We start from the raw sequence: 60948 nt of genomic DNA, 5'->3' as shown, positions 1-60948 counted from the left end.
AACATTTAAATTCAAATCTGTTGATGTTTCAAGTGGTTAATTACTTACTAGCAAATTAATATCTTTACCTAAACCCCATCATATAATTAAGGCTGATTTGAGTATCTAATTAAATATTTAATTAATAATGTTTTTAAAATCTAAAAAAAATATTATTTTTTATCATTAAGAGTAGAGAGATTCAGATTCAGATTAAAATCATTACTTAAGTAAATCATAATTTTGTCATATAATTTTGGTATTGGATTGGAATAGATGCTTTTATTTTCAAAAATCAATTGGAGTTTCATCATTTAAGTTATTAGGTGAAGATGGTATATTGCTGATATTTCCTTCATTTCCATGAATACTATATATTGTACACTACCCTTATTACATATCATGATTAAAGTATATATGAATATATATTTTCTAATAACAGGGTATAGGAGGGCAAATTCAAAATCCTTATTATTCAAGAAATCAGTAACACTGTGTCAATCTGTCTTTACAAGAACACTAAAAGATGGAGCTTTATGAAGGGAAATTCTTCAAGGTTTTTAGTTTAAATGAAATATTAAACATAATCATTCAGCTTTAAGTACTTTAGAAAACACAAAAATATCAAAATTATGAGCTTTGAAAATAGTTCAGCTAGGTCACATGGACTTTCCCAATGGAAGCCATACCACATAACCAGTAGATTCTTTTTTGTGTGTTTTTTTTTCTCTCAATGAGACAAATCATAATCATAATACTCATATGATTTTAATTAATGATTATAATCCTCATCTTTTTGTTTATGAATGATTATAATCCTGCCTGAATCATAATAATACCAAAAAAAAAAAAAAAAAAAATTATAAACCATCCTCTCATTACACAAGACTTTCCCCTCATCCCCGCAACCTCCAAGTTCCACCTCTCACATCAAGCCACGAGTCATGATGACGTGTACAGCACTTTTCCACCGATCCTCGAAACACCGAAACCAGTATGTACCTAACCGTAGGGTAATTTTCTAATAGCATAAAATCCCCCAAACAGAAACTGCCACATGACAGGGAAAATGCGAAATCCCAAATATACCCCTTAATTCTCTTCAAAATTACACCTCCTCTGCCACTTTCCGTATACTATCCGTATCCATACGTTTCGGATACGCCAACCCACCCTTTTCCTTTTCCCCCTAGATTTATGCCTCAAGACCACCCCTGACAATTTTCATATCTATTCTCTCTCTCTCTCTCTCCCTCTCTGTATCTTTCTCTCTCTACCCCTTGTTTGTCGGTGTTCACAGATCTTGCAAGCTTTCCATACTCTGGAGCTCTTGCTCTTTTTCTTTTTCTTCTTCTTCTACAGGACTAACGTGAAAGGAGGAAAAGGGGCTGTTTATTTATTTCGAGAGGAAAGTTTTTTGGAAAATGCGAAAGCTTTTGATGCTGGGTTTGAATTCTTTTGCTTTATGGTAGTTGGTGGTGGTGATAATTGTCGTGTGACTGAGTTTCTGGGATTGGAATTGGAATTGGAATTGGAGAAGTGCATGAGGGATTTGATCTTGTGGGTTCTATGTTGGGTAAAGAATTTGGACAGGAGAATAGGGTGGGATTGTGGGTCTGTAATCCGGAGCAGGGGTAGGTGGGGCAAATGTGGCTGATTCCTTTTTGGGAATTGAGAACTGGGTGGTTTTGTGTTTATTTTCTTTAATTGTTGTTTTGTTTCTGTTTGTGGTTGATCTCAACTGGGTAAGAAAATTTTGGTAAAGTTTTGGAGATTTGCTGTTCTGGGTTTGAAGCAAATGCATCAAGATAACCGAAAGAAGGTGAATTTTGTTTTCTTGGTTTTTTATTTTCTTCCATGTTTATAATTTTCCCATTTCTTCAAGTATATGATTGTTTTTTTTTTTTTTTTGGTCTAAATTATGAAAATTTAGATAAAAAGTTAATCGGGGTTTTGTGCGAGAATAATGAAACATAATTGTGGGAAATGATTGTTCTGGTGTTTTTATATGTAAAATGTTTTCATCTTTGTGCAAATTGAGGTTTGGAATATACCTTATTCGGATTGAGTCGATTAATTGAGTCATGGTAGCTGAAAAATGGAACATGGGTTATATTTGTTTCTGTTTGATTATCTTTGTTGGAGATGCTCCTGATTTTTATGAAGTACTCAGTTTTTTTTTTTTTTTTTCCTTTAATCTTTGATTGGAATAACAGCCACAATGGATAACGGCATAATTTAATGCGAATTTTTCCTTTTGAAAGAAGTGGTTTTCGTTCTTATTCTGGAATGCTATCCCTTGAAATTAATGCGTATACTTCTCTTTGGAAGATGCCATTTTTGTTTATTCTGCTTTTTTTTTTCTTTTTTTTTTTATCTGTTTCTCTCTCATTGGTCGGATTCTTATTTTTTTATAGTGAATTCTCTTAAGAGGTTTTTAGTTGTTATTATTTTAAATATATATATATATATATATATATATATTTTTTTTTTCCTTGTGGATTGTCTATGCATTTTGGTTGTATCTGATTTTCCATATGAGCTGGAATAACGAAATCATCTATTTTTCGGAACCTGAATCCATCGTCTCTTTCTTTTTCAGTTTTGACTTCTGAAACATATCGTTTCGTTTTGTTAGAATTGAATTTGAGGTATTAGCTGGTTTTTGGTTTTCTTTTTATTTTTCTCTAACCGTTGAAATTTCTATGTCTTTTTCTTGACAACTCCGATTCATAAAATGCTTTTTAAATTAATATGAAAAGAAAAGGAAACAAAAGAAGAAGAAGTTGTATTCCCACGATCACTGCAAATTGGCATAGTATTTAGTTGAGAAGAATTCCATCTTCTTCCTTGGAAACGTCTCTCTGGTCTGGAGTGAATAATGTAAAATTTGTTGAGCTCATTATTTTTATATGTATGTATAATCATTCTTTTGTACATAACACTTTTTTTTTTTTTTTTGATGAATTGTTTTGTACATAACTTGTTTTGCAGTCATACCTTTCATTTTATTACAATTACGCTTCATCCTTTCGTTTCATGCTGGTGTCTTCTTGTTTTTATAAGCATTGATGTATTTGCTTTTTGCACTTTTGGGAGTGATTTGCAATAATGACAATAGGCACAAGTTGGCAGTTTTTAAAATGGTGAGGGATTTCATGAACTTTTAGAAAAAGGTTGCTGTAGTATTGTTACGTTTTGTATATTATGCTGTATTCTGCGTGTTCATAAAAGATTTTTCTCAAGTATTGGATTTCTAAAGTGGTGGTGCATTTTTTGTTTATGAAACTGGTGGATTTATGTGCTTGCATTATGTTAATTATGTCCATGAGTGTTGTGATTTTGATACGATGAACATCTTGTTACTGCAGAATTCATCAGAGATGGACTTCTTCTCAGAGTATGGTGATGCAAGTCGGTACAAAATTCAGGAAGTTATTGGGAAAGGAAGTTATGGTGTTGTTTGCTCTGCAATAGACACACATACCGGTGAAAAAGTGGCAATAAAGAAAATACATGATATTTTTGAACATATTTCTGATGCCGCTCGTATTCTACGTGAAATAAAACTTCTCAGACTTCTAAGACATCCAGACATTGTTGAAATTAAGCACATTATGATGCCACCTTCTAGAAGAGACTTTAAAGATATTTATGTTGTTTTTGAGCTCATGGAGTCAGATCTTCATCAAGTCATCAAAGCCAATGATGACCTGACCAAAGAGCATTATCAGTTTTTCCTTTACCAGCTACTTCGTGCATTGAAATATATACATACAGGTATCTGTCACTCTCCAAATGCTATATTACTTTTATATTTGTTGCTGTTCTCAATAGTGTGGGATTACAATCATTGTTCCTTTGACAGGGGAGTCACTGTATCATTTGTTTCGGGCCTTGGGCCAGATTTTTTCTTTTCTCCTTCTATATTGTTTTTTATATGGATTGTCTTAGTACCTGTTTGGCAGCCTTTTTTTTTTTTTTCGGATCAAAAGCTCTACTTGAAAGCCAAAAGCTCTTTTGTTAAAAAATAAAGGTGTTTGGCAAAGGTCAACAAGCATTTATTGATTAAAAAAAAAAAACAGTTTTTTTAAGCTATTTTAGAGAAGTTCAAATTTTATGTTTTTTTAGAAAAATTCTTTTTTTAGCTTATATAGAAACTTAATAAACATTTAACACAGATATTTTAGCTTATATGTAAACTCATATATGTAAACTCATTAAGCATTTAATACAGCTTTTTTATTTACAGCCAAACACTTATTAACTTTTTAATAATAGTTTTTTTTCAAAAAAATCTATTATACAAAACTCTACAGACTAAAGCTTTATTTTTATCAAAACCAAACGGACCTTTATTCCGACTTTATTTTGCATGTGGGTTGTTTTGGAAATATTGTCATGACATCAAGTGTTGAAAATGTTCTGATTTTTGGGCACATTTCACAGCAAATGTCTACCATCGAGACTTAAAGCCGAAGAATATTTTGGCAAATGCAAATTGTAAGCTCAAAATATGTGATTTTGGGTTAGCAAGAGTTGCATTCAGCGATACACCTACTACAATATTTTGGACGGTATGACTTAAACTTAGCTCTATTTATCTGCTTTATTTAACCTAGAACCACATTTACACAATACATTATTTCATTTCTCTAATCTTGTATGGTTGCTAATACTTCTTCTCATTTTATAACGCCTTTACAGGACTATGTTGCAACAAGATGGTATAGAGCTCCAGAGCTTTGTGGATCGTTTTTCTCTAAGGTATACCTTTGAGTAGATTGCCTTGGACAATTTAAAATTCAAATCAGTGGCCAGCATGAATTTGATTTTGGTCTCAACCAATCGGTTAATCTACAAATTTTAAATTTTCTCCATCTGCGATCTGGCTGGCCTTCCTTATTACATGACTTAATGTTGATTACTTTCAAATGCATCCATGGTTTGAATGTTAAGCCGTGGTACACTTTTTCTATGCTCTCTTTCATTATCCTATCTCATTCAGTTGGTGACTTGGCTGTTAAAATATACAGTAGTAATCCATAAACAGCGCACATTAAGCTAACTGCCAAGTGTGAGTCAAAAAAAAGATTGATCTAATTGTTAGAACATATCATTACCACTTGTGGTCTGGAAAATTATAACAAACTGCATGATTCTCCCTTGATGTTACGTTCTTGAAGACTTCATAATGTTTATAAAGTATTTGGTATTATGGTTGATGTATAATGCATAAAGGAATTGACAAGTGGGGCAGATGTATTGCTCATATGTTGTGAGCAAATTTTTTTTTAATTTTTTCTTTAAGAGGAAATATGTTTGAATGCTATGAAATAACTCCAAACGATTCTGGATAAGAGATAATCTTAAGAATCTTGAACAATGGGCATCGATTTTTCCATGCATAATCTCGGAGGGAGAATTTCATTTAACTCGCATGAGATTTGGCATAAATACATGAATTATGATTTGACATAGTCAATTGGTTGGCAATACATGTAGACTCATGTCTTATTCTTTTAGTTGGCTCGTAGAGTAATTCTTGTTCTCTGATAATTCGACTTGGGTTTCTTTGTTTTCTAATAAGTTAAAATATGTGGATGCAGTATACACCTGCAATAGATATATGGAGCATAGGCTGCATTTTTGCAGAAGTATTAACAGGGAAGCCACTTTTTCCTGGAAAAAATGTTGTTCACCAACTGGATTTAATGACAGATTTGCTTGGGACACCATCATTAGATACCATATCTCGGGTAAGAAAAAATCTTAATCTTTTATAAATCTAATTTTATCTCTAAATTTTGTATTTGTGCTTCAAGTTATGCTTGTGATCTTGACGTTGCATGTTGTGAGCAGGTTCGTAATGATAAAGCTAGGAGATACTTGACTAGTATGAGGAAAAAGCAGCCTGTGCCATTTTCACAAAAATTCCCAAATGCAGATCCTTTAGCACTACGTCTATTGGAAAAATTGCTTGCATTTGATCCAAAGGATCGACCGACTGCTGAAGAGGTTTGTCATAATTGTTAGACTATCCACTTTATTCCGAGATTTGTTTTATAATGGATGCTAATGCACGTCCTTGATGCTAGACTGGATTAAAGCATCATATTGAATTAAACTGGTCTGGTCTTCATTAATATCTTCTCGCTTCATAGTTGTTGAAGTGATGATTTGGTGTTTTGTCAGGCACTTGCTGATCCTTATTTCAAGGGACTGGCAAAAGTAGAGAGGGAACCATCCTGCCAGCCAATTACAAAGATGGAGTTTGAATTTGAGAGGCGAAGGGTAACAAAGGAGGACATACGGGAGCTAATTTTTAGGGAGATATTAGAGTACCATCCTCAGTTGTTGAAGGACTACATGAATGGAACTGACAGGACTAATTTTCTCTATCCAAGGTCATAATAGTCATTTGCTTTTATTATAAACTTGTTGCAAAGGAAAGTTACGTACCTTCATGTTTCTGCTTTCCCTGACTTTTGGTACAATTCATATGCAGTGCTGTTGATCAATTCAGAAAGCAGTTTGCACATCTTGAGGAAAATGGTGGTAAAAGTGGTCCAGTTATCCCGCTTGAAAGAAAACATGTATCTCTTCCCAGGTAAAAGCCATACAATAGGGTCCTTTATTGTGTTCCCTCAGGTTGTTGATTTTAGTGCTTGCAGTTTTATTGTAGTGTGTAGACGAGAACACGGATACATGTAGCACTTAGAAATTTACTAAGACTACAAAGTATATATTTTATTATTATAATTGTGCAAATGGTTCAATTAAACAAGTAGAATGTTCAGTTAATTTTTCACTTCAAGTACGGCAGGAGTCTGCTTAGCAAAAAAAATGTAATAAAGGACATCGTGATGACAACAAAGAAGGGCTATAAGTCTTTTTCTGTATTTGAGGTGCTAGCAAGATAGTCAATAACGCATATGTATCGTAGGTGGTTTGGTTTAGTAAAGTGTAATGTCAAAGGTGTGATAATTAGCAAATTGGCCTTGCTGGAATTCAACTTAACATTGTTGATTGTAAGGGCGTGTGATGTGATGGGTTTGTACATTTTGATGGGGTCATTGATGACAAGCAATGAATTAGTGAAAGGACATTGGGAGAAAATAGATTCTAATTAGGAGATAAGCCTTGTTGAAGTCATTAAGAAAGAAAGAAGTGCTGCTGAGTTGTCATCCTAACATGTGTGTGTGTGAGTGAGAGAGAGAGAGAGAGAGAGAACATCATACATAAATATATACAATATTTTTAACTGTTTTACTAATTTATTCTACCTTTAGATGACACTGTTTTAATTTATTGGTAGTTTCAATGTATTATTGGTTTGGACGACATGAGCTGGTGGGCTCTTGGATTTAACCAAATGTTGACGGTGCAGTAATCAGTGGGTTGGGGATCCTGTCTCTTTGTAGTTTATCATGGAGCACCATGTTTTTAACCCCACTTTATTTTTGTATTGAAATGTTTTTCCCTCATTTATTCGTCCTTTTCTTATCTTTTTGAAGAGTTGCCTCTCACTCTTCAGTGAGCCTACTTTTCGTTGGCAGATGTCTTTTGGCTTTTTAACTGAACCCTTTTTGGGATATTCTCGATTCGCTTATTCTTGCGGCTTTTACTGTATTGTCGATTTGAGTGTATTATATGGTAGAATTTCTGATCCGTTATATTTACAGGTCTACAATTGTACATTCAAATACCATCCCTCCCAAAGAACAACATAATTTTGTATCCTATAGAGATCGGCAAACTGCAGAGGAATCATACAAGAATTCAAGAGATACAGAAACAGTTCAAGTGAATTTATCGAGGACCATGCAGACACCTCAAAGAATTCCATTGGGTAATTCTCATTCTCATCACTTTCTGAAGTATCCTTGCAATCTTTTTTCTGTATTATGCAACTGAAGGTAAGTTGTGTGTTTCAGCCAAACCAGGGAGAGTTGTTGGACCTGTAGCGCCATACGAAAATGGAAACATCATAAAAGATTCCTATGATCCAAGGACACTAATTAGAACCTCTGTACTTCCCCCTCAAACCGGGGCTCCAGCTTATTGTTATCGTAAACCCGCCACTGCTGCCGGAAGCCAAGAAAGGACTGCAGCAGAAGCTGAGAGGGGCATGTCCTTGCAGCAGGCAAAACAAGCTTCTCAATGCGGTATGGCTGCCAAGTTAGCACCAGATGTTGCCATCAACATCGACACGAACCCCTTTTTTATGACTAGGGTCGGAATCAACAAAGTGGAACACGATGACCGGATTACTATAGACACGAACTTGTTGCAGGGCAAAGCTCCATATGGTGGGATTGGTGCCACTGCTACCCACCGGAAAGTTGGAACTGTTCAGTATGGTATGACAAGAATGTATTAAGAGAAGGCATTGAAATGACATGTTTGCTCACTGGAAATTTTGCCTGTTGGCAGGGCCGGCTTGAGGGCAAGGCCACGAAGGCGTTTGCAGAAGGCCCCACAAGTTAATTTCTGATTGAAAAACAATGAACCCTTTTTAAACAAAGTTCGTGTATCGTACGGAATCATATCATAAGATGCATACAAATTCTTTCTCTCTCTCTCTGTGTCTATATATATATATATATATATATATTAGTAAATGAAATTATATAAAACAAGAATAATAATTACTTATATAGTTTCTTTCAAAAAGTAATCTATAATGAAACAAGATTACTAAACAAGAGATTGTAATTTTGGAAAGAAAAAGAGAAATGGATTAATAACAATTTGCACCGGTTTGCTCCAGGAAAACCCAGCATCAAAAGTTTGATGATCCTCAAACCTGGACTAGTGCATTTAAGCAATTCTCTTAGTCACCATCTTCAATTCATCACAACATTAAAATCAACGGCTCAGACCGATTAATCCCTAATAAAACCACAATCCCATAAACTCTTGTCTTTCCAAATTCCCATTTTCCTTGGCAGTATTCAGTTCATTCTTTTTTCTTTTTTCTTTTTTCTTTTTTAAAAAAAGAAAAAAAAAATTTCTAGAAGCCTGAACCTCTTTTAGAAAATTGTCCAAAAGCCAAGAAACTATATCTTAGAGGTCATGCTAAACAGGCTTTAATATCCTTCGCAAGGATAAGCCAAAGCCATTTTGATTGAAAATATCTCAGGTGCATTGAACCTTACTAATTAATCATCTTGTACGTGTCCATAATTATGAAAACATTTTCCTGAATAACCAACAAACCTAAGGACTTTTAGAGGAATTCCTATTCAGACTTTTACTTTGAATTATATTCTACCTATTCCTAAACATCTTTATGGAAGCTTTGTTAGAGTAGACCTACTTACACCTATAGAAAGCAGTGTATACCTGCATACTTTTATTATTATTATTATTTTGCTGAATGCGTTATAACTACATCTTTTGGTAAAAGAATCAGTGGATTACATATGTGCAATTAAGAATTCAATATATAGTAATCAAGATATTCATATGGAAACAAATGTGTCTAATTTGATTTGTGAAGATGTATACAGTAACCTAGATTTTCAAACAGAAAAAGTATATGAATTCAAATTCAGAATCATTATATAACCGGAAAAAAAAAATTGTTCCCTAAGGACATTTTAGTTTGAGCTGAATTGAACATTTTTTTTTTTTTTATCAACAAAAATTTAAAAAAACAAAAAATAGAAAAGGAGTTGTTTAAAAAGAAGATAGGGTGAGGGGAGTGGAAAGGTGGGAGTAAATGAGTTGGCAGCCAAGAAAACAAATAGTGAGTCAGAAACACATGCACCAATTTTGCCTTTGTGATTTATAATTATGGGTGCACATAATTCCATGCCATGCATGTGTCCAACCTCTCCTTCCCCTTCCCATCATTATTCAATACATCTCCCTACTTTTCTGTCCATTTAATGGGTCCCTCCCTCTTTTCTTTTGTAATGCTCTGTCCCAATGAAATCCCTATCAAGTGGCCCTACTTGCTCTGCATTTTCATAGTGGATGATCATATACCCTCCAACATTTCTGATCACATATATATACACTGCTTTTAGAAGAGATATGTACCAAAGATCATGAATCTCCCTTTGTTCCAGACCATCATGATCAGATGATTTTCTAGTTTCTGTCTATACCTCAGCCACTACTACTTGTTTGGTTTTCAACCATTTTATTTATTGTTATTTTATTTTTTTTAAACAATAAAAAATTATAATGTATTTTATTTTTGCTTTAAATTATAATTTATTCAATGACATATACATCTTCTTTTGTATTATATGGAGAAAGCTTGGCACTTGTTATGACAATATATAAAAAAGTTTTTTTAATGTACATAGAAACCCATTATAGATTTTCAGATTTTTCTGTCCCCCAAATAAATTAAATCATGCCAAAAAAAACTCCCACCTACTTCAATGAAATATGTTAAAAAAGGGTAGGCTTATTTTCATTAAAAATGGGTTTTAATTTGGTGGTATCCTCTCATTTATTTCAAGTATTCCCGCACTTATATATTTTCAAGTCATAATCATAATCATAGAAAACTATTATAAATTCTTTTTACAAAATTTTAATTGCTTGAAAATTTAAAATTTAAAAATATATTAATAGCTTATTTAAGTTTATATAGAATTTATTTATCCTTTAAATTTAATATTTTAATGGATTTCTACTTCCTATTAATTAAATTTTAAAACAATTTAAAAACTAGTAAAGAAAGTTTGATGTTGCAATCACTACATCCTCATATAAGAATTATTGTAAATGTATGCAACAATCACCATTCAAAATCTTTGAAACTTTCAAAATTTGGAGAAATATCCTACTCAAAAGCAATTTTTCGTTTTAATCTTTCTTAATATGTGTAGGAATAGGGACTGGGGACAAAGAAGGCATCCTAGTTTGTTCTTATCCACATCATGGACCTAGAAAAGATAAAAATCTTCACATGAGAAATTTGATGATGAATAAAATATGCAAAAAATAAAATAAAATTGAGATTTTAATTCAAAGTAAAATAAAAGGTCAAATATAATCCAATCTAATTTGTACTTCAAATGGGTACGGCTAGAAAGATAAGATCAAAGGAAAATAAATAAATAAATTGAAAATGAAAATCTTGATCCAAGAAAAAAAAAACAAATGTAGGTGGGAATAAAAAATAATAATTAAAAAGGAGGAAGAGATAGTGTAGTGTGTGAAAGTGACAAGAAAGTAAGAAGATCGGGCGGCTCTGATGAAATGGAGCCCAATATGCCCAACAACACCGAATCTCTCACACAATCCCAATGACCCAATCACCATTTTGGTTTCCTTCTTGGAAACATCACCACTTCCTTCCCACTAATTCTTAATTATTATTATTAATTTTTTAAATTTAATTTGAAAATATTAATATTATTATTATTTTAAATACACCTCATTAAACTGTTAATTTTTTAAAAAATAACTTTTGTGGGGCTCAAGGTGGGGCCAAGGGAAAAGACACGTGGCGAGCATGCGAAGGGTAGTGATGTAGATCATAGGAAGGAGAGCAAAATAAGGGGGGGGTTGGGGGGGTTGAGGAGGCACATGGGGTGGTGTTAGGTTCAAGAAAATCATGTGATCACATGTGCCTTTTCTATGATTTTGTGGCTGTGGGGCCCTCCATTTTTTTTTTCAAAGGACCCATCCGCAGGTGATTCAATGTAATTTTCCTTTTCACTTCCACTTCCACTGCGCGTGGAACTTCTTCTTTTTAAAAAATAACTAAATTAATTTGGAATACAAATTTATATTTGCAAAACTTGAATAATTTTGAAATTCAATTATGTTATATAGTTTTTGCTTCAAAACATTTGTCACGTATTAATTCTGTAAGTTTTGTAATGATACTGTTTAATTTAATTCTTAAATTTCTATTTGGAATAATTAATTATCTTAGCTTTTTATACATTTATCTTAAGGATATACATATAATAGAATTTTTCTAAACAATATTGTATGGTTTAGGAAGTACACTTCCTTTTAAATAGTATCTTTTTGGGTGGGGGACTGTCTTTCAGAAGACATGACACTTTATATAATATCTTTTATCTTTTTGATTTTGGAATTTTCTCATTGAGTGATTATATAAATTCAAATCATAAATAAACTTATCTCTTACAAATTTGTATTCACAGTATTTAAAAAAGAAAATTATACACTGTTAGAAAGAATGAAAATATAATTATCTAACAATAATCTCACCTTGAAATAACTAAATATTACCACAGAAGTAATATCTAAAAAAAAAAAATTCATAAAATATTATATTAACTAGTCCAAATTGATCTTAGTTAGAAAGTTTCCAAAATGACCAAAAAAGACATCCTTCAATTATTTTTTTATTTTGAAAAAAAATTCAATATTAGCATTTGTGGCAAATAATAACCATTAATCATAAGATCAAACATTGATATGATGACTAAATATCTATTTATTTACTTCTAAAATCTATAAATTTATGTAATAAAAAATTAAAATAAATACATTTTCGTATCCTGTGTAATCATAAATATTTAAATTAGGATTTAAAATCAATTATAATATATGAATATTTTATATTTTCAAAATTATTTTAGATTGGTCCAATTAGGATTAATTTTAACAGATTTCATTAATTTGGGATCATGTGCGCCTCACATGACCTTTCAAAAATGATTTTTTATTTTTTTTTCAAAATTTCATTTGTTTATTTTGTAAGAGTAAAAGAAAATGCACTTTATGCCCTCTAAAAACACGAAATTTTGTTTTGGAATCTCTAAAATTAATTTTCTTACATTGATAAAAAAAATATTAAATATTTAACAAAATTTAAGGGCTCGAAAAAAAAAAAAGGATTCTACAAAAGTTTTGAGAGCACAATAGAAATACCATATAGTAAAAAAAAAATTTGAAAACCTTAATAAAATACCATATGTTCATAAAATCTAAGAGCTCAAAAAAATATAAGATAGTCACATTTTTTTTACCAAACATAATACTTATCTTTTTAAAAAATGACTTTAGATATTTAAAATTATTCGTAAATAAATAGTAACAGTCATTCGAATTAAGCAAATTACATATCACTAACAAAAATAAAAATAATGCATTATCAAATAGGCACTAGTCAAATGAAAAAAAAAAAAATCATGTTAGCTTTTAGTTATACTATCAAAAAGGTATTTTATATAACAAGTATACTATGTCATTTCATATCTCTTTCAATTTTTATATATGTAACATAAATTTAACAATCTATAATTACACGAAACATCAAACAATAATAAAATAAAACATACGGATTTTACACAAGTATTACATGAATAAGACTACTTACACTTTGCATCCCCAAATTATATATTGTTTTTCACTTTGCCTTCCTAATTTTAATAACTTTAAAATTGCATTCTGAATTATCAATTTACTTGGGTACAATTGGTAACCCCATTCAAATATATATGAAATATGCTCGATGTGCAAGTCACATACATTTCAATAAAAGGTGTTTTGGAAAAAAAAAATAATATATATATATAAATAAATAAAAATGAATAAAATTATTTACTAATTAAAACCCATAATAAATATCCATGGCTTTACTAAGGTCAAAACATATTGTATTAGTTGTTTATACATAAACTTTTTTTAAATGATTTAATTTGGCAAATTTTTAATACTTTTTGTATAAAAATATCTTTTATTCCAAAGCATGTAATTTGCATTAGAAAATGATAATTTAAAATGCAATATCATATAATTAAAAAGTGCAAAATGTAATTAACTCACATAAATATTGTAATATAAAGAAGCTGTTCCTTCCAAAAACATAGAAAATGAATCGCCATATTCATTTTTAAGAAAAATAAAATAACAATTACCAAAAAACAAAAAAATAAAAATAAAATTTATAATAATATAAATGAATCACCATTGGATACGATCCAATAAATTGTAATGCATGGCACATGTTGGAACAGCTGGGGGCAAAAGAAACCTACAGCGTAACAAATGGCGCGTGGAGTACACAGTCACTTTCCCCACTCCTCCAATCCAGAAACCCAGGTCCTGAGCTTTGCCAAAAATAAAAAATTAAAAAATTAAAAAAAAATAAAAACTAGAGTGGGTCCCACGGATTCGTTGGCATTGACATTTCTAGAGCTCTTTACAATAATTTAACTCCCATACCTCTCCTCTCATTCTTCTTCATTCTCAAACCCATCTCACTTTCTCTCTCTCTCTCTAAAAAAAAAAAAAAAAAAAAAAAAAACACCTTCTCATCTCACTTTCTCTCTCTACTGTATATCCATGGAGGATTCTCCATTAACCTCCCAAATAGTACCTCTGCCCACAGCCCCATCCAAACAGAGAAAAACCCACTCCAAAAACACCCTTCGGAGATCCGATTCGCATCGGAAAAGCAGAAGGAATAAGCAGAGGGAGGCAATGAAGGTGAAGAAGCATAATGGCAATGGTGATGATGAAAAAGAACAAGAAGAGGATGAGAAAGAAGAGGTGGAGAGGAAGATTGAGGCATTGCAGAGGATTGTTCCGGGAGGCGAATCGCTTGGTGTCGATAAGCTGTTTGAAGAAACTGCTGGGTATATAATCGCTTTGCAGTGCCAGTTGAAAGCCATGAGAGCTCTTACTTGTCTCTTTGAAGGTTTTGAGAAGGAGAAGAGGAAGTTCGGAGGTTGAATTTTCAAATTTTTTTTTCTTTTTTCAATCATTATTGTCTTTTATTTTTTTTTTTCTTTTCACTTTTGTTTGGGGAAGCAAGATTAATTTCAATTTCCCAATCTTTATTTTATTTTTTTGGGTTTTTTTTTCCTTGTTAATTTGTTATAATGTTTATTTTGATTAATCTTTAATGAATAGGGGGGGTTGGTTTAGTACTAATTTATTAATGTACTGTTGTAGGATTTTTTTATTTTTTTTTTAAAATTATAGAGAATGTTAATTATTAGCAAACCATCTTTGCATATATATATTTGAAAAAAAAAAAAAAACTTTGTGAATAATGACCTGCTGAAAAGATGAACATCTTCCATTTGCTGCATGTGCTTTTGTGGGTGTGTCCTCAAATTTACTGTCATCCTTTTTTTTTTTTTTTTTGGTTTTCTTAGAGAAAGGATTGAAATTTTTTCCTACCAAAAAACTGAAAAAGTAAATAACTTTATTCCAATAAGTTTTTAATTAGTTTTAATCATGTAAAATAGCTAAACACTTTGATTTTTATTATTTATTTTTGGTGAATATTGTTTATTTAATCTTTTTATTTGGTTATATTTGAAATCCCATTAACAACGGTGAAATTATATGCAATGGAGATTGGTATATTCTCCTAGATTCTTTCTTATCAGAATTTTAGTATTGAGGATGACATCATTAATATTTTTGTGTAATATTTTTATATATATTATACACGGACTATATATATATATATTTTTTTTAAATTAATCTTGTAATAAAATCAGAATAATAATTTTGAATTCAAATATTTTTATCCATGCTGAAAGTAAGGTAATAATTAGAATTGGAATCCTCTATTTTATTAAAAAAAAATAGAAAATAACTATTGGAATCCTTTGTTTATATTAAATGCAGAATTTATATAAGTATATACATATATTTATAAATTAAACCGATACAGTATGTGACATATTGACAAAAATAGAGATATTCGTGTGCATTAATCTGCTCAGTACACGCATCTTGTCCTTTTTTCACTTTCATTTCAACCTTATCCATTTCATGATTATTTTTTAGAGAAATCTAAATGCCTATTTTACATACATATATATATATGGGTTATAGTTAAGAGAACAAAACTTCAAATCCATACTAGGTTTTGTTTTGTTTTTGCATATCCAGAAAACACTATAAAAATGTCAAAAAATCATCCAATAAAATGTTATGTTTAATGATATTAAAATCGTGTATGAATGAAATTGTTTTAATACCTCTAGTCAAACCGTAGAAAATGCAAATGCGCTTCAATGAACAAAATATTTTTGAATTAATGTTTATTCATTTTTTGTTTATTTATTTATTTTTTATTAAAAATCTCTACCATCATAAAAGAGATGTTTTGATAAAGTTGTTTTCTTTTTCTTTTTCTTCTTTTTTTGGGGGTGAAAAGAAAGTCAGTGTGGGCCTAATTATTGCATAAAAATATCAACTCATTGCATGCCAATAATTATGAAACAATAAATTCTAAAGATAAAGCGGGACTTGGATATTGTCGGAAAAACAGTAAACCAAGGTTTGTAATTTAATATTTTTATTTTTCCAATTTAATTAGATTTAATTTTTAAACGTTCAAGAGTCAAAAGCCAAGTCTTGTCATGGTCGGACCAAAAGTCGTTTGTTTATTTTTTATCATTTAAAATAATTTTTTTAATCCAGATATTATGTATAAATTTTCAAATATCAATTAAATTAATTTTATTTAATATTAAAAATAATTTATTGGTTTGCTCTCATATCTGTTTTTATTTATTTATTTATTTTTTTCCATAGTTTAGTTTTGGATGTTAGATAGACTTAAAGCATCCAAATTTTTGAAGGCAAAAAAAGAAAAAAAGAAAAAAAAGAAAAAGAGTTAATAATCAGATCATTAATTGAACTAATCCAAAATATAAATCATTAGTGATGATATGATAATATTTTATAGGTTTTTATTAGAATTTGTTTTATTTATATTATAGTATTAGGTAAATAATTTGTCACATGTAACATTACTAAACAAATAAAATTAGTATTTGAGATAAATTTGGCATGATTAATAATTACATTCTTTTGAGTAAAAAAAATAAAAATAAAATTACATTCTTAATATTGCCCCGAATATCAGAGAAAAAAAAAAAAACTCAACTTTTTGGTCTTGGTTATGGTTTATGTAAAAGCACTCTATGCATCCAAAATGAATTAATGGTTTCCTTTTTTTTTTTTTTTTGGCAGCGTATTTGGCTGAAAAATGATTCATATATTTATAGATGATTTTGTTGGTAAACCTAACTTTGGACCTTGACAAGATTTTATATGTGTTTCACACACAAGAGGTTAGGACAAAAAAATTTCTCAGCTTTAGGGAACAGTTTTATGATACTTTTTTGGACCTAAAAAGGTCAACATATAAAAATTAGGCAAAATGGTTTTGGAATTAAGGATCGTAGGCCCTCTCTTTGGCTTAGATTGTCCTCCTAACTCATGAGGAATTCCCTTTTTTTTTGGTCACCTTCCTTTACTTTATATTGTGGGGCTCTGGATACAAACAAAAACATGCCCAGACAAAAAAAAAAAAAAAAAAAAAGAAGCATCTATATTTTATAAAAATTAGAATTCATAAATTATATTATTAGTTCTTCTAAATATTAAAAGTTAAAATCTCTAATATTTTTATCCATTTTTATATCGGTCCCGAAGCATAATTAGGTAAAAGAACTAATAAATCCAACAATTTTTATTGATAATTAAATAATTACTATTAGTCGTACTTACCTGTCATATATGATTAAATAATTACTAAATTTTTTTAAACATGCTTAAATAAAATAAATAACAAAATTATCCTTTAAAAGAAAACTAATTATGTTAATAAGCTTGTTTAAGGAATTTGGATTTCAATTGTACATTGTATATTAAAAATGACATGTTATATATGTTGAAAAAGCATGTTATTATGACATAGATTTGCGATTTACATGATATGTCCATCCCATACTAATATATGATGTCACATTATCGAAAGATATCAACAAAATAAACTAAATCAAACGGAAAAAGACTCTTTTTTTTTTAAAAAAAGATGAGACTCTTTTATAGTTAGATAGGAGCATAGATAAAAAAAAAATAAAAATAGCAACAGAAGATTCTTATTTTAACTCCCCGCTTGAGGGGGAAAAAAAATAATAAAATGGAAAAGAAATTGTTTTTAAAGATAAGATAAAATTCTTTTACTAATTGCATAGGAATGGAAATAGAAAAATGGAGACAAAATTATTATTTTAACTTAATGTTTGGAAAAATGGAGACAAAATTATATATATATATATATATAGATCTCCAAAAATATATATAGATAGAATACATAAACTATGTTTCATCATACCTAAATCTTTTCAATATATATATATATATATATCTAAATTATAAGTGTGTATCTCTTAATTAATGGCAAGGCAAAATAAAAAACCAATATCTCCTTAACATGATTCCAGTCTCTTGAAATTTCAGCTTACAATTCACTACTACTTAAGTAATAAATTAGTACACAACTATAATATTATATAAATTATTAATTAAATTGTCAAAATTTCACGTAAGCAGACATAAGCTAGAGACATGGTCCTTTAAATAAATATTTATGATTTATTGCTATTATAATTATTATATTATTTCATATCTAATTACATATAATTTATAAATGTCCAAATTACATGTATCAATTGTTTAGATATGCTAGACAGCATTGCCCACTACAGTAGAACTTTATATATATATATATATATAATAAATATACATACAGATATTAAATTATATTTAGGATCATGAATTGGTGGTGGCCACTGTCAGTTTATAAAGAAAATGGGTAAAAGAATATAGTATATATATATATATATATATATATATATATATATATACGTATAGCTGGGGAAAACAACCTGCATGCAGATGAATCAGCAGCTGGAAACTTTAAAAAACTCATTTTGGTACCACATGCATGTGTTTTGTGTAAGCCATGCTTTGAAGCAACAAATATTTCGTTCTTAACAGGTGGTCCAAATAGAATATTCATGGAATTGAGCCTAAATATCCTCCACCCAAGAATTCATATATCAAACCTGACAATAAAACATTGCACATTTTGCTTCATTCTATTCTTAATCTCTCTCCTCTCTCCTCTTGGAGTTCTTTTGTCCCCTTTTGAATTGAAAATTTCAACATAAAAAGTGTAATATTCATACTTATATTATTATTGTAGAAGCGGTTTAGTGAGAAAACAATTATTTATTCCCTACAAACGTTTATAATGCATATGGTGATGTGTGTTTCAAAATGCTCCATCGACTGAGGTTGGAGTCTTTGGACCTTGGTGACAAGAAATTAAGCCCATGTTAGATATTACAGGGCCCCTATCTTCATCCAATGGGTTATTTAGCTTTTGACCCAAGATGTTTGGCCTCACAATTTTTATTATTATATTATTTTTTATTTTATTTTTTGAGTATAGATTCCCCAAAAAATCAAAAGGATAAGAATGCTTGTTAAGGGCACTCGTGGATGAAAAGAAAGATTAGATTCCAGTTCCAACCACTTTTGCATTGTTCTTATGACCAGCTCTAAAGGGTTTTTTCTTTTACAAATAATGTCATGAATTCTACCATTCCTCATCTTTTTAGAAAATGCAATGAGATTGTTAACTCCCTTAACAAGTCTTAGCCATACGACTACTAGATATATCTCCTAAAAAGGAGTTTTTTTCTGAGATCTTCTCTGTTCCTGGCTTGAGGATGGTCCCCTTTGGCTTCAGGAGTTGTTACTTGGTTATATCTCTAATATTAATGGAAATTTTCCTTTTATTCAAAAAAAAAAAAGAGAGTTTGCAACGTTCTGTCGAATGATTAAACTGGTTTAGTTGACTCTCACGAGATTAATTGCTTATAGTATTCCTGAACTTTTAGTCCTATTTTAATAAAAATAAATAAAATTTTAGTAGAAAAGTAATAAAACTTAAAACTAGATATATAAAGTGTTGGTTAGGACTTAGGAATGGTTGGTTTGCTTTTTTGTTTTTGCTTTTTAATTTAATTGTATGCAATTTGCATATTTCAATAGTTTATCAGTGTTAATTAGAGTTTATTAGACATTTCAAATAAAAATAAATTTAATAAAAAAAAACCAAATGAAGAACTATTTAAAACTTTTTTTTTTGAATTGGTGTTTTTTTTTTCCTTTTAAATTTATAGTTAAATGAGATGTCTAAAAAATTTAGCAAATATAAACTAAAACTTAAAATAAACAACTACATAGTAGAAAAAACCAAGAATAAAAAAAAAAAAGAAAAAAAAAAAACTCAACGTGTTACCAAACCAAGAATAAAAAATAAAAAATAAAAAAGCTCCATTGATTTTTTTGGTTTTTTTTTCTACTAAATCATCTATAATTACTTCACGTGTTTATTAATGGTTTTTCAACATCTCAATTGATTATATATTTAAAAGAAAAAAAAATATATAAGCACCAAATCAAAAGCTATTTGAGATTGTGTTATTTTTTGGTTTTCATTATTATTATTAATTTTTTTTGTAGTCGTTTGATATATTTAATAAATGCTAACTACCCTTTATTAACATTTATGAAAAATTCACACAATTAAATATTAAAAAACCAAAAAAAAAAAAAAACCAATGTGTGATTAAAGTAGAAATGTTAAACGAGATGGGATGGGACCGGTTTTTGAAATTTTGTTTCTATTTCCGTAGAGAATTTTTTATTCCGTTCTCATGGTTTTTTCCATTTGTTTATTTATTTTTTATAAATTGATATAATTTTTTTATAAATAAAATAACTAAAATATAATAAAATATATTAAAATTTAAATTTATAATTATAATAAAATATATTTTTAAAAAATATAATAATTTAAATATATAAAATATAAAAAAAAATAAATATATACAGACGAATTCAGACCAGATTCTTTATTCTCCTGTCCCTGACTGATCTTGATTTGGACCTTAAAATTTTATCCCTAGTCTATTCTACAGTTTTGATTTTTTAGAAAAAACTGCCGCGTTGGAAATGATGTGCGGGACAAATTATCATTCCGATTAAAGCACACCATTATCAATTCCTATGGATCACTAATTGTTTTCTCAAACACCTAAAACCATGCTTAACATGGCTTAAGACTTATGGGAGTGAGTGGGCCAAAGTCGAACTACAACCACAACGAAAGGCCCAAATCCAACGGCCGACACAAAAGAATGTCCCCACAGCTTTAAGCACGTGCTACGCACTATCCCTTCAACCATTATCAACCGTCCGTTCCTCTCATCAGATTCGTTGATATTCTCCTATTCTCTCACTTTTTCTGACCCTTTTTATTTTCCGCCAAAAATATTAAAAAAAAAAATGGAAATATCTTCAAAGAAGGAAAGAAACCGCATTTTCTCAGTCCAAAGAAGCTGAGAGAGAGAGAGAGAGAGAGAGAGAGCGAGAAAGAGAAGAAAGAAGAAAAAGAAAAGGTGGAGCTTCTTTTGTATTTTTCTCCGTACAAAGTAGTCCCCAATCGCATTTTCCTCCAAAGGAAAAAAAAAGTTCTTCACCTCTTTTCCGGGAAAATTTTATTTTCTTATTTTCTTTTTCTTAGGGTTTTTCTCTCTTTCTTTTTTAAAATTCCTAATTCTCTTTTTCAATTCTTTTTCCAAGTGTAAGAAATTTACTCGGTTTATTACTTTTTTTCTTTTAATTTTCTCTGCGATTGCCACAGATATATATATATATATATATTTCATTTTTGCATTTCTGATTGATTTCTTTGTGTTTTTAAAGATAAGGATTGAGAAATGGCAGACGAGAACACGGTGAACGGCGTCGGCGATCAGACGACGGAGAATTTCTACGATGTTGATCAGACGGCGGAGCTGAGCAGGAAGATCGAGAAGCTAGAGCGAGAGAAGCAAGAACTGGTATCCGAGAACGAAGAAGACAAAGAGAGAATCAAGAAAATGACAGCGGAGATCCGGAAGCTGAAGAGCGACGAGGCAGAGTTGAAGGAGAAGCTGGTAGAGAAAGAGAGGGAGATCGAGCAGTCCGAAGACGGCAAGAACGTTCTGGAGTCGATCGCAAAGAGAGCAGTGGAGCTTGAGACCGAGGTCTCGAGGCTTCAACACGATCTGATCACGTCGATGAATGAGTCACAGGAAAAGACCGACGAGGTGGTGGAGCTGAAGAAGGTTTCAGCAGAGAAAGGAGCGAAGATCGATGCCCTAGAGAAAGAGGTCGAGAGGTTGAAGACGGCAAAAGCCGAGGCTGAGATGAGAGTCAGGGAATTAGAGAGGAAGGTTGGGATTTTGGAGGTGAAGGAAATCGAGGACAAGAGCAGGAAACTCAGAGTCGAAGAGGAGCTCAAAGAGCGAGTCGGAGAGAAAGAGAAAGAAATCATCGGTTTCAAGAAGACGATTGAGCAATTGGAATCTGAGATTGCCAAAAATGCCCAGGAATTGGCTAAATGGGCGAAGGATAAATTGGGTGTTGATGATGAACTGAGAGAGTCTCAGAATCGAGCTAAGGCTATGGAGTTGAAGATTGTTGAGCTGCAGGAGGAGATTGAGGAAGCAGCGAAGGCTATGAAAGACAAGACGGTGGAAGCCATTAATGGGACTGTGACTGAGGTGAAGGAGCTATTCAATGGCGGAGAGGAGGACACCACGGGATTGAACTTGCCTGTGGTGGTGGGCTCTACCGGAGCCATTGCTGTAGCTGCTGTGGCGCTTTATGTGTTGTACGGAAAGCGGCGGTGAATTGATAGAGATAATGCCTGCGGGAAGGATTAATGGCTAGAGAGGTTAGGATATGCTTTTTCTTGATCAAAGAAGATATATATATATATATATATATATATATTTTTTTTTCAATTTTGTTAGGATTTAATGGCTGCATTTTTATTTGGCTTTTGGGTTTTTTATTGAGCCTAAATGAAGATTTGATAGCCCTAATTTTGGAGTGTTTCTGGTGTTTATGAACTTTTGAAATTTTATCCACTTAGCTACATATGATTTTAATGGAATTACTATAGTTTAAGTTTTTTGTTACGGGTGTTGTATTGAATATCACTCATGGTAGTCACACTGACATATAAAAATTTTGCTTAGCATTTTGATACTGTTTGTCGATCTCTTTTACCTTTGAAGTAAATCTTCAAATGCCAAAATATGGTGCATAGTTGTAGCTATTCTTTAGACTGTACACGGATGCTTCAGTACAGTGTTAACCATTAATAAAATCAAATCAGTTTCTTTATGTGCCATTACTTTGGCATGGAGTGGGTGGTGGAGATTTCATACCTTTTAGGTTGTTTCTTTTGTCGCATCATTTGCTACCCAATTTTTAAATTCAAGGGAGTCAACTTCTTCAGAGTTCAATTGCCTTGCTATTGTGGAAACCGGACCTAGATGACCCCCGTACCATATCCGTGGTATACAATTCCTTAGATATTAGTTTGAAGTTAAATTTGTACGTTATTTTCATGTGTTTTGTATTGGTCATTTTCACCATTTAGCAAATTTTGAAGTGTTTTGGCAGAAAGCAAGGAACTAGTTTAGTAATTACGATCATTGAAAAGATTTACAGAAGTATATCCAGTCATGCTCTTCTATTTGCTTAGGCTTTGTGTATTAAGAACTAGTTAATAGGCTTGATAGTTACTCTTTGTATCTCCATTCGTGATTTCTGCTTCTAGTCTACTAGTGAAAGAGTCAAGACCTTTTTTCAATGCTTGAGCTTTTGGGTTTCCTCTATAGATAGGTGCTGAAAAAATAGGCTTGGTGGTTACTCTTTGTAGGCTTGGTAGTTGACTCTTTGTATCTCCATTCATGATTTCTGCTTCTAGTCTACTAGTGAAAGTGTCAGATTTTTTGTCAATGCTTGAGCTTTTGGGTGTCCTCTATAGATAAGTGCTAAAAAAAATCATCTTTTTTATTTGTGGAAGCAAAGATTGATCTTTTTTAGTAGTGGAAGCAAAAATGATGACGTATGGGGGGTAGCTCAGAAGAAGAATTATTCAGTACACTTTAGCTGTTAGCATCATTTTGATGGTTCCTTTTGGTTCTACCGGGGATTGAATTTGGTACATGTGAATACTCTCTATGGCTGCCTTTATATGGTTCTCTTTAGAGCATCTTCAATGCTATTTTCTACTTTAGAAAGCATCTGTTTTCAGAAAAGAGATTAGTATTTTTGTGGACGGCTTTATTTTGGACATTCTGCAGAACTAAACGAATGTGGTAATATTTCATTTATGTAGATTGATATTTGTTATTAAATAAAAGAGTTTATTGCAGTGTTTCATTGTAATTGCATTTTTTTTTTTTTTAAAGAAAAAAAAAATTAGAAGAGTTTATGAAGATGTTTTGAGTTGTATCAAAGTTGAGTTGGTGTTTACCGCAAAGCCTCCCAATATCTATGACGATCGAGTAATAAAGTTAATAATTTTTTCAAAAGGGAAGCGGGCGGAAAAATGCATACTCCTTGTGGAATTAGGAATAGTGACTTCCACCACCTTCTCGATCACCAGGAGTAAGAAATTAAAAAAATATGAGACTTAAGATTATTCCTCGAATATTTTCGAGACGTATTCGTTTAACAATTTTCTTAATAGTCAATCGAATATTTTAATTTAAAACCTACATTTAAAAATATATAAAACAAGTTTAAAATAAAAACCCAACGAAGGCAAGTGCGTAATATAAAACATCATTACAAAACAGCAACTAACTAATTGTTCTGTTTTTGACATTAACTAAAGTAATTACTAGAAAAAATTTTAACAACTCTCTGTTGGTAATTTAGAACAAGCTTATTGCCATGTAATGATGCATATAAGATCATGCTTCTTCCTCGTGATGTTATGATTATCAATGGACAACTACCAATCTCCGAGAACATGCAAAGATGCTCAAAGAACGTCGAGTGTCACATGGCAAGATAACAGAGTTGAAAAAATGGAAAAAAAATTTAGACCTTTTTAATTTAATTTACTTTTATTTAAATCTCATATTTTTTTAAAAATTATTATTTAAATTTCATTTATTAATTTTTATTATTTAATTTTAACTGTTAAAGATTAAAATTATATTTTTATAATCTTATTGAATTATAAAATATTAATTTTTAACTTTTATATAACTTTAAACTATAAAAATTAATTAAAAATACCAACAAATGAAATTATTTTAATATATATTAAAAATTAGAAAATGATTAATGTAATTTTTCAAAACTACAAGGTTTAAATATAATTATTTGAGTGAAATTTGCTATTACAAGATGCAAACAAATTTGCGAACAGAAACTTACACTTTTAAAGGTTATTTCGAAAAATAGCCACCCCGTAACATGATTGAAGAATAGCAAATTTTTTTTTTTTTTAAAAAAAAAATAGCTACCTTGGAACAAAAATACCCTTAATAAAATTGAAAATTACGCAAAAGGCTTTTTTTATTCTTTACTTCTTCCTCTACACAGCCGTTCATGTAAGGGTTTCTCTAACAGGCCACTCTTTGCATCTCATCTCCTCTCACTCTAATTTTTTTGTATTTTCTCATATCTGAAACTAAACTCAGGTAAAAATTTTATCTTTTTTTCTTATTAGATGAAAGTAAGGAAATATGTGTTTTTTTTTTTTTTTCCTTTTTTCTCTTTCTCTTTTTTCTTGTATTTTTTGTTAGTTTTGGAATTTTTAAGCTTTTTATTTAATATGGGTATGTAAGAAATTAATTTATGAGCTGTTATATGTGATTTTAAAGATATTTAGGTGGCATATGGTTTGAAAATGGGAAAAATTTTGTGCAAAATTGAAAAATTGTGAAAAACAGTAAAAACGGAGGAAATTTGGGGGAAAAGATGAACTTCCGCCATTTTTCTCCAGTTTGTCAGTTTTCGCAAGTTTTCCGCTAATTTTCGCAAATTTTCCGCTAGTAGGAAAAAACTATATTTGGCCAAAAAAAAAAAAAAAAACAGAATCAACTTTTTTAATATAGTTAATATGTTTGTTTAGTATTATTCAAAATTTTATATATTTATTGATTTAGTTTAACGTTATTAATTTTATTTTGTAGTAAAATGGAAGATGATGATATTGTAATTGCGGTTTTATACAATGGAACATTGGTACAAAATGATGATGGTAATTGGGAGTATCGAAATGGTAAAAATATAATGGTTTCCGTCGGCAAGAGATGCACAAAATCAGAGTTAAAGGATTAGATTTTCAATTCTATTGAGATAGATCGAAATGAATATTTGCTAAAACTAAAATGGATATATAGACGATATGCAGAAAAGTTGGATCCTACAGAAATACAATGTGATAGGGATGTGAAATACTTTCTTCAAGAAGTGAGGAATGGAGAGATGACAATGATGCGGCCTCCATTGTATGTTGAGGTGATTTCGAAAGTTGAACATGTATGCAAAAATATTCATCAAACAGCATTTGCTTCGGATAGTGGGAGTAATCTTCATTCTTTTTCTTGTCCTCCAATTGGTGTTCTTCTACGACAAGTTTCAGGTACTGAACCTATTCAGGCTACATCTCAGGAAATTATGGTTTAAGAAACTCAGTTTAGAGATCAAGTTGATGTTCGTGGGGCCTGAACATCATTTAACATCCACGAAGGAGTTGATGTTGGAGGTGACTATGCTGAACGGTTTCCTAACAATGAGGAGTATGAGCAGTTGCATAATATTGATCATGATGAGAATTACAATGCAGCAGGGGATGATGTTGATCATAATGATGTAGATTTTGATCATGAGTTGCCGGACAATAATAATGATATGCATCCTAAAATGAACAATGAAGGAGTTGATGATGTTAGGGTTCATCGTGCTACAAGTGACCACATATCATCGAGCAACAGAAGTGGTTCTATGGCCATATTTTCATCAAAGTTCATTGGTTGTGAGAGCATAGTAGTTGGACAATTATTTTGCAACAAACGTGACTTACAGAATAAACTGAGTATCTATTGCATGTGAGAAAATAAGGAGTTCAAGGTGACACGGTCAACTACACAACGGTATGAGGTTGTATGCTTGGAAAATATTTGTAAATGGGGACTACGTGCAACCACATTTAAAAATGGAGAAATATTTGTTGTGAGAATTTTTGATAATGTACACAGTTGCTCATTAGATATCGTGCATCGAGAACATAAGCAGGTCAGTAGTCGAGTTATCGGGCAATGTATCAAATCTAAATATGAAGGTATTGCACGTGTTTACAAACGCAAAGAAATTTAACATGATTTTTTGCAAAAATATGGGGTGAATATAAGTTACAACAAAGCATGGAGAGGTAAAGAGTATGCACTTAACAGTGTTAGGGTATCTTCAGAGGAGAATTTTGCTAAGTTACCTACCTACTGTATAAGTTAGTGTCGAAGAATCCTGAGACTGTTACACGTATCAAAACAGACGACAATAACAATTTTGTATATTTCTTTATGGCGATTGGAGCAAGCATTAGGGGATTTAAATCCCACATAAGACCCATGTTGGCTGTTGATGCAACTACATTGAAAGGGAAATACAAAAGGGTACATGTATATTGCATCGGGCATGGATGACAATAAGCAAATATATCCTTTGGCTTTCAGCATTGGAGATGGAGAGAACGAGCAAACATATACATGGTTTTTCCAAAACCTCAAGGATGCCATCAGAGATTTTCCGGATTTGGTATTTGTGAGTGATAGACACCCTGCTATTGAAACGGCATTCCGCAAAGTTTTTCCCAATGCATACCATGCGTTGTGCACGTACCATATAAGCAGAAATATTAAAGCAAATGGACATGCGAAAGATGAATCAATAATACAATGTTTCATGCTCACAGCTAGTGCATATTTAGTTGAAGATTTTGAGTTTTATATGGGGCAAATTGAGGCAAAAAACAGTAGGGCTGCCCAGTACATTTGATCATATGACCCTACAAGGTGGGCACGTTCTCTTTGTCCATGTAGAAGGTACACTATCATGACCACCAATATTGCAGAAAGCTTGAATGACATTTTGCTAGATACTAGAGAGATGCCAATAGTAGTATTAATAGAGCACATAAGGGATTTACTGCAAAGGTGGTTTTATGAGCGACGTACTGCAGGTGCAAAATTGACGAAGCCTATGACTGACCATATGGAAGAGCAACTCAAACTACGAAATTTGGAGTTCATCGGACTATGTGTGAAAGCCATTACTATGCATGAATTTCTTATGGAATGTGGGAGTTTGAGGGGTACAGTTAATCTCCAATAAAAAACATGCTCATATAAAGTCTTCGATCTTGATCAATATCCTTGTGATCATTGTATTGCCGTTTGCAGAGACCGCAAAATTGCTCCTTATGGCATGTGTTCTCATTACTACACCACGGATGCATATCATGCAGCTTATGCTGAGTCCATTTACCCTTTGTTAGATGAAAAACAGTGGCATGTCCTGGATGACGTGACAAGTCGTATTGTTCTTCCATCAAGATGGACATGTAGGCGAGCCGGTAGGCCGAGGATGCAACGCATACCATCCGAAGGTGAAGATGTTATTGGATGTAGATGTAGCCGATGCGGTGGTGTAAACATTATAGGCAGAGATGTACGAATCCATTGTCTTATGCTTCGAATTAGAAAGTTTTAATTTAATGTTATGGTTTAATATATTTTGATAATTATTTCATATATTAGATATAATATTTTCTACTCCACGGTGGAAGATTTATTAGCAATTTTTTTTTTGAATTTAATCCCAAATGAAAAGAGGCTTTCTGGAGTTGATTTTAAATCTTTAGTTTACATATCATTTTATGAAATGTCCAAATGATTTTGAAAAGAAAAACAAACATATATCATTTTTTCTTTTATTTAAAATGGTTATTGATTTCAAATGTCAATACATTTTTTGTTAATTCCATCTTCATCTTATATAATATTTGTCTCCACTCTCAATTTTTTTACCCCACTATTAACTTAAATAATCTATTAGAAATTGATTTTCCAAGTGGAGGAAATTAGTTTCTAATAGGAGAAAAAATTATTCAACAATTTCCGCTTGGAGGAAATTCTTTCCAACAGGAGGAAAACTATTTCCACTTGGAGCAAAAATTTTCCACCTGCGGAAATTTATCCAGAGGCTTCAATTGATCTCCATATGGGATTTCCAACTGGTGGAAAATTTTTCCTCCAGGAGGAAAAGTTTTCCATCTAGAGAAAATATTTTCTGACTAGCGGAAAAGTTTTTAGAATTTGCAGTTGAGCTCGTAAGACGTTTGTGCATAATGGAATTCTAATAAATAAACATGGCACATTTTTTATAAGATCAATTAATTATCCTTACATGAATAACATATCGTTATCTTTGTTAAATGAACATTATAAGTCACCATTATCTTTACAATTAAAAGTCTAATATAATAAAGAATATGCATCTATAAACATGACAAAAGGAAAGAAAAATGCATCACCACCCAGCTCATATGCTTAGTTCTTTGTTGTAAGCTTCATATGCATACTTTCTCCTAAAGAACTCTATGTCATCTTGTGTGAATGTCACTGATAATCTAGCATGTAAAAACATGCCACAATCATCACTACAAAAAAACAATTATTATAACATATATTAGTATTATCAGAACCATATTCAATAGTTAATATTTATTCAACAAACATGTACATATTAAGGGGCTTTACCCGTTACTTTGCTGAGGGAAATTTTGTGCCAATTCACATGTAAACTCATCAATGGAGTCTACAAGATCCGTCCGCTGCTCATAAAAGGATTTCAGTTATTTAGTTGCACTTATTTAGTGGAATCAACAACTGTCAATATATTACAGGATTTCAGTTAGCACAACAAATAAAGGAAGGCACATGAATAAATTTATAGTTAACATTACACAATTTGGACATGTATATTGTACATGATTTACGCATTTCATCGCTTCGACTCCTTCATTCAAATCCCTAATACATATTCTTGCATTGTATATGAGAATTGGAACTTAGATGGATTGACGAGGAACTTTCCATAACACTGCTCAATGTATACCTAGAACAAAATAAATTATTAGTTACCCAAAATCACAATAGCCACATATAGGACACCTGGCCTTTAAAACTTCTTTATTTGGAGAAAAATATTTTCTGACAGGAGAAAAATGCTTTCCACTTGGAGAAAATTTTTTTCGACAAGCGGAAAATTATCCAGAAGCTTGAATTGAGCTACATATAAGGGGTTTGTGAAAAATGGAATTATAATAAATAAGCCACATTATGTAGACTGTTAATTAGATATCTTTACACCAAAACCCATCATTATCTTTGATAAATGAATATCAAAATAATCCAGCATTATCTTTACATTTAAAATGTTAATATAAGAAAAACAATGCATCTATAAACATAATGAAAGTAACAACAACAAAGAAGTAAAAATGATATTATGCTGTTCATGAATCATCAACCTAAACTCATATGCTTAGTTCTTTGTTGTAAGCCTCATAAACATACTTCCTCCTAAAGAACAATATATTATCTTGTGTGAAACTCAATGGTAATTTAGCATATAAAAACTCCATGGACTTGAGCAAAAAAATGAACAATAATATAATTACAACCATATTCAATAGTTAAAATTTATGCAATAAACATGTAAGTGTTAAGGGGCTTTACCCATTGGTTTGCTGAGGGCAACTTTTGCCAATGCACAGATAAACTCATCAATGGACTTTACAAAATCTGTCTGCTCTTTGTAGAAGTATGCAACCCGCAATAAATAAGGCAACATAACATAGGCATGTGGCATTGCTTCCTAAGGATAATCTATGGTTGTAACACATATTAAACATTATGGTTTCACATTCAAACCTCCCATTAAAATTCAACAAAAATGCAGCTTTTTATTACAGATAATTTCACATTCTAACCATGCAAGATAAACATTGTCGTCACACCGACAAATGTTCTAACAAAAAGTTTTACAATGTTAACAACCTAGAATAGTATAAACTACATATTCACCTTCAGTATCAACTTTTAAGATAGTAGCACGATATTTCTTTTTATATCTATATGTTTAGCAAAATTTTCAGAATGCTTTCAACAAAATTTGAGAAAAGAAAAATGTTGATGGTAAAATAATATAGTTATTGCAGTACAAAGTCGTACTTAACTCTCTCATGAAACATTGATGAAAAAAAAAAAACATAAAATATGACCCAAAAAAAAAAAAAAAACTAAATATAGGCTTTGCAGCATATTGTTTGAATTTATTTAGCATAATAAATAAGGCATTAATTATAATTAACAATGACTTCTTCCTCTTACTTGACCAATCTATCAGTTTGAATGTTGATCATTTTCCATTTTAATCAGCAGATATATACCACCTCTAGTATCATCTGGGATTCCTTTTGGGCTCATAGTTACAGTCACCAAATTAAATAAGAAAATAGAAATTATATCTTATCAGTGCAAAGTGAGGCCAAACAATAAATCTTTTTTTTTTTTTTTTTTTTAATGCATCTCATGTAAACTAAATCCAACAGAAATGCAATTTTTGGATATACTAAAAGCAGAAGGCTTGTCATCAAGTGAATTATGATATAAAATACTCATTGAATTTTTGCAATTATATTTTTTTTAAAAAAATTAGAGGTTCTATGTAACACCCCGTCCCGAAGTACACCGAAAATTTTCCAACTTTGACGGAGGTTGACCCGTGACCGTTAACCGAAGGGGTCAAAAGTTGACTCTTTGTTCCGGTTGGAATTCTAGGTTGACTGAGGTACCATTACGAAGTACACGTTGGCACAAGTTCGTAGACTAGTAGCACGTTGAAAACGGAGCTACGATTTGAAAGTTATGAGCAAAACAAGTTGAGGTCCAAACTGTCCAAGGGGTGCCGGAGTTGACTTTTTATTCATGCAAAGTTGAGCTTTGACTCATGCATGGTTGTGAAGTGCTCGTCAATATGAGTCCGTAGACTAGCGGCACGTCCGATTTGGACATGTGGTTTGAAAGTTATGGACCTGTAGAGTTTTTCAAATACTGTATTATTTTAATATTATTTTTAAACGTGTAACGATGTGCCACGTGTGACTTAATAAATGTGACCATGTGTCACCATGTTGAGATGCCACATGTCAACCATGTTTAATATCATATTATTTTATTATTGTTGTTTTATATAATAATATTATTTTTTAATATTATTTAATTATTTAATTTAATTTAATTTTCCTTTTTCTTTTTCTTTTTCTTTTTCTATTCTTCTCCCCACGTGGGGAAAAAAAGGGGGGGACACGGGGGGAATTTCGTCCTTCTTCTTCTTTCTTCTTCCTTTCCTTTCCTTTCTCCCTCTCGGCCTCACCGTTTTTGTTCTCACCGGCCACCGGGAGGATCCACGCGCCGGCCACCGTCCAAGACCACATGCCAGTTAGCTCACCAGCCAAATTTGGAGGCCGGCCGGCCGGCGACGCGCCCAAATCGGGCCGGTGAAGTCGGCGGAGGCGGTTTGAATTTTTCCGGCGATTCTCGCCGTTTCCGGCCAGTCCAGTCCAAATTGCCACCCCTCTCCTCCTATTTTGGGTCTTCTGATCCCAAATATGGCCTCCAATTTCCAAAATTCGAAGCGGTTTCCGAGATACGAGGAATTGAATCTCGGTCGAATCTTTCCGGCCAAATTTCGGCCACTGCCGGTCGAATTGAGCTCAGTGGAGGTCGGTAATGTGATCCTCATATCACAAGCTTTCCATAGACATATAATTTGTCAATTTTGGATAACGTTTGTGTTTAACCCCCCGGGTATCGAGTATTATTTACCCAAATAAAATACTAATTTATTTGACTGTGTGTGAATTGTGTTTTAGGAGCATGTGTGAATTGTGGAATCGATCCTATGGTGGATCGTGGTATAATTGCGTGTTCGAGGTGAGTGACCCACCTTTAAAATTATTTGGGGTGATTAATTATATTTATTTGGTGTTAATTTGATATCTGGAATTTTTGCTCATGTGGTGGAATTTAAAAATAATTGTGAGAAAAATATTATTTTATATGTATACACATGTTTATCGCTGCTAAACGAAAATGTGGATTATTAATGAATTTTTGAATAGTTGTTGTGATTTAATTGTATTTACCACGCATGAGCAATGTGTTTTCCTTAATTAGTGGTATTTGGATTTTAGTATTATTTTTGGGCATAATTTGATTTTTAAATATTTCAAAGAAAATATTTATTTAAGTTGGTGGTTTCAATTTTTATAATTATGCCCATGGAATATCATGTGATTTAATTTATTATATTTCAGAAATATTTATGCCATTGGAAAAAATTGAATATTTAAATTGGTGGATTTGAGAGCTGGTGGATTTGAAAATTATGGAATTTATGCGATGAATTTATGACGATGATTATAAAGGAATTTTGGAAAAATTACGAGTTTAATTGGATGGGATAAACCCAGTATATTTATGGAAAATTTGAAATTTTGATATGTATTGATTTATGATTTTTAGATGCACCATACATGTACTGGTGTTCTGTTTATATGTGATATGGTTAGTGTGTACACGGATGTGATTAGCGCGCGGGTGGGTGTGAGTAGCGCGCAGGTGATTTTATGGGGTTGTCCTGTGTTTGCCATCGGGTGAGGGTAGGCCGCCCCTCCATGGCCGGGACGCCTGTTTGCAGCGGCGCGGTGGGACGCCACGCGACCGTATGCCGGTTTCTTTCTATAACATCTTGTCTGGCGGTACCTTGGGACGCTGGGTACTGTTGGCGCCACTGGTATATAGTGGGCGTATCAAGTGATTTTTAGAACTGAGATTTTAAAATAAATATTTTGAAATTGCATTGGAATTAAGAATATGATTAATGCTGTTTTTATTATTTAATTGAATGGGGATTTTAAATTGATTTAATTTTCCCTTTACTTAATTATTCAATAAATTAATTTCTTTTTAATTATAAATTTGGAATGCTTGATTTATTATATTTTATTTGATATTTAGTTGAATAAATTGATTCCTTGGTTTTCGGGGATTATGAATAAAGGGTTTTGTGAAAATATTTTAAAAGGGAAACTTTTCCAACCGAGAGAATCGTAAGGGTTTTGAGAGAAAATATTACTTCCAATTAATTATTATTTATCTACTTAATTATCGTGGTATTATAATTGTATAGTAGATAGAGTCACTCACTGAGATGATTAACATCTCACATTTTTAAATTCCGTTCCCATAGGTACCAGGTTTGGGAGACGTTGATCGTCCGGGGCGAGCCCGACGTCTCAGTTCTTTGCCGAAAGTCCAAGGAGCATCTCCTTTCCTTTTTCCTCTCCATCCTGTATTACTTCTTTGTCGGTCATTGTATTAATTTCATATTTATTTGTATAATGCTCTGTATACTGTACTGGACATTTATGTATTGATTATGCTCTGGATTACTGTTATTAATTTGGAGTGTTGCAAATTTGTGGAATTACATTGTAGTAACATAGGAGGAATAAGGGGATGAATATAGAAGTGTGTTTTCTGTGCAGGAAATATGTGGTAAGTCCATCCCTTAGGGGAGGTTCTGCCGGATTTTCCATTGGAGGGTCCGGTTGGGTTTCCCTGGGATCAGGGCTTGTCTAGGGTTCCGGGGAGGAATTTTGGACGGGTCCTGACAGTTGATAACCTGCTGCAGGAAGAGTGCACAATACAGACAAATCGGCCCCAATTAGCCCTTTTCAATACACATACTCAGTCGAAAGAAAATAAAATAAAATCTTTTAGCACTTAGACAATATTATTCTCAAAATCAAATAAACTATCAAAAAAGCAAAATAATGAATTTACAATAAAAAAAATTTAAAATCTATTAAAAAAACGAAATGAAAGAGTTAGAAATTACTAATTCAATAGGCAAAAAAGAAAGACAAGTAAATCATAATTTACCATTTCAATCTCCATTTTTTTTTCTTGAGGCTCTGTCTCTCCCTCTATCAGTAATATTTTCTGCATCTGATTAGGGCCCAGCAGATCAGCAACTATGGTGAAAGAAAATGAAAGAAAGAAACATGGTAAATGGCGACCGACCACCTTTTAATTGCTATCCTGTGTTTACTTCTTGGTAGCTTTCTATGGTTTTTGATTTTTTGAAGCCGTTTTTCCTTTTCCTCCATTGTCTTTATGGTTTTTTAGGGATGAAAGGGACTGGTGGCTAAAGAAGAACGGCGAGGTTTCAGAAAAACCTTTTTGCAAATGTAAAAAGAATAAACAAAAAGCCTTTTAATTTTATTGTTTATCAATTTGGTCAATAAAGGCATTTTGGTACGAAAATGTAAAATGATGGCTATTATTCAATAAAATTAAAGTTTTTGTTATTTATCAATTTTAGACTTCTATGGTGGTTATTTTTCAAAAAAAACCCAATGGTAAAAGGCCTCGATTTGGTTAGGTCTCCTAATATTTTAATTTTTTAATTTTATTAAAAAATTGAAAATAGTTTAAAAAATTGAAATATTAAATTATCTAGTAAAAATAATAACAAGATGGACCCCTTTTTATTATTTTAAGTTTTTCCTATTAACTAATAATCAATATGTTTAAAATGGTATTGTAATTTTTCAAACCATAATTATCTTTTTCTTTTTTTTTTTCTTCTTTTTTTGCCTTCAACAAAGCTACAATATTTGGTCACAAAGAAACTCTCACTCTTCTAATTTCTTATTATTCAAATGGATTACAACAATTCGATTGAGTACTTTAATTACTAATTTTGCATTTAAAAATGGTAAATGAATAAATTTTAATCGAGCTTTTAGTAAGTAGTAAAAGTATTTTAGCATGTAATTTTAAATCCTTTTTCTTTAATAAAAATGTTTGTTTTTGATCTTTATATTTACTATTTATTTAAAATATTAATAGAAAAAACTAAACCTATAAAATAGGCTTAAGGTACGTGCCCAAAATCCCAGGACGGACCTTGTTTAGAATAAATACCTGCAAACTATATCACTACAAAATTTTTAAGTTTATATGTTTTAACTTCCAAAACAGCAAATATCATTCATTAAAAATAAAACTCAATCAATAACCCCATATAAATCCTTACTTAAATCATAAATTAATCCACGATTTTACTTGCTTTGATTTTCTTTCAGAGTCTCAAAATGTTGTCTCTGCCAAAAGACATGAATTGAGGCATTACCGGAAAACGACCACGACGTATCCAAGATGGCAATGTCTTAAGTCGAACTTTATAAGCTTTACCACAATGTGTAGCATCAAGAGCAGCTCTAAAACAAGAGTGGATGAAATAAACCGTAGCTGCCACATCAATAGGATTGCTAGTCACGAATGCAAATGTGAAAAAGATGATAGCAAAAAACGCACCAAAGTAAGATGCTATCTGCCCATTCCTGCCAAGGTTAAAAATTCCTTGTCTCGAAGGCAACCCTGTTTTGCAATATATTGCAAAGTCCTCACAGTTGCGGTTTAAAAGGTTGTAGGCACCAGCTCCAGAAACATTGTTCAGCTCCCGGCGGATACGGTACACGACAGTTTCAGGCGGATCAGTAGAGCCAAGGATACAAGTACCACCTCGAGGTTTGCCGGTAAAGAAAGCAAGACTAACACCATATTTGTAGAGATAGAGTTCACCACCATCAAGAAAACTATCTAGGCTGCAACATTCCACACGAGTTTTCTTTTCTTGATTACTGGCGGTGGAGGAGCTAGTCTTTGTGCAAATGTCTGATGAAGCTGAGCTCGGTAAAATATAGTCTCCTCCACGAATGAGGTGGATCACTTTCCCGTAACCGACATATATGCCTGGCCAAGTCACATGAATGGCAAGACAGAATAAGCTAACCCCATGGTGGCCAATTCATCAAGACATATATAATTTTATAAAGTTAGTATATGTGGATGTGGTCATGATTGTATAATTTTTATACTATAAGAGAACGAATCAGGATTCCTATCCTATCACTATCATAAACATGGTTTGTCACAAAGTGAAAGAGATTAAACTAATGTATAAGTTAAAATCTTCTTAAAATAGTGTTAATTAAATTTATTATCACTCTTCCAAAAGCTTAAGTTGTTTGGATATATATATCTGTACACATATGTCGATCATTGTATTTATATTGCTGAATTACAAATAGAGATATTGAAAAGATATATATGACCATAAACTTTGCTTATTTAGCCTAGATGTACAATAAACATTTTTTTCCCAGACTTGGTTAAGCAGTCTGGTTTCTAATTAAAGAACTTGTCAAATATTCCATCAGATTCTGTTCAAGCACTTCCTACAATTGAGGGGAAGGAAATAGCTGCTTCAGGGAAAAGACAGCATATATGCAAGTAAAAATACACACACATATATATATATATATATATATATATATATTTAAATTAATTACCTAATCCTAATTAACTATCTAAAAGCAATTCTATGCTTCAAACAATAGGCAGATTTCTCATTCAATAAAGTTCAAAACTACATAATATTCCTCCACTAACTTAGAGGTTTCTCATGCAATCATGGACACAAGTGAAACAGAGACAGTCAATTACTCAAATTATATGTACAGACAAAAACAGTTTTTTTTTTTTTTCTTTTTCTTGACCCTCTTCTTTTCAATAATGGAAAGAGAAATAAAAGGAAGATGTTAGAACCGAGATTGTCAAAAAAAGCCATTCAGAGGGCGTAGTATTCAACCGAGCTATATACATTATACATGACACAACAAACATAGAAAATATCAGCAAAGCAAATGACCGCTAGTGACATTTTTTTTAAAATTGTTATATAAATCACAATAAGCAACCTTGCATAAATATGAAAAATAAGCACTAGTTAAAGAAATAAAAAGAAAAAGAACAAACAAAGTAACAAAGAATGTAGTTCTCTGCCAAATTATGATGTAATGCTTAGTTGTCCCCTGAATTTAATAAGACTTATAATTTAAGATTGTCAACTTACTAAGCAACAACTTTAAAAACTAAAGCGGATTCTTAAGGCCCTGTTTGGTTTGTGATAAATTAATTTGAAAAAATTGAGATGAAAGTGGTTTCATCAAAATATATATATGTTTTTTCACATTTTATTGGGAATTAGTTTGACATATTTGTTTAAATGGCAGGGTTACCCTCCTTTTCAATATTTCCAACTACTAATAAAGACTATAAAGAAATAATAATTCCGTGAAACTCATTTAGTAAATGCATTTCTTGAAACTTTATCACAAGCCAAACATGGTTCAAGTACTTGAGTTAGATAAAAGATAATGATATATAGTTAAAAGAATTGGGTGCTGGGTGTCAAAATAAAAATCACAACAGTAAAGAAACAATACATAAGTTAGAATCCATGTTAAATACCATAATTTTAACATAAGAAGAAAAAATTATGGAGATAAAGAAGATTATCACCATGATGGGCATAGATACTCCAGGATTCGCGCCTCCATGTGTAGATATGATCTCCACGCTTCAGCTGCTTTTTATGGATCTTGTTCGAAAACAATCTCTGGATATTGAACTTCTAATTTCTTAGTAAATAATTTTATTTCATAAATAAAAAAGCGTGTAAATTTCATCATATATATAGTTCATCTATTTTGTTTCATTTTGAAGAAATGTATATTTGTTCCCTTTTGTTAGTAGTCCACTTACATATTTTAACATAAACAATACTTACATGATTAAAAAAACAAAAAAACACCTTTATGGTAAAGCCTCATTTGGCATAGTTTTTGCTTTTTCCAAAAGTGCTTGCTAAAAATCTATTTTCTATTGGCTTTTATTAAAAGTTCTTGGAAGCCTTGAGGTCTGAAATATTTTCAAAAAATTGTCCAAACATTTTTAGAAGTAATTTTTGAGCTTTAAAAGCCAAAAATAGCTTCTCAAAAGTTATAACAAACAAGATTTAAGTATCACTAAATTTATTTACCAAATATTTATTTTATTTTTACATAATAATAATGATGATGATGATGAAGAAGAAGAAGATAATACTCTTTGTAATATTGCTGAGTAGTAATATATGATCCATGCTAGAATCCAGACGCCTCGAGGAGTCTCAGACCGCAGTTGAAGAGTCTCAGACCGCATTACTACTCTTAATAGCCACTGAATATTGAAATGAGTCATCAGCAATACTATGAACAGGTCAATTAAGGATTGAATAGGTCGGAAGCCCGAAGCAGCAGAAGACAACTTCTCATCAACATCAGGCAATGTCTCTACTCGATCCACTTTAATGACATTAGGACGGGCTCCAATATCAGAACCAAATATATAAGTACAGCATGAGCCAACACATGTAGCTGCCACAGTAGCAGCTGTGAGTGGCTAACAAGAAAGAAAGCCAGTGACAATAATAGGCACGAAAAATCCTGCAGTTTGCCAACTTCTGCTGAAATTTATGTTATCTATCACTATCTATCAAGCCTGTTTTGCAATACATTGCAAAGTGTTTACCATTTTTTATGAAACGGTAGTAGCTAGAGGAGTCATTGCTATTAATCAGTAGGAAGCTAGATGCACGGTTCTGCACAACTTTAGCTGGATCAGCAGGTGCAATAGTTTTACCTACTCCGAGTCTGGCGAGGACGAGAGCTGGATTAACACCATATTCAAAGAGATAGAGATCTCCACCAGAAAGGAAACAATCTATGTAGGAAGAGACCACACCATGAAAACTTGGTTGATCATGGTCACTGCATTTTGGACATCTACTATGATGATCATCTAACCCTGATCCTCGTCGACCTTGAGCGAAGTGGATCACGTGTTCATCATCCAAATATATTCCTGAAGTCATATATATCAGGAAAATTATTAAGTAAAGGGAAATTCTACTTGCAATGCAAAACAAACCCTTACTAATTTTTCTCTTATATATATATATATATATATATAAAATGAAATTTAAAGTTTTAAATTTTTTCTTAAAATGAACTCTGGCCGGCAATGGCTGTGCCTACTGGTGTGAAGGTCACCAATGAAAGCCGATTGCTTTCGATTGATTGAAGTGTTGCTCTAATTCACATTTTCACATTCACCACCACCCACGTCTCTCTCTCTCTCTCTGAAAATGAGAATCAAACACTCATTATATATCTCTATAAAAGCTCAAAAACCCATCTTACAGAATCATCAAAAAATTATTTCGACACAACAAACATAGAAAATATCAGCAAAGCAAATGACCGCTATTGACCTTTTTTTTTTTTTTTTAAATTGTTACATAAATCACAAGAAGCAACCTTGCATAAACATGAAAAATAAGTACTAGTTAAAGAAATAAAAAGAAAAAGAACAAACAAAGTAACAAAGAATGTTGCTCTTTGCGAAATTATGATGTAATGCTGATCTCAATTGTCCCCTCAATTTAATAAGACTAATAATTTAGGATTATCGACTTACTAAGCCACAACTTTAAGAACTAAAGTGGATTCTTAAAGCCCTGTTTGATTTGTGACAAATTAATTTGAAAAAATTGAGATGAAAGTGGTTTCATCAAAATATATAGATGTTTTTTCACATTTTATCGGGAATTAGTTTGACATTATTGTTTAAATGGCCATCCTTTTCAATATTTCCAACTACTAATAAAGACTAGAAAGAAATAATAATTCTGTGGAAACTCGTTTAGTAAATGGATTTCTTGAAACTCTATCACAAGCCAAACATGGTTCAAGTACTTGAGTTAGATAAAAGATAATGATATGTAGTTAAAAGAATTGGGTGCTGGGTGTCATAATAAAAATCACAATGGTAAAGAAACAATGCATATAAAGAATCCATGTTAAATACCATAATTTTAACATAAGAAGAAAGAAATATGGAGATAAAGAAGATTATCACCATGATGGGCATAGATACTCCAGGATTCGTGCCTCCATGTGTAGATATGATCTCCACGCTTCAGCTGCCTTTTATGGATCTTGTTTGAAAACAATCTCTGGATATTGAACTTCTAATTTCTTAGTAAATAATTTTATTTCATAAATAAAAAAGAAAGTAAATTTCATCATATATAGTTCATCTATTTTGTGTTTCATTTTGAAGAAATGTATATTTGTTCCCTTTTGTTAGTAGTCCACTTACATATTTTAACATAGACAGTACTTACATGATTAAAAAAACAAAAAAACACTTTATAGTAAAGCCTCATTTGGCATAGTTTTTGCTTTTTTCAAAAGTACTTGCTAAAAATCTATTTTCTATTGGCTTTTATTAAAAGCTCTTGGAAGCCTTGAGGTCTGAAATATTTTCAAAAAATTGTCCAAACATTTTTAGAAGTAATTTTTGAGCTTTAAAAGTCAAAAATAGCTTCTCAAAAGTTATAACAAACAAGACTTAAGTATCACTAAATTAATTTACCAAATATTTATTTTATTTTTACATAATAATAATAATAATAATGATGATGATGATGAAGAAGAAGAAGAAGATAATACTCTTTGTAATATTGCTGAGTAGTAATATATGATCCATGCTAGAATCCAGACGCCTCGAGGAGTCTCAGACCGCAGTTGAAGAGTCTCAGACCGCATTACTACTCTTAATAGCCACTGAATATTGAAATGAGTCATCAGCAATACTATGAACAGGTCAATTAAGGATTGAATAGGTCGGAAGCCCAAAGCAGCAGAAGACAACTTCTCATCAACATCAGGCAATGTCTCTACTCGATCCACTTTAATAACATTAGGACGGGCTCCGATATCAGAACCAAATATATAAATGCAGTATAAGACAAAACATGTAGCTGCCACAGTAGCAGCTGTGAGTTGCTGAAGAGAAAGAAAGCCAGTGACAATACTAGCCCAGAAAACTCCTGCAGTTGGGCAACTTCTGCTGAAAATTATGTTGTCTATCACTACCAAGCCTGTTTTGCAATACATTGCAAAGTCTTTACCATTTTTTATGAAACGGTAGTGGCTACAGGAGTCATTGCTATTAATCTTTCGGAAACTAGATGCACGGTCCTGCACAACTTCAGCTGGATCATCAGGTGCAATAGTTGTACCTCCTCCGAATTTGGCGAGGACAAGAGCTGGATTAACACCATATTCAAAGAGATAGAGATTATCTCCACCAGAAAGGAAACAATCTACGCAGGAGGAGACCACACCATGAAAACTTGATCGATCATGGTCACTGCATTTTGTACATGTCCTATGATGATCGTCAGACCTTGCTCCTCGTCGACCTTGAATGAAGTGGATCACGCGTTCATCATACAAATATATTCCTGAAGTCATATATATCAGGAAAATTATTAAGTAGATTTCATATTGGTGAAGAACTCAGATTCTCATTCATAAGTGTGAGAATTTAATCCTCAAAAACTTCTGTAAAAGTGTGTTTGCTCGTTTGAAATTGTGCAGAACAAAGAAGAGTAGGAGCTGAGTAGAAGCTGCAGTTTGATGGTTGCTGGTTTTTTTGGTAGAACGACATCGTTTATGAATTTCTGTTAGATCGCCACATCAGCAGAATGACTAAGCTCATTTAAGTAATGCTATGCCGTTTTTGCATCTTTAATGAACATGGTTGAGGTTGTGTCGTTTAGCAAAGATGGAATATCAAAAAAAGCTTTGTTTCATTTAAAGAAAACGGTGCGTTTTAAAGGAAAAGAAGTAGGGATGGGCATGTATTGGGTTGGTTTGATTTTAGACCGAAATACAACCCGATTCATACATATCAGTTTTTCTAATTTACAATTCAAACCAAATCATTAAAATATTTAATCCAAACCAAATCAAACCATTTATGATCGGTTTAGTTTGAATTGGTTAATCGGTTTGAAATTTACTAATTTATAAATATATAATACAAATAAAAAATTTTCCAAATATAAAATATAAATAATAAATTATAATTATCTAAACATAAAATACAATTAGAATAATACAACATAGTGTACAATGAAAAATAAAAAAGAAAATATAGCAAATAACACACATCATGCGCTTATTAAATAGCAAACATTAATGTCATCATCTCACTTCTATAAAATCAAATTAAAATTGTTAAAACAAATAATGTAAAATAATATATTCGTCAAAATTCATTCACTCAAGAATCAATGCATAATTCTTTTTTTTTTTAATCTTAAAACTTTGTTAAATCATAAGTCAATCAACGTTGACAGGTTCACTAATTTTAGTTGATTCTGTAAGCTCTACAAAAATCAAAACAATAAAATTAGCAATAAATTATATTTAAACATTTATATATATATATATATATATATAAGTAACAATTGGATACAATATATGTAGATATGTATATATATATATATATATATATATATGATGGGATGTAAAAAATATATATATATTATGGTGATGGTGATGGATTGGTGGTGGGTGGCAACAAATGTAAATGTTTAGTTTAGGGTTACAACTTACAATTTGATTTGAAATTTGAGATTTGGGAATGTAAAAGAAAAAAAAAATATATATATATATATATATATATATATATATATTAAAAATCAATATATAAAAATGGAAAAAAAATTTAAAAATTAATATATAAAGATGAAAAAAATATACTAAAATTAATATATAAAAATAAAAAAAATAAAAAAAAAATATATAATTTTTTAGTTATATAATATATTATTTGAATTGAATTAAATTGGATTGGATTTATATTTTCAATCCATAACTAATCCAATCCATGCAATTTATAATATTTTGAACCCAATCCAATTCAATTGATATAAAAATCTAATCCAAACCGTTAAAAATGGATTGGATTAGATTTTGTCCATCCCTAAAAAGAAAAGTACACCAGATTGAATAGGAATGGCCTTCTTCAGGTATAAAAAAGAACAGAGAGCAGCTGGTTATAGTGCAGAAACTTCACACCGGAGCAGACGAGGACGTAGGTTAATTTCGATCGAACCTCGATAAATTTTCTGTGTTGTTTTTAATTTTAGATTTTTGGATTTTGTTCTTAGAATTCATAACAATAAGAAAGAAAAAAAGAAAAAAAGAAAAAAGGGTCTGTGAAGAACAAAGTACTGTGAGGCATGAATTCAAAAGAGGAGAAGAGGAAGGTTACCGTGGTCTTCGGTATTGGCTCGTGTCCTCGTATAGATGTGGTCTCCATGCTGCAGGTTTTCCTTTTGGGTTTCGTTGAGAAACCCCTTCCAGATCTTTTTCTGCAGTTCACTCATCTTGGAACTTGGATTTGTCTCTCTCTGCCTTCATATTTGGGTGTGAGATGCTCTAATACCAAATGCAGAAAGGATTGGATTGGTTGATAGAAAGGAAATGTGGAGGAATTGAATTGGCCAACTAAATGGTTAAGTCCCTGTTTCTACTGTTTTCCCAAACAATTATGATCTCTGTATTTTTCAACAAAACAAATCATTACGGCAACATTTTGCAGCTGGCTGCACTACTTGTTAGATATATATAAATATTAAGATTTGACATAATCATTAACTCATTTATAATTTTTTTAATTTTTATTAAATGATATTTTTGTATGGAATGGAACAATTTTAAACCCTTAATTTTTGGTCTATAACAAAGAAAAACTGTGTAATCCATTAAAAACCAGTGGTATACAAATTGATTATTCATTGGTTTTGGGCTGAAATTGATCAAAATTGGATATGGATTCCATTTGCCTGTTACCGAACCAGCGGACCACCGCTGGAATGGCCGAAAATAGTGATCAGAAAAGGATTTTCCAGTCGGATCTAAACTGGGTTGCGGGACATGTTTCACAGCAAATGGGCCTACCCGCAAAACCGGCTGCATCTAGAAAAAGAACAAAACGACACGAGGTTTTTGGCTCGTTGATGTTATCATGATGACATCAGACCAGCGGCATCTAGAAGAAAAAGAAAACGACATGTGGTTTTTGGCTTGTTGATGTTATCATGATGACATCAACATAACATCAGATAATACAGTGGTGTTGATAACATGCTAATATCAAATTTACCGGCACACATTGAAAACTGTAATGCACCACCTCTAACAGGATAATTTTTTTTCCAAAAACATCAGGATTGCAGGATAGATTCGAAATAAATTATTAAGGTCCAAATTGGGAACAGATCGGAGCTTGAGAATAAAAAATCAAATCAAAACCTAATCCACCTGTATTTGTCTATTTTTTTTTTATATTTTATATATTTGAACAATTGTATTTTTTAAAAATATATTTTATTATAATTATAAATTTAAATTTTGATATATTTTATTATATTTTTATTACATTTTATTCATACAAAAATTTTTTTTTTATATAAATTTCTCACAAATAGTTATATAAATTATAATAAATAAATAAATAAATAAACAGAGAAAACCAGCCTGTCCCGTTCTTGATTGGAAAATTTCCGTTCCCACTCTGCCTCTTAAAAAAAAAAAAAAAAAACTACGAAAACAAGATAAAAATTCCCCACAAGAACGGAAATGAAATTTTAAAAATTGATCCCGTTCCATCTTGTTGACATTACTAAAAACAAAGATAAAATAGAATCCCAACATATCATCAACATGGAATTTTACTAGAAGCACCTATTAAATAGTGGCTCCATGTTAAGAAATTCAATACAAGCACAAACTAACGTTCCCTCCTCACATCTAGATTCACAATAATAGTACGTAAAGCAGGTATTATATGTGCAGAACAATAAATTACCATAAATGGGAGTAAAATTTTTGAATACAATACAGATAGACAAGCAGATCAAATACATGGTAATTTATAAATCTATCCTAAAAGATTAAGATGATAGGAATCGAGGCTAATTGTAAATATTAAGTTAACATGGACATATATACACATATAATACTAAAATTAAAAGTGGACCAACCGTGTAAATCCAATCAACAAAACATATCTAACACTCCCCTCACATATAGGCGTGCTCAATAACCAGAAATAAAGTGGACCTGACATGTGCTGACAATAAATTAAGATTTGAACAGAAGACCAAGTAGATAACTTTGAATTCTAATACGACATTAAGTTGTCACCAGTGTCCTAAAGTTAAAATTTTAAGAAAAATGACCCAGCCATATAAACTAAAGCCAACATAAACACACAAATAGAACAACAGTAAACTAAAATCCAAATCAGGAGAGCATTTGCAACAATAAAAACAGTTGAGCAGCTACGCATGGGAACCGTCATTCACAAAATGTCCTCCTTACTGACCAATTGATGAAATTTTGTCTTGAAGGGGATGATTCACTTGGAAGGTCTTCAAGCAGCAGTCCCAGAAAGTTAGTGGAACAAAATAAAACCTACATGATATCCATCACAAGGAATAAACATGAATAGTAGAAGAATTTGCAGCGCATGTCTAGTATAATCATGTGATTTTTATTTTTTACTTTTGATAGAAGCATGAAATCCTGTGATATAAGCTTCCATGGATTTCCGAGCATTACTCTAGTGATCATAACTGAGTTCCAATCGTTAGATTAGAGACCATCCTTGCTTTTTTCAATAACTTGAACCACAAGGATCCATGCTCTGGTGGGGGGGCCTCCAGAGATATTTGAGTTAAGGCACTCCTAAACCCTCTTTGGAATATTTTTACATACTGCTTCCCAGGAAACCAAATGCCCTTTAAAACCCTCCCCAATACCATCCCACAAAAACTCTCATCAATCTTTTAAGTTCCATCAAGCCACTGCCAGAACTCTAAAAGGAGATTAGAAATAAATAAAAAGAAGGAAAAAAATGCCAGAGATCACGTCACTTTCAACAGAAGTTACTACATTTGGAATCTTCCAGCATCAATTAGGTTTGATCGTATTATAAAATTTTCATGATGATGTGCATTCTCAAATATGTGAATACCCTGAACCAAAAAAAGTTGCATCACCTGATGCTCCAGGCAATTCATATACTTCTAGATAACAAAGACAAATAATATTACGTTATAATATTAACGTACTTGTAGGTTGCATTATCAGTTCCAGGTCTCCATCTCTTAAAGTGGTTTCTTTATTTGGGAACTGATGAACTTTCTCCATTGAGCCAAGGTTTTTGTTAATAAAGGTACCATACTTTGAGCAATCCCGAACTAGAACTTCGCTCGAAGATATTTCTGCATGGACCAGAGATACTCCTTTGTCTTATGTAATAATTATGTCACAACCTACAAGGAAGGTCATATAAGTACATTAAGTCAACTGCCACCCTATAAATTTTATGCAACTTTAAGCACACTATAAATTTTATGCAACTTTAAGCACAGAATAAGAAATAACCATTGAGAAACAAAAGTTAAGTTACCATCAATCTGAAAAACTTAAGCTAAAAGAAAATTTAATATGAAAGACTTGAGCTAAAAGGAAAATGATTAAACTATGTATATTAAGGAAACGCAATACACACTTAACACTTTCTTTCATGGATAGGTCCATCAATAGAAAGACAAAAAGTGAGATCTTATCCATGAAGAACAATAAATTATCAAGTGTAGGTGTTACCAGGAACTGACGCAAGATTAGATGGGCAACTAGAGCTCTCATACCATCTTAAGCTATTATCAACTCTAAAAGCTTTAACCAATAACAAGCATACCAAACTTGTATAGCAAGTCAACACAACAGACAACAGATTTTCCAAATGGGTTCTAGAGCATATACTCGGATCCATCCTCTGCAATTTGTAATTCTAAATGATTTAAGTCTCTATTAGCTTTACGTAGATAGGTCCTATATTCAGTTTCCTGCTAAGTTTTTAATAGTATAACTTGCTGCTTTGCATGCAACATGTAGTCACTTGAATCAGCAGACCTTAAAATAATGATGAAATTGACCATTATATGAACAACGAGTCAATGACAATAACAACCTTAGGAATTCTATGATTTAATTTAAGTCATGCTCATTCCATAAACATATTCAAGAAATTCATTTACTCAGAAGAATAAACTTCGTGAAAAAGTATGTTAAAAAAAGAAAAAAGAAAAAAAGAAAAAAAAAGCATTGCTAGTTCCTGCCTTTCCTTCATATAATAAACAATTACGTAAAGAATTGAATATATATATATATATATATGTATGTATGTATAAAACGTGAATCAATTACAATCAATATCAATCTGTTTTGAACCAAGTAGTGAGCACCAAGCACATATGTACTCATAAATAAGTAACTACAACTATAAAATGGAAGGCATTTTACAAGAAATGCATAACGTGAGTACCTTTTCGACCCACTTTGTACAACCCCCTTTGCAACTATATACTATTCATATTCACCTGTCATATGATGCACACCTTGTTAAACAGCAGTAAATGATATCTAACAAACCAAAAAAATAAAATAGAACAATTCATTTCAAATATATGAATCCAAAAGATAAAAACGAGTACACGTAGAAACCAACTATACACAATGGAAGAATTATGCATGTTTATAGATGCATCAAGTTCCAAAATTGAAGTAAGTAGAAGGAATGTTAGAGTTAACTAACATTTTATCAACGCATTCCCATAGATAAAAAATGTGAGTAACATATTTTACCAGCATTCAATAAATAACTACAAGGTTTACAAGAATTAGTATGCTAAAAAAGTATAGTAGAAAAAAAAAATAAAGAAGAAGAAGAAGAAGATCAATAAATAACTAAAAGGTTTACAAGAATTAGTATGCTAAAAAAGTAAAGAAGAAGAAGAAGAAGAAGCTAAATATAGGTGAGCTTGCTTAAACTCTTCCTTCAACTAAAAGGAAAAATATGTTGCTGAGGTTCATGAATTAGAAAATGATGAGCACCATAAGGAACTTGATGTAGGATAGATAGGGAAAGAAAGAGAATAGGAAAGAAATAGATAGGAAAGAAAATAGGAAAGAAATAGATAGGATTCTAGTATCACACTAGATTGATTTTAGGAATCACTCCCAAAACCCTAGGCATCACACCTAAGTTTGTTTTGCATCACACAAAACCAGAGAAAATAATCTCATAAAATTCTTGTAATATTGATTAACTCCTCCAAGAATTACAAAGAACCCTATTTATATTAAAATCATCTAATAACATTAGGAAACTAAAATAATAGGAAACGTAGTTAAATAATAAAATACTCTAATTAAAAATAGAAAACTAAATTAATCTACTAAAATCCTTGAAGATCCCAAATAAGCCCATCTTGTCCTATATCATGCCAAATTAATGTTTGGGCCTTAGAATCTGTTTTTCCTCTTCTCTGATAGGTTTTTAGAGGTTGTTTCCATCTTGCATCACAACTACATACAAAACTTGTAAAGGGCGACATAAGAGAAAGAGAGAAAAATCGAGCAATCTGCAAGAAGAGCTGAGATAGAAAGGTACTCAGAAAGTCACTTTGGCCATATATTACAGTCACAGATCAATAAAATAAAGTTCACGTTCTCTAGTCGGTCTCCAAGGTCCATCGAGCAAATACAAGGAGTCTTTAAAGAAATAAGCTTTGGAGATATTTACAGTTCTAAGAGGATATCATCAGAGTTCATGATAGGCTGCTATGTAATCACCCACTTATAACAATTTCCAACAGAATCATTCATTCTTATGGCTCTAAGAATGAAACTATCCTTAAGGACCTATAAAATATAACTCCTCTGGCAGTACTAGCATATGTAAAGGCCAACCGCCTATGGTGATGATATTTGTTAGGGAGTTCTTTTATGCATGCTTTCCCCTAAGAAAAGCTTCTGAGCATGACATGCCCTCCTAGGGTGGGTGTCAACCACATACCTAGTCTTTGATTTACACGCAGCCTTTGCAAGTCCATAAAACTTGCACAGAATAATAACGACTACTCAATCTAATAGCATGGTAAAGAGTATGATCAAGACTTTCAAACAGGCAATGGCCAACGGTGAACCCATATTGTTTCCTACATAGGGGAAATGCTGTAGTTGCAATCAGGGAAGTAAAAATCGGCGAGACAGTGGAAATGTCGACGATAATTTCCGTTGTTGACGCTGTTCGACACCGACAGGGGGGGGGGGGGGAAACGTTTCTTGCACGCGTGTCGTCGATCTGTCGCCGGAATCGATGGAAGTCGACGGAATCGGCCATTGTCGGTGAAGATGTCGGATTTTGGGTGGATAAGGTGGAAAGATCGGGTGGGTTGTCGATGGTAAAATGTGGAAATTTCTGGATATATCGGTTCGGGGGGGGGGAATAAATGGAAATTGATGCAGCAAACAAAGAATTAATCCAATTAACCAAACAGCAGAAGAAAAATACAGAAAAAATAAAGAAAATAATGATTGGGAATGAGGGGATCATTCGGTTGGGGGGGAATGAGGGGAAATTGATGCAGCAAACAGAAATAAAAAATCAATCCAGTTTCCCAGCAGCAGAAAAATACAGAAAAAAATAAAGAAAACTATGATTGGGAATGAGGGGATCATTCGGTTGGGGGGGGGGGAATGAGGGGAAATTGATGCAGCATCCCAGCAGCAGAAAAATACAGAAAAAAATAAATAAAAAAATCAATTCAATTTCCCAGCAGCAGAAAAATACAGAAAAAAATAAAAAAAACTATGATTGGGAATGAGGGGATCATTCGGTTGGGGGGGGGGGAATGAGGGGAAATTGATGCAGCATCCCAGCAGCAGAAAAATACAGAAAAAAATGAAAAATCAATCCAATTTCCCAGCATCCCAGCAGCAGAAAAATACAGAAAAAAATAAAAAAAACTATGATTGGGAATGAGGGGATCATTCGGTTGGGGGGGGGGGGGGGGGGGATGAGGGGAAATTGATGCAGCATCCCAGCAGCAGAAAAATACAGAAAAAAATGAAAAATCAATCCAATTTCCCAGCATCCCAGCAGCAGAAAAATACAGAAAAAAATAAAAAAAAATCAATTCAATTTCCCAGCAGCAGAAAAATACAGAAAAAAATAAAAAAAAACTATGATTGGGAATGAGGGGATCATTCGGTTGGGGGGGGAATGAGGGGAAATTGATGCAGCATCCCAGCAGCAGAAAAATACAGAAAAAAATGAAAAATCAATCCAATTTCCCAGCATCCCAGCAGCAGAAAAATACAGAAAAAAATATAAAAAAAATCAATTCAATTTCCCAGCAGCAGAAAAATACAGAAAAAAATAAAAAAAAACTATGATTGGGAATGAGGGGATCATTCGGTTGGGGGGGGGGGGAATGAGGGGAAATTGATGCAGCATCCCAGCAGCAGAAAAATACAGAAAAAAATGAAAAATCAATCCAATTTCCCAGCATCCCAGCAGCAGAGCAGTGACCCAGTCACCCAGCGAGGCAGTCGGTTTCTCCATCGAGGCAGTCGGTTTATCCAGCGAGGCAGCTAATTTTTTCCCCTTCACGCTAGCCAATTCCCCTTCACGCGAGCCATTAACGATCTGTCAAAGTGTCAATTTGCTAGCAAGGCAAAGAAATTTGTTTTTTTTTTTTAATTCCTGGTTATGAGTCTCGGCCCTCTCGAGTGTGTGTGTTTGTGTGTGTGTTTGCTGTGTGTTTGGTCGGCCGGGAGAAGAAGCTTGAAGAGATGGCCGGCCGGAGGGGGGGAAGAGATGGGGTTTTCAGTTTTCACAGAGAGAAGAGACGAGAAGACAAGAGAAGGGAAGAGAAGAGAGAGGCCGAAATTGGGAAATTGGGTGTTTTTTTTTTTTTTTTTTTTTTTTTTTTTTTTTTTTTGCTTTTTCGGTTGTTATTGGCTTAAAAAAAAAAATTTGATTGAGAGGGTGAGAGCCGAAATTGAAGAAAGCCGAAATGATTGATTGTTTGATTTTTTTTTTTTCAAAATATTAATCAAGTATGATGCTGAAAGTATTGAAAAAAAATTTGAAATGAAAAAAAAAATAAATTTACTGTGAGTTCACATGCTTTGAGCTTTTGAGCCTCTGACTGAAAAAGTAAAAGTGACGAAAAAAAACCATCTAACAATTCCAGAAACAAATAATACAACGAAAGAATTGCGGAAAGAAATAATAAAATAAAGTTATTATAGCCTCGAAATAATAAAGTTACTATTAAATTTGTGCTGTCATTTTTGTTTTTTTTTTTAAAGTACATTCACGAGACAATTATAAACTTGAAGAGGTAAGTACTATAAATATTGGTGTATTTATGTTTTGATGTTTTGAATCCGTCTGTTTCACTTTCAGCATAAATCATAGAGAGAGTAAACATAAAGCTTCAGAAAAATGAAATTGAGTGCACGCGAAGTTTAGTTTTTAATCTTCTTTTCTTTCTTTATTCAACATTTATATTCATAAAAGGAAGAATTTTTGGAAGATCCACGTTAGAAAAAAATTATCAATTCACAATTTCTAAATCCTCAAAAGTAAGCATTTCAATAATAAATATTATTAAAATTGTGTTTATTATTTAACAATTTCTAATTATTATTGTTATTATTGTTATTAATATTCTTATTATTTATATTATTATTAATATTGTTATTATTATTATAATTAATATTATTATTATTGTTATTTTTTTCTAATTTATTATTGTTATTATATTTATTATCGTTATTAGTATTAATTTTGTTGTTATTATTATTAATATTATTATTATGGTTATTATTTTTCTTCTTATTATTGTTATTATTATTATTATCATGTTGTCATTATTTATATTATTATTAATATTGTTATTATTTATATTATTTTTAATATTGTTATTATTGTTATTATTATCATGATTGTTATGAATATTGTTATTATCGTTGATGTTATTATTTTTATTAATGTAGTCATTATTATTTCTATTATTAATATTATTATTAATCTTGTTATGATTGTTGTTTATTATTATTAATATTATTATTATTGTTATTTTTCTTCTAATTATTATTCTTATTATATTTATTATCGTTATTAGTATTAATGTTGTTATTATTGTTATTAATATTTGTTATTATGGTTATTATTATTCTTCTTACTATTGTTATTATTATTATTATCATGTTGTTATTATTTATATTATTATTAATATTGTTATTATTATCATGATTATTATTAATATTGTTATTATTGTTATTAATATTTGTTATTATGGTTATTATTATTCTTCTTACTATTGTTATTATTATTATTATCATGTTGTCATTATTTATATTATTATTAATATTGTTATTATTATCATGATTATTATTAATGTTGTTATTATTGTTATTAATGTTGTTATTATTGTTATTAATATTTGTTATTATGGTTATTATTATTCTTCTTACTATTGTTATTATTATTATTATCATGTTGTTATTATTTATATTATTATTAATATTGTTATTATTATCATGATTATTATTAATGTTGTTATTATTGTTATTAATGTTGTTATTATTGTCATTAATATTTGTTATTATGGTTATTATTATTCTTCTTACTATTGTTATTATTATTATTATCATGTTGTTATTATTTATATTATTATTAATATTGTTATTATTATCATGATTATTATTAATGTTGTTATTATTGTTATTAATGTTGTTATTATTGTCATTAATATTTGTTATTATGGTTATTATTATTCTTCTTACTATTGTTATTATTATTATTATCATGTTGTCATTATTTATATTATTATTAATATTGTTATTATTATCATGATTATTATTAATATTGTTATTATGGTTATTATTATTCTTCTTACTATTGTTATTATTATTATTATCATGTTGTTATTATTTATATTATTATTAATATTGTTATTATTATCATGATTATTATTAATGTTGTTATTATTGTTATTAATATTGTTATTATTGTTATTCTTATTATTATTGAAATTATTATTACTTTTATTATTTTTTACTTCTTATTATTATTATTATTTTTCTTATTCCTATTGTTGTTTTTAATATTATTATTAACTTAATAATTATGTATGATTATTAACAGGAAAAATGGAAAGTAGTAGCGGAAAAGCAGATCCAGCTTGGTCACATTGTATTCCAATTGAAGGTAACAAGTATGGTACAATTTGCAAATATTGTAACCATAAAATGCAAAGTGGTGGAATAACAAGATTAAAGTATCATTTAGCACATTCCGATCCAAAAAGTAATGTCAAGAAGTGCCCCAATGTACCTCCAGAAGTGAAGAAAGAGATTTACCATTATTTGAGGAAGAAAGAACATGCAAAATTGAAAAAAAAGACAATGGAGGAAGACATTCGTAATGAATTACGGGGTAACTTAGCTCCATCTCGGAGTAATTATGATGATGGTGACGATGATGATGATGATAATGATGATATATGTATATATCCAGCAGATATGCATCCTGATGAAAGAGACTCATATAAAGCTGCAGTCCGTGCATCTAAACAAGATAGATGGGAAGAAGAACAACGAAGGAACTTTGTTAACCCTAGAGGTCAAGGATCAGGATCTTCTCGAGAGGGTGGTAGTCAACCATATGCTCAATTTCGTCGTGCAACAAGTGTGAGGGAGCCCATTCGTAGACAACAATCTCAACAATTTTCTCCAGTTGCACTTGCACCTTCGTTGTATAAGTCATCCAGTGCAAAACAAAAAAATATAAAAGATGTGTTGACAAAAGGTGGTATGAAAAACACATTGGGAAGGCTAGTAGCAAAGTTCTTTATTTATGATAATGTCCCACCTGCAAAGGCAAAATCGCACCATTTCAAAAACATGATCGTTGGTGCTCAACAATCAGGTATGGGAGTTCAAATTCCATCTCCATATGAAATTAAGGAAAAATATCTAGACATGGAATATAAAGAGATGCAACAGCATATTGAAAAGTTTAAAGAAAGCTGGAAGACATATGGTTGTACAATTATGTGCGATGGATGGACAGGACCAACTAAGCTGTCAATATTGAATTTTATGGTCTATTGCAAAGGGTCATCAGTGTTTCTTAAGTCAGTTGATGCCTCAGATAAAATAAAAAACTATAAGTATATATACAAACTTTTGGAGAATGTTATCAATGAAGTGGGCAAGAACAATGTTGTGCAGGTAGTCACGGATAACGGTTCTGCATTCGTAAAGGCTGGTAAGAAATTGATGACACAGTACAACTTGTATTGGACACCATGTGCTGCGCATTGTATTGATCTTATATTTGAGGATATTGGAAAGCATGAAAGTATTGCAAGGATCATTCAGCGTGCAAGAATGATAACCAATTATATTTATAATCATAATTGGTTACTTTCTTTAATGCGAGATATATGCAAAGGAGACATCGTTCGACCAGGAGCAACAAGGTTTGCAACAAACTATATTGCTTTAAATAGTCTCCTTAAAAAGAAAGCTTCTCTAAAACAAGTCTTTACAAGCGATGCATGGGCTGAGCATCAATTGAGTCGAACAAAAGGAGGTAAAGAAGTGGAGAAACTTATCCTTGATAATCATTTTTGGGATTCTGTTACTCACGTTATTAATTTGTATGGGCCATTATATAATATTTTGCGAATTGTTGATGCTGAGTTCATACCTACCATGCCAATATTGTATGATTGTTTTCAAAAAATGAGATATGCAATCAATAACCAAAGAGGAATTCAGTGGGTGATGGGCATCATAAATGCTCGATGGGACAATACACTTTCTCATCCTCTCCATATGGCTGGTAATTTTATGTCAATTAGTTATTATTAATTAATATTTTGTCTTATAATTTATATATTAGATTTAATTTTTATTATTATTTTGTAGCATACTTTCTGAATCCACGGTTCCAGTATAAAGAAGGAATTGGCACTGATTCAGATCTTGTACAAGCTGTTCATGATGTCTTTGCAGCATTATATCCAAATTCGGATCGTATATCTCAATTTGGAAATGAAGTAAGATTTTGTTTATTATTATTTTTTAACTAACATACTAATAACATTTTTTATAATTTTTTTCATTTTTACATATAGATAATATGCTTTAGAGATGCACGAAAAGGGTTTGGTGATCGTGCTGCAATTGCCGCCCGGGCAGAAATGATACCTGGTATGTGCATTTCAATTACTTGTTATAAAAAAATGTGCTTAATATCAAAAATTTTATTAATAATTAAACTTTTTTTAAAATTTAATATATTTTAATTTATAATGTTGAAATATACAGCTGAATGGTGGACAATGTATGGTAATAGCACCCCAACACTCAGAAAATTGGCAATGCGTATTTTGTCACAAACTGTATCATCATCCGCATGCGAGCGTAATTGGAGCACCTTCGCTTTAATACACACAAAACAACGAAATAGACTCGCATATGAAAAACTTCAGAAATTGGTTTTTTGCTACTATAATATGAAATTGCGGATACGTGATATGGAATTAACAAATCAACCGCAATTAGATTCTGATTATTTGGATCTTCTTGAAATTGTGACCCTGGTGAAGATGAAGATAATCCTATTATCCAATGGGTTAAGAATTCACACTTAGATGATGAGGAAGGCAATCCAGATCCTCGAGTCGCAATGCATGCTTCACAATTAGGGATAAATGTTGAGAATGTTATTGCTGAAGAAGTTATGAGCAGTGATAGTGGAGGAAATTATTCGTTTGAAGTAGTGACAAGGCCTTCAACTAGACGATTTAGTCCTCGTGTAGAAACATTTGGTGGTAGTTATTCTCAATGAAATGAATATGAGGATGAAGATGATGATGATGTTGTTGATCTTGATGATGATGATGATGATGATGATGATGATGACGACGACGACGACGACAATGACGGTGGCAGTGGTGGTGGTGGTGGCAATAGAGGAGGAGGATATAATATAGGTGGAGGTGGGAGTGGAACATACTATCGAGAACCAAGCCAACAACCATTAAGCCCATTTACTGGTGAAGATCAATATACACATGCAACACAGGATTTTGATCATGGAGCTCGAACAGCAGGCACTGGTTCAAGAAGGCATTATGGCAATTCGATGATGAATCAACATGATGAAGATTATCTTTCTAACTCTTTGGATGCAATGAGTTTAAATACACAAGTTAATTCTCAATCTGGAAATTCTGAGATTCCAATTGTGTATCCAATTGGTCAAATGAGCTCACATAATCCTCATAGAGATTACGATGTTGATATCTTCAATCATCCCATGTCTCAAAATGAATGTTACACTCCTCATTGGATAAATCCACACTATCCTCCACTTGGACAATTGGTTGGGATTGATAGAGAAAGATATACTTGGCACATCTACAATTACATGGAAAATTTCTCTAATATGATGAGTTGGAATGCCTATTGTTATACACGTGAAACATCAAGATATGATCATCAATTTGAAGAACTAAGGAATTCTTTTTGGTATTAATAATGTATTAGGGATTATATTTTAGAATTTCTTGTATCTTACTATTATCTGTTAAATTTTCTATATTTTGGTGTGAATTAACTTTATATTTTATTCACTTATAAATAATTTGTTATATTTATAGAATATTTTATGATTATTGTATTCTAATTATTATATTCTTATATAATTTTATTATATTAATTATCTCATATAAAAAAACTATTTTCTAAATTAAAAATTTACAGTTTCCGTAACTTTACCGATATTTCCATCGATATCGACATTTCTATCGATATTTCCGTAAAATCATACCCTCGACATTTCCATCGACATCGATATTTTCTTCACTGGTTGCAATACAGAAACAGAGTACAAAGAACTATCTATGGCTGCCTTTATATGGTTCTCTTTAGAGCATCTTCAATGCTATTTTCTACTTTAGAAAGCATCCGTTTTCAGAAAAGAGATCAGTATTTTTTGGATGACTTTATTTTGGACATTCAGAACTAAACAAATATGGTAATATTTCATTTATGTATATTGATATTTGTTATTAAATAAAAGAATTTATTGCTTTGTTTCATTGTAATTGATTTTTTTTTCAAAGGAAAAAAAAAAAAAAAAAAGGGAATGGAGGAGTTTATGAAGATTATCAAAGTTGAGTTGGTGTTTACCGCAAAGCCTCCCAATATCTATGACGATTGAGCAGTAAAGTTAATAGTTTCTTTAAAAGGAAAGCCAGTGGAAAAATGCATAGTCCTTGTGGAATTAGGAATAGTGACTTCCACCACCTTCTCGATCACCAGGAATAAGATATTAAAAAAATATGAGATTTAAGATTATTCCTTGAATATTTTCAGATGTATTCGTTTTAACAATTTTCTTAATAGTCAATCGAAGATTTTAATTTAAAACCTACATTTTAAAATATATAAAACAAGTTTAAAAGAAAGATGCAATGAAGGCAAGTGCGTACTATAAACCATAATTACATAACAGCAACTGACTAATTGTTCTATTTTTGACATTAACTAAAGTAATTACAAGAAAATTTTTTAACAACTCTCTGTTGGTAATTTTTAACAAGCTTATTGCCATGTAATGATGCACATAAGATCATGCTTCTTCCTCGTGATGTTATGATTATCAATGGACAACTACCAATCTCCGAGAACATGCAAAAATGCTAAAAAGGTCAAAGACAAATGCTTGTCGAGTAATGGATATGGGTCATGAGTCTCCATTTCCCTGTCCAAAATCTCTGTCATACTATTTAGAAAAAAAATTAGTGAAGAGAAAAAAATAAACTAAGTAGAACTTTTTTCTTAATGAAAATTACATTCTATCACCAGGTTTTTTTGATCGATCATTCTATCACTAGTTGAAGATACAAGAAAGTAGGAATGGAAGATCTCTATTGAGTAAAACACAGCATACATCCATCTAGCATGCACTCCAACATTCCTCACATCGTGGTTGTATGAATGAAGCTTTATAAAATGCAGCTCAAGACTTCTAATCTTAAACTCAGCTTAGGAAGATTAACAAATTTAGTACAATGAAAATGACACTTTCACGCTCCAATAAAATGGCATTCTTAAAAGATTTCTGAAATTATAATACCAATCCTAAACCTACATTTGATGAGGTGATGCAACATTGCAAATTCTTGAAGAAATTTCAGAAACTGAAGTCAAGCTTAGAAAAAACCTTTGATTTTTAAGCACAAACTAGGCTTATTTTAATGATTAACCAATGAATGGCAAGATTCACAACATTAAAACTATATACCTCTATCCAAAGCATTAGAATTAATTGCTAGTTGCTACTACATACATAAATGTAATAGATAAGTACAAATATATAGTGACGTACATGCATAAAAGAGGCAATTAAACACTTAGTTAAATACTAAATAAATGTATAAAATATTGAAAACTTTGTTACAATCTGTGTATGACATTCCTAGCAACTACAATAGTATTACTATATGACATTTTATATCTGACAACGAGCAACATCCTCATGGATATTCGTCCATTATCACTCAACACCATATAAATACACTTGGAAAACTATAATTGATGTAAAGTAAACAACAAAGAGAAAACTCTTTTTCACTTTCAGTAACAAGCAGTCACAATTATTATAAATGCCAAGGAAAGAGTGCTGCTGAAGACAGTATTAAGGCAATTGCTAATTCAACTTCAAAATTTGTTAATGGAACCAAAAAAAGATTATATCAAAATCAAACCAAAACAGATAAAGAAGCTTGATTATGCAAAGTTCTGCACATATGCTACTTGTATCTTGCACATGTTTAACTTTAGGGGAAAAAAATGCACCAAAATCCCCGTAAGGATGGAGAACAATTGGCAACACTTATAATGAGACAAAACCGAAAATTTCATCTATGAAGCAGAATTATTGCACATCAGAAGGAAGTTGAGAAATAATAATAAACCATATATATATATATATATACGAACAAAAAAATAATACAAAGCTGGGCAAAGGGAAGCATCATTCAAATTTGCTTGATGGGAACAAAATTGAGTTCAACTGTCCCAACTCAGGCACAGTTAAACTTGACTCTATATTCTGCATTTGAAGTGGGGGCTAAAATCCTCGAAAAATCGATGTCAACGCTAAGTTATCAAAACAATCACGGCAAAAATAAGCACATAGACCTTACAAATGCTAGAAGAAAACTCGAACAAAATTCCTCAATCCCTCCGCGGATGTCTTAATGGCTTGTTGATATAAGTAGAATTCCATTCCCCTCCATCTTGAGCATAGTAATCCATTGGATAATCGCCCACAACATCCTCTTTTGGTTTTCCACCATTGCAGCCACAACAAGAAGAATCATTCTGTGTACAGCAGCTAGAATTCTTCTTCTTATTCTTCTCCCACCAACCGGGTAAATCTCCCAAAGCAATCTCGGCCTCGAAGGAAGTCAGCAGGGGCTTCCTAAATGCTTCTCCCCAATCAATGGAGAGCCTAGGACAAGCAATTTGAATCCAAGCATCCACAGAGTCCTCGAACAAGGCAATCCTCGCCGGACTAATCTCCGACATCAGAATCACAGTGTAACTCAAACCCTTCTCTACCATCTTCTTCTCCAACCTTTCCAAAATTCTGGGATTTCCTTGTCTTCCCAAGGTTCCCAAAATCACACCCCAATTGTTGGCTTCCTTGGCCTTTAAAATCGCGTTCTTCCTCGATTCCCTCATTCCTTTGTGATCGTATTCCTCCAAGAAGAGCTTTCCGATATAAGGGTCGTATCGGAAAGCTTTAATCCTTGGATTCGCTATCATGAATGCTTCAAGATGGAATCTTCCATCTGCAACGAAAACAACGACGGTTTCACTACCTATTCCTTCATAGCCGTCACCAAAAGTCGACGGGTTTACCTTCGGTGCTGTGCAACCCAGAACTTCGCCGGCCGACAATGGCTTCGATTGGGGAATCAAAACCCTAAACCCACGATTCTCTAGCTCCGGCTTCGCTGCTCGGATGGCCGAGGCGAACTGGATCGTTCCGGCGAGGACGATGTTGGAAACCGAGTCGAAACTGAGCTCGACGGTGCGGACGAGACGGTCGACGTCAATGGAGATATCGACGAAGACGTAGAGACAAGGGATAGTGGTGAACTGGACGGGGACCAAGCAGCTATGGCCGTAGTGGATGAGGAGGTCGGCTTGAAGAGCCGAGGCGGCGAGATCGTCGACGCAGCAAGCGCCGTAAGTGACGTCGCCGAGGACGAAGCAGTGTTCGGCGCCGCCGAAGGTGGAGATGATGTCCGAGAGTACAAGGGAGTACATGAGGAGGCCCTCGGGGAGCTGGAGGGCCACGCGCGACGCCTTAGTGGACCGGACGCGCCATACGCACTTGTGGATCTCGAAATTGTAGTTCGGTGGTA

General features: G+C 31.8%; 5 protein-coding genes and 1 long non-coding RNA gene across 9 annotated transcripts in view; 3 read left to right on the top strand and 3 right to left on the bottom strand.

The window, feature by feature from the left end:
• Positions 1-1184: 1184 nt before the first annotated feature.
• Positions 1185-8559, top strand: LOC107416270 (mitogen-activated protein kinase 20). Of its 2 annotated transcripts, XM_025072563.3 has the most exons (11): positions 1185-1801; positions 3351-3759; positions 4429-4556; positions 4687-4746; positions 5589-5738; positions 5842-5997; positions 6175-6386; positions 6488-6589; positions 7665-7831; positions 7917-8342; positions 8416-8559. In XM_025072563.3, exons 1-11 carry the CDS (start codon positions 1778-1780, stop codon positions 8424-8426), a joined length of 1845 nt encoding a protein of 614 aa, XP_024928331.1. In that variant the 5' UTR covers positions 1185-1777; the 3' UTR covers positions 8427-8559. The 2 variants fall into 2 exon arrangements, with proteins under 2 accessions (XP_024928331.1, XP_015880234.1); XM_016024748.4 differs by having other exon boundaries at positions 1186-1801; positions 7917-8559.
• A 5632-nt stretch (positions 8560-14191) lies between these two features.
• Positions 14192-14861, top strand: LOC107416269 (transcription factor PAR1). The gene has a single exon (XM_048472144.2). It carries the CDS (start codon positions 14275-14277, stop codon positions 14662-14664), a length of 390 nt encoding a protein of 129 aa, XP_048328101.2. The 5' UTR covers positions 14192-14274; the 3' UTR covers positions 14665-14861.
• Positions 14862-21059: 6198 nt separating this feature from the next.
• LOC107416268 (peroxisomal and mitochondrial division factor 2) lies at positions 21060-22787 on the top strand. Of its 2 annotated transcripts, none has more exons than XM_048472272.2 (2): positions 21060-21218; positions 21526-22787. In XM_048472272.2, exon 2 carries the CDS (start codon positions 21540-21542, stop codon positions 22494-22496), a length of 957 nt encoding a protein of 318 aa, XP_048328229.1. In that variant the 5' UTR covers positions 21060-21218; positions 21526-21539; the 3' UTR covers positions 22497-22787. The 2 variants fall into 2 exon arrangements, with proteins under 2 accessions (XP_048328229.1, XP_048328230.1); XM_048472273.2 differs by lacking the exon at positions 21060-21218 and adding an exon at positions 21243-21403.
• Positions 22788-35734: 12947 nt separating this feature from the next.
• On the bottom strand, positions 35735-44213 carry LOC112491263 (uncharacterized). The gene is made up of 7 exons (XM_060816211.1): positions 43833-44213; positions 41216-42012; positions 40620-40716; positions 39231-39563; positions 38766-39076; positions 38181-38277; positions 35735-36569 (listed from the first exon to the last, which is right to left on the bottom strand). Exons 1-7 carry the CDS (start codon positions 43945-43947, stop codon positions 35896-35898), a joined length of 2424 nt encoding a protein of 807 aa, XP_060672194.1. The 5' UTR covers positions 43948-44213; the 3' UTR covers positions 35735-35895.
• A 1507-nt stretch (positions 44214-45720) lies between these two features.
• Positions 45721-51529, bottom strand: LOC112491187 (uncharacterized). 2 transcript variants are annotated; one of them, XR_009638539.1, is made up of 4 exons: positions 50371-51529; positions 47958-48012; positions 46699-46902; positions 45721-46602 (listed from the first exon to the last, which is right to left on the bottom strand). It is a non-coding gene; the product is annotated as an uncharacterized LOC112491187 (long non-coding RNA). The 2 variants fall into 2 exon arrangements; XR_009638538.1 differs by having other exon boundaries at positions 45721-46039; positions 50371-51507.
• A 7939-nt stretch (positions 51530-59468) lies between these two features.
• Positions 59469-60948, bottom strand: part of LOC107416271 (uncharacterized) — a 1736-nt gene continuing 256 nt past the window's right edge. The window contains exon 1 of the mRNA XM_016024749.4: positions 59469-60948. This exon is cut by the window's right edge and continues 256 nt beyond it. Within this exon, the coding sequence (XP_015880235.1) occupies positions 59750-60948 (1199 nt within the window). The 3' untranslated portion in view covers positions 59469-59749.

Source organism: Ziziphus jujuba, chromosome 4 (assembly GCF_031755915.1).
Source record: "Ziziphus jujuba cultivar Dongzao chromosome 4, ASM3175591v1".
In the NCBI taxonomy this organism is placed as follows: Eukaryota; Viridiplantae; Streptophyta; class Magnoliopsida; order Rosales; family Rhamnaceae; genus Ziziphus; species Ziziphus jujuba.
This window is presented reverse-complemented; position numbering and strand designations above follow the sequence as displayed.

Coding starts and splice junctions, on each gene's coding strand:
- LOC107416268 (XM_048472272.2), top strand. CDS start 21,540: ATGGCAGACGAGAACACGGTGAACGGCGTCGGCGATCAGACGACGGAG.
- LOC107416269 (XM_048472144.2), top strand. CDS start 14,275: ATGGAGGATTCTCCATTAACCTCCCAAATAGTACCTCTGCCCACAGCC.
- LOC107416270 (XM_016024748.4), top strand. CDS start 1,778: ATGCATCAAGATAACCGAAAGAAG. Junction 5,998..6,174: donor ATCGACCGACTGCTGAAGAG/GTTTGTCATAAT, acceptor GTGTTTTGTCAG/GCACTTGCTGATCCTTATTT. Junction 6,387..6,487: donor ACTAATTTTCTCTATCCAAG/GTCATAATAGTC, acceptor ATTCATATGCAG/TGCTGTTGATCAATTCAGAA.
- LOC112491263 (XM_060816211.1), bottom strand. CDS start 43,947: ATGAGTGAACTGCAGAAAAAGATCTGGAAGGGGTTTCTCAACGAAACC. Junction 39,564..40,619: donor GAGTATCTATGCCCATCATG/GTGATAATCTTC, acceptor ATATGACTTCAG/GAATATATTTGGATGATGAA. Junction 39,077..39,230: donor CTACCGTTTCATAAAAAATG/GTAAACACTTTG, acceptor CTACTGTGGCAG/CTACATGTGTTGGCTCATGC.